Below are 72,089 nucleotides of genomic sequence, written 5' to 3'. Positions count from 1 at the left end.
AACGTGGAACCAGACCTCAGCGACATAGAGGTTGGTGAAGAGGTACACAATCACCCAGCCATGCTCCTCGAACACTGTGATGTGGAACCGGACCTCGGCGGCCATGCTGTGAGCCCACTCCACATTACCGTTTGGCGGCAAGCGGTAGTCCCTATCACTGAAGGAGACCTTTATCGGCTGAGTAGGTTCCTGTGGCCAGCGGCCATAGTGTGGTGACTCGAGCTGGAGTTTGGAGGTGGTCCTGACAAAGAACCATAACAGGGATGAGCTGAGAAATGCTTAATTGGAGTCTCATGACCATAGACGAGGATGCGGACGAGGAGCGGTCAAGTGGACCTGGCATGAATGGTGAGTCTGAGGTGGTGGACTCGGAGCCAGATGTCTCAGATGACAGGAGGTATGCCATTTGTCCTACCTACTATGTTTATAGGTATCACTATTATTAGTATAACATATTTTATTAATATGCTAAATATGTTTTTCAATGAGCTATGCTAGTGCCGGGACATTCTGGATGAACGCACGTGTCCGGACACCCGTGCACCACGTGCTGCTTCTGCTACGCCCCATGCATGCTGTTACTGCTGGGTCCACACGTGCTGTTATACTACGCCTACCCGCACCTGCATGAGAGAGCATGTGCGTGCATGAGATGGAGAGAGGGAGCACAAAGTGTGACCTTGTGCCAACATGTGGAACACACACTTGCAATATATATAATCACTACACCATATGCAACATCTAGATGAAACACACACGCATAATTCAGCAGAAACATTTAGAATATACAAATTGTGAAGTATTGGTAGAGCCTGTCGGAGGACAGCACCAGGAACTTGTTGTGTGAGCCGATGCGGTGGTGGCATAGCGATGACGTGCAGCTAACATATGGCCCCATGCCGACATAGTTGATGATCTTGAGCTTTCCGAAAGCCAGCTGTTCCACTTGGCCTATTATTAGAGAGGAAAAAATTAATGAACATCGATAAAATCATCAAGTTTGCAGATTAAAATTTGAGCAAATTTTGACGCTCTTTTAATCAGATATAATTTAGACATACACAACCCACACTCTATACTCATACAACACGCACACACACATGCGTGCACATCTGTGTACACACGTAAAGAATAATTTGGAGGCTCTTTAGCAATAAACGTGTATAGCCATTATATTGCAGCATATGGGGCCGACCGGTAGCAAGTCAGCATGGGGCCTGCGTGACTTGGGTGCACATGCATACGTGTGGTTCCTGTGCTGGCCGTCGGGGAGGCACGCGCGTGTACAGAAGACGTAGTAAGCTAGGGCACTTATAATGCAAAAAATCATTGTAGTTTTCATAGTCTAAGATATTGTACCAAGAAACCATCATTCTCAATGCAGCCTTTTCATCTAGAGTCTAAGCAAAAAAATCTATCCAATCATTCTCGCCTCTAGTACAGTAGTACTGGATCCTCTGTGCCTCCAGAGGGGGCCGAGTGCCTCTGCATCTCGTGAGCTGGTTGGGGAGAGATAGTAGAGAGAGGAAGAGGAGGCTGGTGCATCTCATGAGCTAGCTGAGGAGAGACAATAGAGAGAGGAGGCTGGGTGCCTCTGCATCCCGTGAGCTAGGGAGGGGGACAGAGACTCTATGTAGAGGAGATGAAGACGAGATGTGCGATCTTTCCTAGATGCAATGCAAGGGAAGAAGGGAGCCGGAGACCATGCCCAAAGGGGAGGCAGAAACGAGATCACTACGTGAAAAACTTACTAAGAGAGCGCCCCTCCCCACACTGTAGGGGCGGTTAACATTTGAACCGCCCTTACAGTGGGTGGACAGCCAACCAAATAGCCAGCCGCCCTTGTAGTGTTCTCTGTAGGGGCGGTTGGTGTTACCAGCCGCCCTTACAGTGGGGGAGGCACTGTAGGGGCGGCTGGTAACACCAACCGCCCCTACAGAGGTCTGTACCATAACTAGCCAGCCCACTCTTCTTCCTCCTCGAGCCACTCACTTCCACTCGCAAAAAAAGGTTTGGGAGGCCTTGAGCACCTCCCTAAAATCACTCTAGGAAGGGGGGGAGGTTTTGAACTTAAATCCTTTGGTGGGGAGCTTGTTTAAGGTAAGAAAATGCTATTGCCACCCTCTAATCCATGTTTTATTGGTTGGTTAGTGAGCAATTTACATTTTGGTTTTCTCTCTCTTCCATGGAGCTTGAGCTTTGTGTTGACCAAATTAGAGCTTATCTATGATGCTATTAGTATAGAATAGGTAGAGACACCACCTTGCACCATCAATTAGGTGATATAGCTTGATTTTATTGAAGATTAATTGTAGTTTCATGTATGGAGAGAAAAGGCATTCTAGATCTAGGGTTTCCTTTTTTTGTTTTTGTTTCATGAATTTGTAATGTGGTTGGCATGAATAGTTATTGGTAAACTAATAGTTGTTGTTAATATTAATTGTTTCTAATAATGGTAGATCATAATTGGTAAAATTAATTATGTCTAATAATCGTTTCTAACACAATTATTACTAATAATGATAGATAATAATTGTTGCTAATAATGGTAGATAATAATTGTTACTTATTAATTGTTGCTAATAATGGTAGATAATATTTGGTAATATTAATTATGTCTAATAATCGTTTCTAACACAATTATTACTAATAATGATAGCTAATAATGGTAGATAATAATTGTTACTTATTAATTGTTGCTAATAATGGTAGATAATAATTGGTAATATTAATTATGTCTAATAATCGTTTCTAACACAATTATTACTAATAATGATAGCTAATAATTGTTGCTAATAATGGTAGATAATAATTGGTACTTATTAATTGTTGCTAATAATGGTAGATAATAATTGGTACTTATTAATTGTTGCTAATAATGGTAGATAATAATTGTTACTTATTAATTGTTGCTAATAATGGTAGATAATAATTGTTACTTATTAATTGTTGCTAATAATGGTAGATAATAATTGGTACTATTAATTATGTCTAATAATCATTTCTAACACAATTATTGCTAATAATGATAGCTACTAATTGTTGCTAATAATTGTAGATAATAATTGTTACTTATTAATTGTTGCTAATAATTATTCTCAACTAATTAATTTTTTTATTTATGTAAAGATGGAGAATAGGGCTACTTGGATGTATGGTTTGCCAAGGTACTCACAAGCCTATGCTGATGAGGTGGACAAATTTATTACAATCGCAGTGAATCATGCAAAGACGTTGTCAACAGGAAATAATTGTTCAGTTATTTGTCCCTATAAAGATTGCAAGAACCACTTAGCAACTTATGATGTGGAAATCATCAGATCACATCTGATTAGGCGAGGATTTGTCCCGAACTACACAGTATGGCTTCATTATGGTGAAGTAATGTTTCTTGATGGCAACGATGATGACCAAGAAGACGATGTCGAAGAAGGCCAATTGTTGTCCCAATACGCAGACATGTTTGAAGCACAAATGCAACATGATTCAGCAAATGAACAAGCACGTGGTGATGATGCCGGTGGTGTCGACAATAATGATGGGGATGTTGGCGGTGTTGACAATAATGATGTTGGAGCATGTGAGGGGGATGCAGAAAACTTTGACAACTTAGAGGAAATGCTTTGGGCCATTGGACCAGAAATACTACAACAGAAGAAGGGTCTAGAAAATCTAGAGCGGGTGAAAACAGCGTCAAAGGAGACTGTGTATGGTGTTGAGAAGGGCTGTCCAACACATTGGACACTGCTCCGTTTTGTGCTTGAGCTACTCATCCTGAAGGCTAAGTACGGCTGGTCAGACTGCAGTTTTGACGATCTGTTGCATCTTTTGTCATCTGTGCTGCCACTGCCGAACTTAGTTCCCTCCAACACATACCATGCTAAGAAGGTCATAAGTCCATTGACAATGGGTGTTGAAAAGATCCATGCATGCCCCAACCATTGTATCCTTTTTCGTGGTGAAACGTTCGAAGGTCTGGATAAATGTCCTCGTTGTGGTGCAAGTCGGTACAAGGACAATGACCTTTACAGTGGCGGAGAAGCCTCCACCGGGAACAAGAGGAGTAAGAAGGGTTCCAAAAAGGTGGTACAAGAATCTCGACCTCCAGAGGACACCCCATTAGGCAACGACGCAAAGAAGAGAAAAATTCCTGCCTTGGTAATGTGGTATCTGCCAGTGACCGACCGCTTGAGGCGTATTTTCCTGAACCCTAAGGAAGCCGCGCTCATGACATGGTGGGACGATGAGCGCAAGGTCGATGACGATGTGATTGCACACCCGGCCGATGGCAGTCAGTGGCAGGACTTCGATAATAACAACCCACTGTTCAGTTCGGACCCAAGGAATGTACGGTTTGCCTTGAGCACCGATGGAATGAATCCCTTCAACGAGAGGATGAGCAACCATAGCACTTGGCCAGTGATCTTGACCATGTACAACATCCCAACGTGGTTGTGTCAGAAGAGAAAGTATCTTTTCCTCACTGTTCTTGTTTCTGGCCCTCAGCAACCAGGCTTTGATATGGACGTGTTCCTCGAGCCTGTGATGGAAGAATTCGAGAAACTATGGAGGACAGGGGAGCTGATGTATGATGCTTTCCAAAAGGAGACCTTCACATTAAGAGCAATAATATTTGTGACTATCAACGACCACCCTGCATTGTTTGCCTTGTCTGGACAAATCAAAGGCAAGACAGGATGCTTAGTCTGTCTGGATGATACTAAATGGGTGTACCTAGATGGATCTAAGAAGACTGTTTACATCAGGAATCGTCGCTTTTTAAAGCAAGGTCACAAGTACCGCAGCAAAGTGTACTTAAAGTATTTTGGCAATATCCCAGAGGATGAAGATCGACCTCTGGAGAGACGTCATGATGGACAATATGTGTTCCAAATGGTGAAAAATATAAGCGTCATCTATGGAAAGAAGAAAATGGATGGAACACCTAGAGATAGAAGCACACCTCCTATTGAAGGCGTGCCTTTTAAGAAAAAGTCAATCTTCTTTCAGTATCTTGAATATTGGCCACAATTGGAGGTCCCCCATGCCATTGATGCTATGCATGTGCAGAAGAATGTCTTTGAGAGTCTCATCGCTACCTTGATGGACACACCAAAGTCAAAGGATAGTCTCAAAGCAAGGAGAGACATGGAGCAGCTACATGTGATGCCAGAGCTTCACCCGGTACTTGAGACAAAAACTGGAAAATACACCCTACCCGCGGCTAGCTACAACCTGGACCTAGAAGAGAGGAGAGGTTTATGCACTTCTGTGAAGGGTATCAAAGTCCCGACTGGGTTTTCGGCAAACCCGAAGAAGCTAGTGTCGATGAAGGACCTATCATTTCCACACTGCAAGGCTCACGATTGTCATATGATGCTGACGGTGTTCCTACCAATCGCAATAAGGGCTATCAAGCCAGAGTTTTTGAAGATGGCTATCACCCGCATGTGCTACTTCTGGTCGAAGATCTCATAGAAGAAGATTAGCAAGACAGAGCTGAGTGACCTACATGATTTTGTCGTAGAGACCCAAAACCAACTAGAGATGTGTTTACCTCCCGCTTTCTTTGACCCTATGGTACATCTCATGATTCACATGGTTCATCAGATACAGGCGTTGGGCCCTTGCTACTTGCATGAAATGTGGTCGTATGAGCGGTTCATGTCGGTTCTAAGTCGATATGTGCATAATCGTGCATACCCAGAGGGCTCTATGATAGAGGGCTACAGTAGTGAAGAAGTCATCGAGTGCTGTCAAGAGTACCTAAAAGTACAGAGAGGGATTGGTATTCCCGATTCTCACTACAAGGGTAGGCTGGCCGGGAAGGGCACAAATGGTAGAAAAATCTTCATCGACAATGAATACGCTGAAGTGAGTCGGGCGCACTACGCTGTCTTGGTGAGCACAAAACTGATGGAACCATATATTGATGAACACATGGAGATCATCCAATCAGAGAGAAATGGTCGTACAGGTGATTGGGTCATGAAACAACACAAGCAACGCCTAACTTCATGGTTGAAGGACCAAAACATACAGCCTGGAGAAACCATAGATTCTATTACCATCAGTAAGTTGGCAGCGGGGCCATCAAGACAGGTGACATCTTGGAGTTCTTATGAGATCAATGGGTACACATACTATACCCACGCAAAGGATAGTAAATGTGTGAACCAAAACAGTGGTGTTCGAGCAGTGGCTATCGGCGCAGGGGGACAAAAGATCGACTACTTTGGCATAATTGAAGATATATGGGAACTTGACTATGGAACTGAGGCACTAAATGAGGCCCTATTTTGATGTCGCTGGATCAAGCAACATGAATTCAATGAAATCGGATTGAGGGTCGTGGACCTTCACAACATAGGCTACCAGGATGATCCATGGGTCCTTGCTTCACATGTTACACAGGTTTTCTATATGACCGACCCGCTCAGCATTGTCCCCCCAAAGAAGAAACCTAAGCATGTGGTTATCCCTGGAAAACAACACATTATTGGAGTTGATGGCGTTGATGATGTTGAAGCCTACAATAAGTGCGATCAGATGCCGCTATTCACAGACTTTATTAACAAGATCGGTGTTGTGGAAAAAAACCTACCCAAAGATGTATTGCCATGGGAACGAAAAGGTGTGAAGTGGAAAACTGTTACGGCGGCGGATACTAATAAATAGTCATTTGTATGTGTGTGAGACTTTATTTATGTATCCATGTGAGACTACATTTATGTATGTGTGTGAGACTACATTTACGTATGTGTGTGAGACTACATTTAAGTATGTGTGTGAGACTACATTTCTTAACGCTATTAGTGTCATATCAAATGTAGATCTTGATGAGTGGAACAAAATTGGTATTCATAACTTTCAGAGTTAGGGCCGTCTAGGGTCTCGAAAACGTGCGTGTAGCAGTGAAAAATTGAAATTTCAAAATTTGAGTGGTCCAAACCATCTCATATGGAAAGTTGACCATTACCCCAAATGTGTATCTTGATAAGGGGAACAAACTTTGTATTCATGACTTTTGCATATGAGACCATCTCGGGTCCGGTCAAAGTGTATTTTGTTAAAAATCCAATGTTTGACTTGGTCAAACTAGGTCAAACTAGGCAATAAAATAACTCAAATGAAAAAAAATTGAATACAACATAGTTAGATCTCATCAAGGTCTACCTTTGATACACAATACATTGTTGCATTTGGAAAAGTTACAGAAAACTCAGTTCACATGTTTTGAAACCCAAGGCGTGGCTTGGTCAAACCTGGTCAAACGAGTGAGTAAATGACCTCAAATGAAAAACTTTTGAATACAAGGTAGTTAGAGCTCATCAAGATACACATTTCATACATAGGACATTTTTGCATTTGAGAAAGTGTTTGTAAACTCTAGTCACAAAGTCTTGAATCACACATAGACTTTATGAAACTACATGGGGGACTTGTGGATTTAGAACTGCACTTTCTTAACGCTTTGTCAAATGCAAAAATGTCCTATATATCAAATGTAGATCTTGATGAGTGGAACAAAGTTGCTATTCATGACTTTCGGAGTTGGGGCCATTTAGCGTCCCGAAAACGTGCGTGTAGCAATAAAAAATTGAAATTTCAAAATTTGAGTGGTCCAAACCATCTCATATGGAAAGTTGACCATTACACCAAATGTGTATCTTGATAAGGGGAACAAACTTTGTATTCATGACTTTTGCATCTGAGACCATCTCGGGTCCGGTCAAAGTGTATTTTGTTAAAAATCCAATGTTTGACTTGGTCAAACTAGGTCAAACTAGGCAATAAAATAACTCAAATGAAAAAAAATTGAATACAACATAGTTAGATCTCATCAAGGTCTACCTTTGATACACAATACATTTTTGCATTTGGAAAAGTTACAGAAAACTCAGTTCACATGTTTTGAAAACCCAAGGCGTGGCTTGGTCAAACCTGGTCAAACGAGTGAGTAAATGACCTCAAATGAAAAACTTTTGAATACAAGGTAGTTAGAGCTCATCAAGATACACATTTCATATATAGGATATTTTTGCATTTGAGAAAGTGTTTGTAAACTCTAGTCACAAAGTCTTGAATCACACATAGACTTTATGAAATTACATGGGGGACTTGTGGATTTAGAACTGCACTTTCTTAACGCTTTGTCAAATGCAAAAATGTCCTATATATCAAATGTAGATCTTGATGAGTGGAACAAAGTTGCTATTCATGACTTTCGGAGTTGGGGCCATTTAGGGTCCCGAAAACGTGCGTGTAGCAATAAAAATTTGAAATTTCAAAATTTGAGTGGTCCAAACCATCTCATATGGAAAGTTGACCATTACACCAAATGTGTATCTTGATAAGGGGAACAAACTTTGTGTTCATGACTTTTGCATCTGAGACCATATCGGGTCCGGTCAAAGTGTATTTTGTTAAAAATCCAATGTTTGACTTGGTCAAACTAGGTCAAACTAGGCAACAAAGTATAAACTTTGCATATTAGGTAATAAAGAATAAACTTTGCATATATAAATTAATCATAAAAATATTTGAAATAATTCAAATATATTACATAAAAAATTGGTAATATTGAGGCACTAAAGAATTTTTAAATTTACACAAATATATTTTGTAATTCCAAAAAAATTTAGTTTAGAATATAATATATATAATTAATCATAAAAACTTGGAATACTTTAAAATTATATAATATATATAATTAAATATAAAAATACATGGAATATTCTAAAATTATTATTTAAATACATTTTGAACTTTAAGTATATTAAAAAAATTATTTAACTTTAGAAAAAAACCACTGTAAGGGCGGTTCACATCTCAACCGCCCTTACAGTGGGGCTGCCCGATATAAAAGGTCAGGCCCGTTCCCAGTTAGGTCAGGGCGTTTCACTTTCATACTTGAGCGCCGTCAGGCTGGCCGAATCTCCCCCCCCCCCATCCGATCCGCCGCCACCCCGATCCGATCGCTCACCGGAGTTGGTGCCTGTGCGCTGCTCCTCCCGCCGGCACCCTTCCTCTAGCCGGTGCTCTCCTTCCTCCAGCAGCTTCCCTCCGGCGGTCTCCACCCTAATCCCGCCGCCGCCACGCCGCCACCGGGCTCGCATCCTTCATCCGCGCGTGCTCCCTCCTCCGGCGACCGAGCCCGGTGCTTGAGCTCCTTCGACGAGCGAGCGAGCGCCTGACCGGTTCACATCTCCAACCGCGAGCACGGCGAGCCCGGTCGTAACCCTAGCGAGCACGGTGAGCACGGCGACCTCTCCAACCGTGAGCACGGCAACCTCCTTCCGCGAGCCCGGCGACCTCCCTTCTTCGCCGCCGCCAGAGGTATGTGCTCTGATCTGCTCTCGGTGTGGCTTTTGTTTTGCTTATGTGCTCTTTCGTGTTGGATCCACGCTATCTTGATGCTGTCTCTGCTCTCTAGTTAGTCCTAACTCTAGTGACCATCAGTTATTTTCTCACGGTAACTTTGGTTGACTTGGTGATTAGTCCAACCTTAATTTGGCTTTATAAGATAATCTCAAATGCAACTGTTTTGCGCTGATTATGTCTATCTTGCAAACTGAGGCTGTCAGTTCCTGTAAATTAACTGTTTTTTCATATATCTTGTAGTACTATCTGTCCATTGCACACAAATTTGAATACACTGAATGTTTGTGCTTTAACAGTAGGATTTGTGATATTTGAGACATGCAAAATTGTATTCCATCAGTTCCTAGCTACACTGTGTTTTATATTTTTCCAATACTTTACCTAAGAATTTGATATCTGCTAATATCATTTCTGTGTCATACCACACCAGTTTTGTATATCATAGATTCAGAGTTTAGTGTGTAAAGCATTCATAAATTACATATGTTTGAGAATGGTGTATAATCTGTGATTTCGTTGAAAGCATCTGCGGTTAATTTTAATTGCTAATAGCTATCTATTCGTTCTGTCTAATTTCTATCTTAGAGATTTGATGATCTGGATAGTGTTAGGGTTTTTATTAGTGTGTATGTGTATTGTTGATAGACTGTGATTTGATGATCTGGATAGTAGTAGAGATTTCATGCATCATTAACACTGAATTTTTTTAGCTACTTAATGCAATGCTTTTAGTTTAGAATTAGTAGTGTTTGTGTTTGCTCGAGTTTAGAACCGTGAATGCAGCATGCATCATTACTGTCCAATTGTGTTGATTTGTGGTGGCTTACTGTCCAATCCTACTACTACTGCTTTTCTACTCCAACTGTACTACTACTCTCTACTAATCATACATCATGACAGTTTTATATACTGAGGCATAATTACTGTTGTTTATATAGCAGGCTGCTTATATGCCACTGCTCTCTACTACTATTTGTGGTGGCTTACTGGCATAATTTTGAATTGATGACATTTTTTGAACTGTGCTCCTCTATACTACAACTATACTCTCTCTCCTCTACTATTGTTTTGCCGATGATGAAATTGTCTAATTCAATACATTATCTTAGAATATGAGCTGATGATCCAAAACTTATGAGTAACTTGGCATCATTACTAGCCGCCTCTATAGTGCCTTCTTATCTGTTTTTGATGCCTTGATGCTCCAAGTTCTTGATCAAATGATGCTAGACATGTTTCTGAGGCCTTTTAAAACCTTTCCCTCTCCTCACCTCTCCTTCCTCTCTGCTCCTTCTATCTCTCTTCTATTTTCTACTCTCATCCTCTCTCCAACACTACTACACTAGTCTACTACTAGTGCTAGCTGCTGCTCTACTCTAGTACTCTAGTACTACACTACTGTTGGGGCTTACTGTAATCCTACTACTACTGCTATTGTGCCCAACTCTACTACTACCCTCTCTATGACAGTTTTATAAACTGTGCTCCTCTATACTACTACTACTCTCCTCTTCTATTTTTCTTCTCTCCTTTGTTTTGCCGATGATGAGATTGTCTAAGTCCATTCATTATATGGAATATGAGCTGATGATCAAGAACTTGTGAGGAACTTGGCATCGTTACCAGCGGCCCCTATATGACCTCATCTTCTCTATTAAGATGCCTTTATGCTCCAAGTTCATGATCAAATGATGATTGGCATGGTACTGAGGCCTTTACTACTTGTACTACTTTTTTTTCAAAATTTCTTGCTCGATGATACAAAAGGTGTAGTGAGACAGCATGACAGTCAAATACCCATAGCTTCTCCTAGACCGAAAGCTTCGGGGGGAAACTAGTCTCGAATGGAGTGCCATTGGATACTAGCCTCCCCCCGAGGTTTTCGGTCTTGTAGTGCAAATGGGTTTTCTCTTAACCTATTACTGACTGTCATATAAGTCTATGATCTATGATCACCATAGAGCAGCAGATGGCTCTATAAAGCAGCAACCCGCTAATTTGAGAGCACATGAGTTTCTTCTTCTTTTACTACTACTACCGATTACTAATTTGTCTCCTTTGTCTGTTCTCTCTCCTATCTTCTCCTCTCATCTACTGCTGCTACTACTAAAGCACTGTTGCTCTCTCTTCTCCTCTCTTCAACCTACTTCTCTGTTTTGATGCCTTGATGCTCCAAGTTCTTGATCAAATGATGGTAGACATGTTTGTAAGGCCTTTTTTAAACCTTTCCCTCTCCTCACCTCTACTTCCTCTCTGCTCTTTCTATCTCTCTTCTATTTTCTACTCTCATCCTCTCTCCAACACTACTGCACTCGTCTACTACTAGTCCTAGCTGCTGCTCTACTCTAGTACTCTACAAGTACTACACTACTGTTGGGGCTTACTGTCATTTTAATTTGTGGCTTACTGTAATCCTACTACTACTGCTGTTGTGCTCCAACTCTACTACTATTGCACTAGTATACTACTAGTGCTAGCTGCTGCTCTACTCTAGTCCTAATTCTACTACTCTTCTCTCCTACTTCTATGATTTTTCTTCTCTCCTTTGTTTTGCCGATGATGAGGTTGTCTAAGTCCATTCATTATATGGAATATGAGCTGATGATCAAGAACTTGTGAGGAACTTGGCATCGTTACCAAATGATGATTGACATGGTACTGAGGCCTTCTCTGTTTTGATGCCTTCTTCTTTATTTTGATGCCTTGATGCTCCAAGTTTTTGATCAAATGATGGTAGACATGTTTCTGAGGCCTTTTTTAAACACTACTACTGCTACTGCTACTACTGCTACTGCTACTGTTACTACTACTACTACTACTACTACTACTACTACTACTACTACTACTACTACTACTACTACTACTACTACTAGCACTGCTGCTGCTACTACTACTAAAGCACTGCTGCTACTACTAAAGCACTGCTGCTCTCTCTTCTCCTCTCTTCAACCTACTACTACTACTACTAAAGCACTGCTGCTCTCTCTTCTCCTCTCTTCAACCTACTACTACTACTACTACTAAAGCACTGCTGCTCTCTCTTCTCCTCTCTTCAACCTACTACTACTACTACTACTAAAGCACTGCTGCTACTACTACTACTAAAGCACTGCTGCTGCTACTACTACTACTAGTGCTGCTGCTGCTGCTACTACTACTAAAGCACTGCTGCTCTCTCTTCTCCTCTCTTCAACCTACTACTACTACTACTACTAAAGCACTGCTGCTACTACTACTACTAAAGCACTGCTGCTGCTGCTGCTACTACTACTACTACTAATGCTGCTGCTGCTGCTACTACTACTACTAAAGCACACTTTATTCCTTTCATCTGTTAGAACAAATCACGAAATGACACGGACAACAAGCAATGCAGCCCGATCCAACGAACATGAAGAGCACCCTAGCCCTAGAGAGCAAGAAATACATGATCAGTTTTCTAAGGAACAGTTTGATGAAGAAGTGGGCAATGGTGTAGCATTTATGCTTACTCAGGAGGAGTCTGGCGAGGAGCAAGGTGGAGAAGCGGGAAGAGAAGAGACTGATGAAGGATCTAGCAAGGACGATGACTCAACCTCGGGATATGAAAGTCCTGAGGATCCACACCCATGTGAACCTAGACGGAAGCCAACGACGGATGAGTTGGACAAGGACTTTGACCCAAACGAGGAGGTAGGGATATGAAGGTCACTTAAAAAATCATAAATTTTGGTAACGATATGGCTGTGTTACCTCTACTAACACTTTGACCTGTTGTTTATACAGGTCCCTCCTAAACCTCCAAAAAGACCACGTCGGCGTCCGGCACGTTTCGCCGGACACGACGGGGCAAGGGAAAGGAGGGCAGAGGCAACAGGCACAGAGACTACGATTGTGGCCTCTGCTCCGCAACCTGAAGGCACAACCTCGGCCTCAACTACGAAAGTGAAAAGGAAAGGAGGGGTCAGAAAGCCAAACCACTATCCAAATGCAAAAATGGTTTATGTGATTGATGAGGTTGGGGAAGAAGGGCAGATCCTTAAGCCAAAGGAGTTCCAATCAAAATTCCGCAATGCAATTGGGGCCCTAGTCAGAGACAAGTTGAACCCATCAATCCGTAATTGGCACGACTATCCAGAGGACATAAAGGATGACCTATGGAAAAACCGTCTCTTGGTCAATTTTAATTTTAGGATTCCGGCAGAGAAGATACCCCTAGTAAGACGACGTGCTATGAAGATGATGGGAGAATCCTTCCAACGTTGGAGGAATGAGCTGAACACCGAGTACATCAAAAAGGGGTTAACTCCGTACCATAAGTATGGACACATCACTCCTGCTATCTGGGCGTTGCTCGTGGCTGAGAAGACTGTACCAGAATCTTTGGCCTTAAGTGAAAAGAACAGCTTGCAGGCGAAGAAGAACATCCACCACCCTCGTCTAGGCCCCGGTGGCTACAAGGGAAAGGAAGAGATGTTTAGAAAGATGGAAGAGGAGGCCGTAGCTGCTGGGAATACAAAAGTAATGAAATTTAAGCCATGCACCAAGCGTTGGCTCTTTGCAAGGAATCTTGAAGAATCAGGCAGCAGTCTGAAATTTGCCAAGCCAGAGACCGAGGAGGCAGTGTCAAGGATAATGAAATATTCTGAAGACATCGAGAAGGGCTCATTCACTCCTTCTAGAGAGAAGGACGAGCTTAGCCTTGGCTTGGGAAACCCCGAGCACCCAGGCCGTGTCAGGGGTTTAGGGAAACATAAGACCTGGAAGGAAGGATTTCGAGAGGATGTGGAGATGTACAAGAAACATGGTAGAAATCGGGAGGTGAGTCTTGCCACCCTAGTGAAGACCCTAGTTGCCAAGGAACTACAGGAGCAAGGACTGTCTACTGAGCGACGGTCACAAATGGAGCCGCCTAGGGATTTGGTTCTAGTTGGTAGCCCTCCAAATGTTCAAAGCAGCCAAGGTTCCAATGCAGCCTCCGCCTCAGTCGATCACATACGGGTGCCAACTCGTTGCATCCTGTTGATTCCCATCGGTAGGGGACAGGAGATGGCTGAGGTGGCAACGGGTCTGGCACATCCTCCAATTCCAGGCGACATCTGGCACCATAAACCGGTCCCGGCCGACTATAGTAAGGTTGAGGTGCATACCGTGAATCCCGAGTATGCGAAGCATAAGATTGAACACCCAACTAGCATGGGGATTCATGAGCTTGGACTACTCATGAAACAGTTCATCCTCTGGTACAAAAAGGATATTGTGTTGAATGTTTCCTCGCCAACTCCAAGTGATGTACACCTGGAGAGAGTCCACCTTGAGGATGGAGCGGTGTATTCACCGTCTCATGAGGACCACTTGATGCATGAGAGGGTACCGGCTTCTCCAACCGCTGGTGAGCAAGGGGTCGAGCCAGGGCATGATGAGACGCCACATGAGCCTCAAATAGGTGAACCTTCTGTAGCTCGTGCGGAGCCAGAGCATGAGATGCCACATGTGCCTCAGAGTCCGCAACCTTCTACAGCTCGTGCCGAGCCAAAGCGTGACGAGACACCACATGTGCCTCATAGCCCAAAACCTTCTACAGCTCGTGCCGAGTCAGAGCATGACGAGACACCACATGTGCCTCCTAAGCCACAACATTCTCCAGCTCGCCCCGAGCAAGGCCATGATGAGATGGCACAGACTTTTCAACAAGCACCGCCGACACATGAAGAACTACTCCCTCTAGTATGTGAAGCTCGTGAAAAGATCCCCATCATGATAAGGTCGACAGGGTCAAAATCTTTTGTGGATATGAATGTCTCGGGTATGTACAAGTGGTATGCTCATGACCAGTTCAAGCCTGAGAACCAAGGCCCGAACAAATTTGCCTACAGGATGCCCACTGACACCTCAGACTACACAACGATAACAAAGTATCCAGATGTTGAAACCATCAAGTGGTCAAAGGATTGCCCGAAAGAATATGTAAAAGGCAAACGTTTCCTACCAAACCGGGTCTTGTGTAAGATGCCATATGGAATGAGAAGGTTCCATGATTGGTACTACTTGCATGTTTCACGTACAGAACTGAATGTGTTGGAAGCAGTAATACCTGCTCGCACATTTGGAGGCCCTGCTTCGGGTATTGCCTTTGACTTCAGCGACATCCAATCATGCTTTCACCTTAGTTCAATGTCGATGAATCTGATTCGCACTTGGTGCCTGTAAGTCCTCTTCCTCTTGATATGATTTGAAAGTAACCTAGTTGGATTTTGCTAAAACTAACTTACGTCATGATTTTTAGAATGCAAGCAAACTTTATGAAATCTACACGCTCAACGAAAGCCGGGTATGTAGACCCTATGCCTATAGCACAAATAAATTTTAATTACCCATCGAGATGGGAATTGGATGCGCCACAGCTAGCTGCTGGAGGGACGTTGGCGGAGAAAGAAAAGATCCGTGCAGCCAAAATAAGAGAAGAGTCTCTTAAGGTTGCGGCGTGGATTGCCGTATGTTTAAAGAATCTCCAACACTTCGAAACAATATGGATTCCATACCACTTCAAGTAAGTTCGATTAATTGTATACTTAACGATTGTTCGGTTTATCTTATTTTGATGCAAAGGTACTTATGTGTTTATTTAAAATTGTTGTAGCAATCACTGGATAGTCATAGGTCTCGATGTCGGGATGAACATGGCATGGATTTGTGATTCTGCAGATTTTGACCCTCACACATATAAAGACTTCATGTCAATTCTCATTACGTAAGCAAATTTGTAATCCTAGTAACCTTATATGATTCACTTTAATATCGACTTCTGCATACTACAAGTCACATCGATTTTTATTCAAACAGGGCATTCAGGGCCTATGTCAAGAATCACAAAGGAAGGCATGATCCAGGTCTGGGGAGCCACTTGCGTTTTAAATCTCTATGTTCGGTAAGTGCGACTTAGTTTGGCATAAAATTACTAATTTTTTCAGTACTTATACTTGACACATCTCCATTTGCAAATTGAAACAAAGTTTCCCAAGCAAAGGCCAGAGAGTCTGCATTCCACTGTAAGAGCGTTTGCATAAGGGAGCTTATTTAGCCGCTCCTGCAGCACCTATAGCAGTGGATGGAGGAGGAGCTGCCTGCCAGCAGCCATGCGATCGAGCAAGGCAGTCCTCTCCGTGGCAGTGCGCGAAGTGCGAACTCCACCTGACATCTGTGCCAGTCCGTGGTGGCCGCGCGAACTCCCCCACATGAGTTCCGGCCGGCATTTGGAGGCGGGCGTCGAGGGGCCACGACTGGACCTCCACAGCGTCGAGCGCCCGCGCAGGGGAAGACGTACAGGCATCCAGCACCCACAGCAGGAGTTCCATGGCGTCGAGGCCGCGATCGATCGGACCTCCATGGCTTTGAGCGGCCGCGCATGGTAGCAATGGGAGATGGCGCACAGGAGATCTGGGATGCTCGATGGAAACTATATATCGCCGTCTAACCCCAACGCAGACGGGCGTGGTTTCTTTCCGCACGTCAATAATCTGGTTGGCTGTGCTTCTGGACTTCAGGTTGGCACTTGGCAGTAGCAGTGCTCCCCTGCTTCAGCGCGATTAATTAGAAAATCAGTCAAAACTAGCTCAAATAATCGGTCAAATAATATTAATAGTACAGAATCTAGCTAGCCTGATTAATCAAACTAGTGTTTTCATAACCAAATGCCCGTCAGAATCGCAGATGGTGCAGACCGGAGTATATGGCATTCTCAAGGCCAATACAGATTGGCCCGTTTGATTGCAGGACCAGTGCGTGCGGATGGGTGATTTTTTTTTTGAACAAAGATGGGGGATTCATAATACGAGACGGCCAAACCCAAGCCAGAGCAGGCAGATATCGTTTCTGCAGAGCGTGATTCATGCAGAGTTGCTCGGATGTGTTGCAGGGGTGAGAGCAATGGCCAGAACTTGGGCATATCGTCATCCCGAGTCGTTCTGGAGAAGGATGCGGCACTAGTGAAAGCTACGGTAGAAGGAGAGGAGTATCGCCTATCTGCTCTAGGAGGTCTCATTTCCGAGCTTCATATCCTTTTATTTGCTTTCAGAGTTTACAATTTGTCAAAGTATCTGTATGCCCTCGATCTTCTTGTAATAAGGCCTTGTTTAGTTCGCGGAAATTTTTTTACTTTGGATGTTGTAGTACTTTCGTTTATATTTGATAATTGTTGTTTAACTATAGAATAACTAGACTCAAAAGATTCGTCTTTTAAATTATAGACAAAGTATGCAGTTAGTTATTTTTTAATCTATATTTAATGTTTCATATATGTACCGCCTCAATGTGATCTAGAAACTAAACAGGCCCATCACACCAACGTTGGATCCACTTGCCCCGCCAATTAATCGATCTTGTCCAACACAAAACTAGACTTGCCCTGCAGGGTTAGCCGCCAGCGCCAATCCAAAAACATGACCAAGCCAGATACGTCCTTCTAGACCAGGCATTTTGATGACTTTTTAAAGGCATTTTTTAATGCCTCCTACGAACAGCCATGCTGTAGTGGCAGCTCTCAATAGCCTTTTCGCTTCGTCAAAGATGGCAACAATTCAAGTGAGGCTTCCTACGGTCAATGACCAGTTGCTCTGCAGGACCGCATATGTGCCTTGCCGTGCATGTCACCTTAGCAAAGCCTTCTACTGCCTACCTCCTTCTGTGCCGTATTATTTAGCGGAAATTAGCTTTATTAGAGTAATATAGGTATGGATATAGAAATATGGAATGTAGGTGTGTAGCTACACCCGGTACCATACCAATATTCCTGATATGTAGAATATATATACGACTTATTATGCGTATATGCACCGTGAAGTATATACACATCACAAACTGAAAAGGGTTAATGTTACGTTGGGACATTGCCTCCTCGCATGGAGGAGGACGCGGCTCGAGGGCTAGAGGTATCGAGGCTTGGGTTTGGCTGGAGGCTACTGAAGGGGGATGGCCCGAAGGCTTCGCACCGCGTTCTTGCTGGTTCGGTGGCCCAAGGGGAGCTCGCGCCTGTGGCAAGGGCGACCTTCGGAGGTATATCGGTGAAGGTCCTAAACATAGTAGAAAAGCTAACGCACTTAGGTTTTGCGGTTTTATTGTAGCAGGAAGCCACTATGGCGGGATCACAGTCCTGGAACCTTCAGACGGCCGGAGGCCAGATGTTCCATGGAGCCTGGCGACTGCCAAGAGGCAGGCATAGGACCTCATGGGCCGGCAGATGCTAAGAAGCTCCGGCTTGGGTGTTGGGGAGTCAACCACGCCTTCCCCTCCTAGCTGTGTCGAAAGTAAGAGAACGCAACGCATCCGCGATAATAGAACCTTCGTACCTTCAACCTTCGGTTAGTGAGGAGCGAATGTTCGGAAAAATGTAACACTGATGCAGATTGGCTCTATGAGACATGTGTGCAGGAACCAACCTAGAGCGGAGGATCACAAGGCGTAGGGACCCATCCTTTAGCCCTTGCATGGCGAAGGATGTGACGCCCCTGACCAAGGACGAGGCAAAGGTAGAGCGGCGGCCGCATGTCCCTCGGTGGCACCCGACGGAGGATCCGTGGGCCCCAGCGGAGGATAGGCGAAGGATCGAACCGCGACGGAACCAAGTCTCCAACGCGACAGCCTGTAAAGAGCTAAGCAGTTCTAAATTACTTAAGTAGCCCTGTGAGTTGTAGACAGCGGTGGCGGAATATGCTAGAATATCCCGCCACCGTCACAGGGCTTTTCTGTAATTGGTTCTGGTCGGAATCCGCGCACTATATAAAAGGGTTGTAAATGCGCTTTCGAGAGTTAGTTGGAACCAATTTACTGAAGCATTGTCTGTTTTAGGGTTATGAGCTCTCTCTCCCTTGATTATTATCGCGCTCAGGCCTCCCGCCGCAACGAGCGAGCGGGCTCAACCAACCCCCATTAACGGAGGTACACTAACCGCTTCCAACATTGGGCCGTGCGTGGGCCTGCATTCCAGCCCACTAAGTTGAAGGCGTATGGAAGGGAGAGTTACATGAGTGCACTTGGCTAGAAGGGTTTGAGAAGAGAATATGCGGGAATATCCTGCCACTGTCACGAGACATTTGTGTAAAAATCTATTAGTGGGATGTGTGCCCTATAAAAAGGGGCTACAAATGTTTGACGGTTGGTTGGTGAATGATGAATTTATAACACTAGAGTTTGTTTGTGTCCTTTCGTGTTAGAATGCCTAAAGATCTCTGCCGTAGCGAGCGGAGGCCCTTCTCCACTAAACCCTAGGACTCTCCGCCGCCCTCAGCGGAGGCCCACATTCCCATCATCGACAACCTCATCACCAACCATTAATATATATACTTTTCATGCAGAAGTCGAACTGGAAGCTATGAGCACAAACTCATAAATAACCAAATGAAATAGGAGCAGAAGTGAAGCTATCGTGGCCCATTCTCGGGCTTTGCCTAGAAGTAGTATAATGGAGATTTTTTACTTTCTTTGATTAAACTGGTAGTTTCTAGACCTTGAGATTTAATATGGAATCTTATTTTGTTGGCCCAATACTAATATGGCAGTTTTCTAAAATTTATTTTTTGTTTGATTTATATTGTGAGATTTAGCATGGAGCCTTCAAAACATTCTTTAATTAATAATAGACCAGTGTTAAAGGAAACACTTGTGGACAGCAGCAGCTCGGATTCTACATCTACAAACTAGTAGTACTCCCTTCCTCCAAAAATGTTAATATTTTAGAATTGGATTAATACTAACCAGAAATTACCCAAATATCGCTATTTATTGAAAGTGAACCACGCTAATTAAGAAAAAACATTCATTAAAAAAATATATGGAAACATGCAGAACACGATCTCAAGTTGATATATGAACCTAATCTATTATCCAAAAACTAAAACATGAAGTTTTCTGAGACATTTTCTGTATTCTAGAATTTCCAGGTTTTTTGGATGGCGGCAGTACATTGGATTTCCTAACTTTGCACACTCTGAGCCCCTCACAAGGCAGCAAAAAAAAAGGATAGTACCGTGTACTCAATTGCCGTCTACTCTACAGTAGGACCAGATCAGGCAGGTAACGAGGAACAGAGAAGCCTTTGCTACTTATTACTAGCATGCCTTTATTAATCTTTTGAAAAATCTGCAGCGGCCGGTTAGCTGGTTCCAAGCAAAGAATCGTCTTTTGTTTTCTTTTGCTCTCACCAATAAGCAAAGAATCATCCCTGGTGAGCATATAGACACACAAAAGAAAAGTTTCTGTGGACTACCACCAGCAGCTACTTTGCTTCTCTGTAGACTCTCCCTATCACACACGCACACAAGCATACTCCTCAATCGTCGGTTCCATCTGTTTGCCTTCTGTCTCCTGCTACTGCATGCCAATTCAAGTTAACCGAGGTATGTAATTTAATTATTCAATCTCTTCCATTGCAAATTCATGTCCATCGGCAATGTATGTAACATGATTATAATCATGGAAAAATCAACAAATTTGAAAACACAGGCAAATACTAGATGCAATTGTTTGTTTGATCCGTTTGGCTTTCTACATATCTCCAGCTACGGATTCGACAAAATAATTATTTGTATATGTCCTACTGCTGCATGCCAATTCAACATAACCGAGGTATGCAATTTACTAGCTACTAGTAGACCCCTTCTATCACAAGTTCAAGTGCATCCTCATCGTCTGTGCTGCTGTGCTGCATGTGTAGCAGTGCTGCCCATCAAGGAAACCGCCTAATTCGGCATCGGTGTGCATGGACCATTCCCTTCCAAAATGAAGTGGAGGTTGCAGCATTATTATTAATTCAACTGCTGAAGATATATATAGTTCTGTTCTGGTACACCGTACAAACAATCCACCAAGCTTAGCCAAACGGAGTGGCGCGTCCGGTTACTTCAATCCAATCCACCATGCGTACTGAGGTAAACCGGCCCAGTTAACAAGCAAGATCTCCCTTTTTTTGTTGTTGTTGTTGTTTCTGTTCCATCTTAATTTCAAGTGATGAGCACCTTGTAACCCGATGGCCTGACGCACATGTGCATATGTATGCAGGAATTTCATGCCGACACGATAGACGACGCTGCTGAATATATTCTGCTAGAACTGCTGAAGGAAAAGACTAATACTACCAGAACCATCGGTAGCAGAGACAATGTCTTCTACTTCGATGGCTGGGACGGACTGGGGGCGTCCGCCGTCCTCCGAGCCGTCGCCCAATGCCCCCTGGCCGGGCAGGAGTTTGATCAGGTCATCCACATCGACTGCTCGATGTGGGAGAGCAGGAGGGCGCTTCAGAAGGCGGTCGCAGAGCAGCTGGGGCTCCCCAGCCAAGTGATGGAGTTGTTCGACAGGCAAGACGAGGAGGATGATTTTCGCGGGGTGGCCAAGGGCTCCCGCGCTGAGCTACAACAAGTCCTCATGGTGATGCAACAACACATACAGAAGCTGAACCGCAGATTCTTGGTGATTTTCCACAATGGGAGCGATGAGGAGATCGATCTAGCAAGTTTGTGTGGATTCCCTCTGTCCGGGTTTTCAACCAACAAGGTGCTGTGGACATTCCAAGGGAGACTCCGGCTCATGCCCCGGTGGGGAGTCGAGAAGACCATGAAGAGTGAAAGAACGACGACTCATGCTTTTATCAACACGGTCTCTGATGATGAGGAGAAACTTCCACCAGAGCTCTGGAACCACCTTGTACAGAAAGAGGCTTCAGAAGTAGCTGAAGTGTGCAAGATTAACACTGGCCTTGACAGCACCATTATCGGTCGGCCCACACAAGTGGCAGAGTGCTTCATGTACATGCTGGGGCTATGTTGTAGAGGCCGCCATTCAGTTGACTACGACTGGGCCACCCATGGCGCCAACTACTGGATATGTGATGGCATCATAAAACAGCAAGGACAGGGAGACAGAGAAGCTGGTGCCACTGATGGTGACGATGATCGATCGTGGAGAGCGGCTGATGCCCTGCAGTCTGAGATGACATTGGATGTGGACTACCATCAATACTTACCCTCCTCTCACTTGGCAAGGTTCGTCGAGAGCAAGCCAAGTTGGATTTCACCAAATTATGGGTTCAATCAGCTCCCAGACAGAACTATTCCCAAGGCAGATATTTTCCAACACTATGCCGAAAAGCTTAGTGTTCTCAAGCTCTCACGCTGCACCTTCGACTTCCAATCACCTCCATTCCTCTGCTGCTACGGCCTCAGGTTTCTATGGCTTGACCATTGTGAAGGCACCAACAACACCAGCCCAGATGGAACAGGGAAGGAGGAGGACATCCGCCGGTGCTTTCAGAGGCTGTGGGTGCTCGACCTGCGCTACACAAACTGTGATCAGATCTTGTCTGCGCACATGCTGGATCTCATGACCCAGCTTAGGGAGCTAAATGTGATCGGAGCCGACGGATGGGACATGGGCCAGCTACATGGACGATTGCCTAACATCCACAAGCTCCGAGTGAAAACCTCTCGTGTCAGCTGCAGCTGCCCAGAAAATGATCTGTTCTCGGAGATGAAAAGGATGGAGCATCTTGACTTTTCAGGAAACTATCCAAGTGATTTCAGTTCCAAGACGAGCTTATTTGGGCCAGGGGTAAGCAGCAATGTTAGCTGCCTTGAGACTGTCGTCATTGTTGATGGATGTTTCGGGGTTGAACAAATCTCCTTCCGCGGATGTACTGAGCTAAAGAATCTACTCCTGGGTGGACGGATGACTGCTGTCCGCACAATAGACATCTCAGGCACGGCAGTGAAAACACTAGATCTCGGTAAAACAACAATTTATAACCTTGATGAGCTCTATCTACTTGACTGCCAGAAGCTTTGTGCAATCCTGTGGCCACCATATGACGAAATGAAACAAGAAGGCTTGGGTAAGCTGTGGATTGACACCACGCAGTCAGCACCCATCGCCCAATCTAGAGAAGACAAGGCCAAGCGGGGTACTACAGAAACATCAGTAGCACCTGCAGCCACACCACATGGCAGTCAACCGAGCAGTGAATTTGATTGGTACATTTCTGTACAGGATGCAAGGCTCCTTGGGTCCCTGATGCCTGTCTATTCTCATTCCCGCAAGACATATGTTGAGATCTCCTCTCCTCCTCATCCTGCCATTGCTGTTGGTGGTAGCAAAGATAAAGGAATATTCAGGAGGGCAAGCCGTGGTGAGCAGCAATTGCTGGTAAACATGGAGCAGCAGCCTGCACGTGCAGTATACAGAGATATCTCCATGGACCGCCTACAACAAGCTAGTGAAGGTGGTGCTGAAGCTCTAGGAATCATGTGGATGTGGCCTTGCCCGGATGTTCCTGATCTTCCAGAAAGCAGGTGCTACATGCACATACAAGACCAGATAAAGACAAAATTACCTCGAGGTGATGAACAGACTAGTACTACTATTACTGTCCCATGGTTTGTAATTCACAGTGTAAAGATCCTGCATGTGCACGATAGCATGTTCATCACTAGTATCACTTCAGATATTTGTGGTTCAGAATGGCCTTACCTAGAGTGGTGCAGAATCGAGAGGTGCCCCAAATTGGATTCTGTCTTCAATAATGATATTGAAGGCCCTATCTTTATTTATCAGCTGAGATTATTCTGGGCATCCCAACTCCTACAGTCAAGATATATCTCCATAACAAATGGACGGCGTGCATTCACCCACCTGACGTTGCTGCACCTGGACTTCTGCCCCAGGCTTATACACGTACTCCCTTTCTCCGTGGGGTGGTTTGCCGGTGAAGAGGACAGCTTGCGCCTCCTGGAGACCCTTGAGATTGCATGGTGCGGTAATCTCAGGAAGATATTTCCTTTCCAAATGGGTCCTCACCACATAGGCCATGTCCCAGATTACAAAGACTTCCCCAGGCTAAAGCGTATCCACCTGCATGAGCTCCCTTCACTACAGAACATATGTGGGATTAAAATGTCTGCACCTAACCTTGAGACCATCAAGATCAGGGGCTGTTGGAGCCTCACGCGCCTTCCTGACATTGGCCGCAGCAACAAGGTAGTGGAGTGCGACTGCGAGAAGGAATGGTGGGACAGGCTGGAGTGGGATGACCGTTCGCAAGCGGACAGCTACAGACCCATCCACCCACGGTATTACAAGAAGACCATGCTCAGGGGCAGTGTGCTCAGGTAGTCCCTCCCTCTTTCCCATCATGCTGCTAGAGAACTTATATATTAGAATTCTACCTTGCAGGTCTATTTAGCAACCAACTGAACTCCATTCCCTCCATCTCTGCCATCTAGTTCCAAAATTTATACATATGCTTATCAAGACAACTGCAGTAGTATTTATAATCGTGACCAATGGCTTAGCCGTTAATGATGAATTATACATTCCTTTTATATGTGTGCACCGAGGGCGACTGCCATGCATGCCGCACTTCATGTTGCTGATTTGCTCACCTGAATTGAAATTGATAGACGATATTATTGTTTCTCTCTGATGCTCTCCTCTCCAACTCCTGCAGGTGAGGTAACCTGGCCGTCCCTTCGTTGGATTACAGTCGCTGTGCCTGGCCTGCTAGCTGGTGTCTCGCCTTTGATCTCCTGCTCACAATTCTGCTTCTGCTTCTGCTTCTGCTTCAGCATCCGCTTGATTGGTTCGTGTGTGTGTGTGCGCGCGCGCAAATGACAACATGGATGCATATGCTTTTGCTTGCGTCCTTGTGGTTGTGGTTTGTCTCATTTGCATCAGTTTGCTTTGGTTTGGTTTGCTTGGTCAGCCTTCTCGATGGATCCAGACATCCATCCTTCACTTCTGCCTATGTGCTCCTGTTCGGAAGATGGTGTGATACAGACGGACAGGCCTGTGTGCTGTCTGGAGCAGTAGTGAAATAAAACAAGAGCCAGTGAGCATTGGATCCGACAGCTGAATTCCCTTCAGCTTGTGCAACAGCAGCATGAGACATGCTCCCATACGTGCTACTGCCAATTGCTGTGCTCTTGTATGGTGTGTTTGTGGACTTTGGTTTTGTATGGTGTGTTTGTGGACTTTGGTTTGGTATACACTGCTGTGTGGCGCTGCCGTGTTTGAGCTGTCGGTTGTGTGTGGAGTAGAGTGTTCAATGTTATTGTTGCTCTACTTATGTTCGTGAACAAATAAATAAATGCCGATGGCTGTATGTGTGTGATTTCAACATCCAGTCCTTACCTGGGAGACATGTGATGCCTCTTGCATGTAGTCCAATACTACCGTCACATATGCTCTTTGTGTTCTACGGTGACACAGATTTTATGCTCGTAATTCGTAAAATATGTGTGGCCATGTGTAGATTGATACCTCAGCTAGCCATAAGCCAATCTTCCTCTGATGTCTATTTGTTCCTTCTCATATGTGAATGTCAATTAGTCAAGGAATTTCTAGACCACCGAAGGAAAAGTGGCAATTAGCTGTTAGGAAGTGCCGCTGTCTCGCTAAATAAATTGGGACAAAAATAACCACAGCTTCTACTGTTTTCCACCCATCTCAACCAATGAATCAGCAACCAACATTGCATACGTGGTTTCGCCTGCACTGCTTGACATTGAGGAATGAGAGACAAATGCAATAGCTTGCCCTTGAAAGTCTACACCATTATAGCACAGCTATGAAAACCATGGTGATTGTATATAGTTGTACGAGTGCAAGGCAACCACAATACACTAGATTTTCTCAAAAAGTTTTTAGTATAACCACTACCCTGAATCAGGGTACCAATCAGCAATCAACACTTCGCTAGCATATACACTCAGGGGGTCCATAAGACTGAAACCATGATTAACTAAGTTACTGCAGTTTAGACATGACATCACAGGCTACTCTGCCCTTCGCTGTTTCTAAAGACGACCTCAGCGTTTGGCTTCATGAGCCATGGAAGGGAAGCTTCTCATGGTGCAGGGACGCCCACGCCAGCTTCCTGACGCTTGTTGTCAACAGCTTCCTTCAGCTTCCTCCCGAGCGCATAGGCAAGAGGCGGGGGCACAGCATTGCCAATCTGCCGGTGCTTGTTCTGGATGTTGCCCGCAAACTCATAGCTGTCAGGAAAGCCCTGCACGGCAAAGATTGGATCATATTTGACAGGTAATCCCGAGGGTCATTATCATTTCTTTGAAGATGGAAATGAATGTAGAGCAGCTTACCTGAGACCGAGCGCATTCTCGGACCGTAATGATCCTGTCCTGGTCAGGATGGAAGCACATGCCAACCTTGCCCATTGGCTGGGGGTCTGTGACAGATGTGGGGAAGTTGCCTTCCCAGTCCAGCCTCCCGTACAGCCCTTTCCACTGATTATGTCTCTTGGCTGTGTTGGGCAGGCACCAAGGTATCAGGTCAGCCATCTGCCCATTAGACAGCTTCACCTGTAAAGCATAGCATGGGTCAGTGCTCCATGGACAGAATGAAGATGACAACAGATTTTAGAACATTACCTTCTCGTCTGGTAGGTCATGCCAGTCACAACCTGGTCGTTTCGGAATGTGTTGGCACCTTATGAGGTTCAGCTCATTCATCTCCTTGGATATGTGATCATTCAGTACCATCATATTCCCTCTTATCTTCTTCTGGAACCAGGACACGGGCTCACCTCCGTACTGCACAAGACAACCAGTAGCTCATTTAGCATGCTAATAGAGAAAAATGAAAATAGATGGTTCAGAGCAGCAGTTACCTCAAGTGTGAGTTTGCTGGCACCATTTTCCACTTTAGGCAGATCCCCAATTGTATCTCTAACAGTAATCGCCCGGAAAGGCGCTCCACCAGCAGTGCTTCTGGCAGCTGCATAGTATTGGCCATCAGGCAGTGTTATCTTCAGCTCAGGGCTAGCAAACACATGCATCGGCTCTGGCCAATCAGGAAGCATCTCTCCAGGTGCAGCAGCCCAAATGAATGCCCTTTTCCTGGACTGAGCAACACCAAAAGCCCCTGCTTCTAGAATTCCAAACCGGACCTAACCAAATGGCAAACAATTTCTGAGTATACAGATTTAAACCACTACAAAACAAAAGGTGTAAGCTATAGGTCTTAGCAGATAATGAATGAACAGAAGAAATACCTGGTATCCCATCTCCAGAAGAGATGCAACTGCTAATCGGAAGGTCTGCCCTTTGTTGAATGAAACAAAGTTCCGAACATTTTCTAAAAGAAAGAATCTGGGACGGAAATACTCTGCGAATGAGAGGAATGCTAGAATCATCTCACACTGAACTTTACTCCAAGGGCTTTGGTTGAATCTATTCATCCCAGAGAATCCCTGATAAGAAAACAATGAATGAACAATTCAAGCATTTGATTTACGAAACTGAACAGGTGACTGATGATTTTCTGGCCTACTGTAGATAATAACAAACCTGACACGGAGGACCACCATTTATGAATTCTACTTCACCAGGGACTGGAAGGTTATTAATGTTCAGTTCAGGAAGTTTTGCTGCTTGTTCAGCAGCTTCAGAAGTTGAAATGCAGTCATCAGTATCCCCACATTTATCCATAATTGCCCTGCATTATCAAAAATATTGGTTCTGTTCTGCAACAAAAGCATAATAATGGCATCAAACAATTTGCACTTACTTTAGAATAACATTGCAGTTATCTACAAAGACCACAGCCTCTGGATGATTTTTGCTAAATGCTTCACCAGCAGGCTCTTCATATTCAATTGCCCATTTTGTAAAAGATACACCTGCAGCATTGGACAATGAGGAAAATATTTTCTGATGGTCATCATGTTCATGGTAAACAGCATTAGTGTTAACAGTACATACCAGCTTGCTGCAGACCTTCTGATAAACCTCCACAGCCAGCAAAAATGTCAAGCGTAGCTAGACGGTTCTCTTTTGGCACATCCAACCATTTACCTGAATCTATTTGATCAGTCTCACAGATCTGCTTTCCTTTGTTCTTTTTCGAAGCAATTGTTGCCTTTTGCACCATGGACATAAACCTAACATTTGGAGGCAACTGCTCCAGACACAGAACACACATTCAGGGAACTATCAAAAGTATCAGTCAATGAATCAGAACAGCAACTTCAGTACAGCTAACCTGCTTGAGAGCTCCACTGGCACGGTCATATATAAGTTCACAGAAAAATACATGTTCAAACATCACTGGAAGGTCTGAACTTGCAAGATCATTCTTCTTTCTAACCTCACATTTTCCCTCTATCATATCCACAGGCACATCAATTACATCTTCACTATAGTAGACCTGAATGAAACAAACAAAGTTAACAAGAATACAAGAATGACCATTCTCAGGACTCCAGGATTTGCTCACACATGTTTGAGAAAATAAAGTAACAATGACATTTTGGATAAGATAAATCAAACATATAAGATAGAAAAAAGAAGACCTCTCTGATATCAGATGCATAGGCTTTGGCTGTCGAAATGTCATCTGGTCTATAAAATCTTCTAGCACTTATATTTGCTGATGCTGGATTGAGTTTTTTAGATCCAGCTCCTTCAGGGATGGCCAGTATTTGACAAACTGCATAGGGCTTTAGACCCACATTTCGGCCAGCCTTGAAGGTTGCACGATCCTCATCTTCAGAGAAAAAATCAGGCCTTATGTATAAAAAGTCATTGACATTATATGTAACCTTTCTGTAGACAAAGCTGGTCTTCGAAAGTACTTTCAATTCATCAGAATCTGGCTCTATATGTTCACAAGAACTACATACACCACTACCAAGACCCATTTTATCACGGGGGAGGGCAAAGAAGGCACCCTTCTCAGGCCAGTATAAGCTTTTGCAGAAATATACCATGGGCAGGCCCTTTTTCTTTCTCTCTTCTGCTTTCGCCTGCTCAACTTTATCAGTTTCAGAATTCTCTTTTCTATACTTGTGACCCCAAGGTCTCGATTGGATATCAACACTTACCAATTCCTTGATGTCATCTAATTTGAATTCTAAACAATCATTAGTTAAGAAAACCTCCCTCTCATTTGCAGCATTGTCAAGAATGGTATGTGAACCTTTTTGCAGAATCCTCCCGTGAACCATTTTTGCACCACCACTTTTCTGAAACATGTACTCAACAAAACACATGACTGTGTCTCCTGAATCATCTTCTAGCACCACTGTTCCACCAACAGGTATTCTGAGTTCTCTAACATAAGCACATTTGTAAAGAGTTTCTCCAGACGATGTTTTCCCAGATGTTTCACCTTCCCATCTTATTTCCTTACAAGTTTGTGATAGCAACTTTCGGGACCGTGTTGATGGTGGAGTCTTTGAGATCTTATCCTCTTCAATCTGCCCTTCATCTTCAGCATCCTCATCTTCATTTTCTTCTTGTTCATCATCAACTTCTTTTGCTTCATTTCCATCTCCCTCCTTGGAATCTTCAGGGAAATGATGTGCATAGTAATCACTCCAGATTCTGTTGATCAACCTGGTTGTTGTTGCACGCATCGCTTTTCTCCTCGATGCCGGACCCATTGCTGCACTTGGATTCAGATTCTCTCCCCTCATTACTTGAGTTTTCTTCTTCATAACTAGCTTTGTATGCCTCCTCTGTTCCATCTTCAATAAAAGACCACTAACAAATGCACTCCGGCGGATAGTCTCATCTGGAAAATCTGCAAACTGCTGCAATATTATCTGTCCATGCACCACAATATACCTCTCAACAAGTGCGATGTTAGAAGATATAAATGCAGGATTCCCTTTGTCAAATTCAGCTACTTTTTTGATGACATCAGCAAAAGAAAGTTTTGAGGCACGACTCTGCTCTTTTAACAGGGTGATGATGCTAACAGCAAGCCTTGCTGTTTTCAGTACAGGCTCACACCATGGAGCATATTGTTTTGTTGGTTGGCGTAGCTTGTACCTGAAATCACACTCTAAACGTAAGGTGTAATGGAGTAAAGATGAAAAAAAAACTTAAAGTTATGTTCAAACGGTATAAAGGATTCAGTGCTACAACTGCTAAGAACACAGTTAATGACTGCATAATGAAGCAGTGTGCTGAAAGAAAGTAGATGAGGGTACTTACCAGGCCACATCAGTCCGAATGGTTATACAAATCATTGATCCACCAAACTCTATAAGCCATTCTTTGATTGGGCTCAAATAAATAGGGACTCCAGCATCCTGTTGGTCAGCTTTGCTGGAGGAAGACGACGATTTCACAGACTCAGCTGTAGAACAGCAACTGCCATCATCATCTCTCATGAAACCAGATCCAAAGACAACCACATCATTTTCTGCTCCTGATTTCATAGGGATCAATTCCAAAGATATAAGCCTGGAATCTGCATTGTACAGAGTCCAGTTATTGAGTATCCTCACTGGCACATCATCAGAAAATATACTGTCATCGCTATCAAATATGTATTCATCCATTTCTTGGCTAAATGGCTTATAGTATGCAGGAAGGGGATAGTCATTGGCAATCTCAGCTTCACTTATTTTTATATAGACATTTTTCTGGGATGGTGTTCCACGCCTACCCCTCTGTTTCTTCATCATTTTCCATTCTTCTTCTTGTTGAAGTAATCTAGCTAATTTTGCATCATCATCTTCTTCTTCCGCTGTCCCTTCACACACTGTGTCCTTAATTTTCAGACTCGTGTTCGAGATGTTAGAGGGCAGCTTGGTCAGTTCCACCCTAGATCTGCACTGGTCTCTTAGAGAAAGAAGAACTGGCAGGGTAGCAAACTTTTCATCATCATTGCTTGATGTCTCATCCAAACCAACAAGTTGATTGTATACAAATTCTCCAATGGAGATCACCAAATCTTTGCTCATGTTTCCACTATATCCTTTCATGGCATTAATTGACCGAACAACACTAGCAAGCAATTCATCCAGACCCTGGTTAGGATTCCCACCAACTGATTTTGCAAGCTTTTTGAAAACTTCAACACAGACCTGAGCCTTCTCATAGAAGTGGTCAAAATAAGATTTGTAATTGGTTGCTGGTTTCACACATTCATAGTCAGCAACATCAGTTGACACCCAGACTACAGGAGTACCTTCATCATAACCAGAAATATTCCAGTCCTCAATTCGCCCAAATCCTTCACATCGTACTCCTCTTTCACGCTCTTTTTCAAGATCATCATCCATGGGCATGATAAGAGCTGTTATGAAGAAGTCATCAATTTCTGACATTTCAAAGGGCTGTGGGTTCCCTTCTGCATCATGCAAGATGAAATCAATCAACTTCCGGCAAGGTGGTGGATCTTCTGGTCCAAGTTTTGTCAGACTCACAGCATCTATTTCTTCTTCCTCCATCCGATTCTTCTTGACCATGACAACAGATTTTTTTTCGGATAAGCGTATGGATTTCTCTTTGAAATCAGAACACGCTGCTGCTCTCCTTGGTCTCTTGCGGGTAACATGTCCATCACCTTTTTCGACTCCATGATGCACCTCTTCTGTTGCATCCTGAGATCCATTCTCCAGTTTGCTGTTTTCTGTGGATTCCTTTTCCTTCTTTTGTGGCTTTGCTCTGCATCTTCTTGTTCCTGAAAATTCATTGGTCAGCATATCAATCAGCTATGGGGGAACAAAAGTTAAAATAACAGTACTGAACAGTGAACACGAAGAAAAGAAACACTCAGGCAGCCAAAACACAAATTCAACAAAAAAAGGGAAGGCTTGGATGAATGACTAGATTTAAGGAACAGAATAAATATTGACCAAACGTCAAACCGTTATTAATGCTTGCTATCAGTAACTAGAAAAATATAGGCCTGTGAAGTGCAGCAACAAAGACAATATTTTAAGACAAAAGATCATTTAGAAACGCCTTTATTTCTTCCAAAATATAATCCGTGGTAAAAAATGGAGCTGTAGCCTGTAAATAGTGCTCCTTTAGTAACTCTAAAACTACATGAGCCACAACATTACATCAGGAGACCATGTCCTAAAAGGTAGACAATTAATATTCAGCCCAATCCAAGAATAGAAAGAAAAGGTAATATTAGCCACTGGAATGCCATAGAGCCTATGTAATTAATCTACCCATCTACCCTTAGAGAAAAGAAATAGGTTCCGAACCATGCTTGAATCTTACTGAACGCTCGACATACCTCTGTTATCATAGTTGCAATATCAACCCCAATAGTTCATGTGAAATTTGTAAAGGAAAATATGGTATTATCGATTCATATGCTTTGCCTATAAAGGAAGATTCTGCCTCAACTGACACTACCGTTACATGTGGATAAACAAGCACACAAATGCCAAGTACTTTAGCAGCAAGTTGTCACCAGTGTCACATGGGACACAAATGCTAGTGCGGGTATTGGCATCCAACGGCATCCGACACGGGTGTGGGCGTCTAATTTGACATTTTTAAAAAAGAAAAGGTACACAGATGTCTTGGCAACACTGGTTGTCACAACTCAGGAAAAATATTTGGGTCAGACTGTAGGAGACTGGGATGACTCCATTTCCATCTAACTTGATCAAGGAGAGAGACGTCCCATTGACTTAGTCTTAAGGTAGGGACCAACCGAACCTTAGAAAGCCAGCAAGAACCTCATGTAAACTTGCTTCATTGGTGGCCACAGAACCATCTACACCGTTGCTCGAACCCGGGAGGGGAACGCCACACCTAGGTGCTCTAACATGAAGACTACATTGTGGGAAGAAGCATCAACTCCATGCAGTTATCTTTTAACTAGCATGGAATTGGCATTGATACAATGGGGGTTTATACGAATTTTGATGAACATATACAAATGACAGGTGTGCAGCAAGGTTGGAGAACAGGACAGTGGAGGCATGGTTCAATAAGGTTGTGCCATGCATCACCCAGTCTGATAGGGAAGAAGATGCTCATAGAGCTTGTTTTCAAGTGTCCGTGTGTGGAGCTCAAAAATGCACAGGTACGCTTTTGTTTTAAGAAATTTGGTTGGATTCAGGGAAGATTTGAGAAAGCAATGATGAACGGAGAGGAAGGAAAATGGGATGAAGAATATAGAAACCATTGGGAAGAAGAAATGCCATGGTTCCAGGTGGAGATCAGTGAGTGCCTGACTCAAAGTTTAATGCTATCAATGATGCCAAAGATCCATAAACACAGCAGGGGATTGAACTCAAGTGCAAAAAGAAAGTGTATGTGCTGCTAGGCTGCATGGTTAAAGACAGGAGCAATCAAGGGAGCTTATAATTCTATTGGCATAAAAGAATAAAAACAGTTCTAACAGACAGACATCGCAAACTAGATAAAAGACAACTTTGATGGTATTAAAAAGTAATGTATTGTTCTACTGGTATATAACTTAATTATTTTTCATAACACAAAACCAAATTTTCCATGCTAAAAATATACTATATCATATAAATAGGAAGCATTTTGACCCAAAAAAAAGTGAGTGGTGCTCAGAGTAAATGACAAACATTTATATTGCCATCATACCACATTCAGTTTATAAACATTAGATAGACCTATCATACTAGAATCTAAATAGAACATAATAATCCAACTAATTTTGGAACCAAATAAAAAATGAATGCTTCGTAATATCAAAGCTTGATTCTAGTGAGAAGAATTTGTTAAACTGGAGCTAAATTCTCTTTTAAGAGTTAAATTACTCAGCAATTAAACTTGAATAGTCTAATTTCCACCAATGTATAAAATTCCAGTAAAAATAAAAATTGTATTTGATTAATCCAAATGATTTTTATAGGTGAGTAGTATGATACTTGAATATGGTTGGACACATATTGAGTATTTTATTAATAAGTAAAATAAAACACTATGTATGGTGTAGCGACTGTCATTTCCTCTATTCACTTGGTGTTTTGAATTACGACTATTTCCATATTAGAGTTTGTAGGTGCAGTGGCAGGATTTGGCACAAAAGCTAACGCTCGGATCTCAAAAATCTATGTGACCCATAATTTATACCATTGCAACAGTTTTTCCCCTTCCATAATAGACACCACCCCACAGTATATGTTGTACATTGTTGTCAATTCTTTCTTGCGATATAAGACATCACATAAAAGATGGGTTTTGAGAAAGATTTCTTAGAGAAGCTCATTACGCCTAAAAATGGTGGTTTTACCTTGTGGTTGTTGCAAGAAGAATACATGTATTTGCATCACAATACTCTGCAGATGCAATAATAGACTTCCACTTAAGTGTTACATTGGTTCATTCATCAGTGTATTATCTGGTTAATGATTAAGTCAAATGATCATGCTAGTGACCACATGAGTTTTCTACAAAGTGGCTAGTACTTGTTGCTCCATCACCACCAATGATGGTCAACCTCGCCATTGCCACCATCACAATCACAGTATCACACTTTGAAGCTTGGCATTGCCTCCTGCTGCACCTAGAATGGCCATAACTGCTAGATCTAATCGAGTAAGATAAGGCAAGCAGCATAGGGAAATTCATGTGAGACGACCACATCACCAACCTGTGCCATTTCCACTGCCACAACTATGCACAAGCAAAAGATAAAGAAAGTCAACAAAGCACTTAACACAACATGTGCAAACCCAATAGCACCTCCAACAAGGATGAAGATTGTGATAATTTACAAACTTTGGCACAAAAGGTATAGCATATACTTGCTTTTGCAATGAAGGGAAGATTTTGAACTTTTATGGAAGTAGAGGTGAAATCAACTGGGAATAAAATAGTACAGATTACACTGTATTCCTCAAAATATTAAGAGAACTAAAGCTACCAAAACTTGAGGTAATCCAAGAACAAATAAACTAGGTAATTAAGAACAAGACCTGTGGTAACAGGAGATCTCGGAGTTTTCACCATGTCCCCCTGTAAAATTAATGTTAGTCAGCCATGTCAAGAACTATCAAATAAATGCAGGAAATCCACCTGCAGCTCAGATAATAAGAAATATGTAAAATGACGAAATAAGCAATACAAAATTATGAAAAGCAAAAAGATAAGGGGGGCATACTTCTATGCTACTCACTCAAAAATAAAGTATAGTCAAATGGTTCAGCCAGGCATAGTCTAAGTTAAAGTTCTATTTTCAGCATATCATCAAAAAAGTGTCCATTTGTGTTGGCATGCAACAGATATCTGATGCAATGCAAGCAGCATATTGTACGAATAAAGTCCATAAAAAGTTTAAGCTACAAGGTCACAGCAATAAATAACAGAATATTTCCTTGTATGAAAGAACACACAGAAATCAAGCACAGAAGGTTGCTATAACATATGTTCTGAATAGAACTAAGTACACCTACTGCTTCAGGTGGAATTATAACAGGCCATAGAACAGATTGAGTCATTATCAAGACAAACCAGAGGTTTTTTTTTTTGTGAAATAAGACAAACCAGAGGTATGCACTCAATATTAACAGAAAAACTTGCTCAAGAAACAGATAAAGGGTCATCCTCAACTGTTCTGCACTCTAAATTGTGTAGAAGCACAAGAATAATTACTTACTAACAGTCATTATCTACAAAAACAGAAGAATAGAGAGCAACATTATAGCATTAACAACATAAATGATAGGTTTAGGTCAAAGATAGAAATAACACAATCATGAAAGGAGCATATAACTAATGTGGCCTCATTTGGTATATTTCACTCCCAAGGCAAATGATTTAGAGAAAGCAGAATAAAAATGAATCTAATGACAAGAACTGGGAAATCACAACAAAACGTGATACAATGGTACTACATTATCTGTCTTAAATAGTAATACTGGCCCTGCTACAGTGCTCTGGTTACCTACTACTCCCTCTTCCAAATTATAAGTTGTTTTGGCTTTTCTAGATGCATAGCTTTTATTATGTATCTAGACATAGCTTATATATAGGTACATAGCAAACACAATGTATCTAGAAAAGCCAGAACTGACATAATTTGGAACAGGGAGAGTAGGAGATAAGAGCACAAATAAATCACTGCGCTTCAGCTTTAGAAAAGATGAAACCATTTAAATTAGATAAATAATTTGGGGAAAAAACAACACCCAGCTAGCCCAGCTTGGACTAGAATACATTCATTTTATTTTAATTTTTCAAGTATCAAACGCCCCACACCACGAACCCAATACTCAGTGTGTACCCAGTATAGAGCAGCGCTCATGTCATGTTACAACCTCTAAAGTGAAATGTAAAAAAACAGAGCATTCCATTGTAAACATTGGTACAATAAAAGCACTCACAGACAGTTCATGAGTCATTGGTGGCAAACCCACATTCACCACATCTAAACAGCACAACAAAAATCACTGAAACAGCTCAGAAGCTTGAGAAGACAGAGTACAACGTGCAAAACTAAATATAATGAACAAGAAAATCACCAGCTGAAGGCAATCAGTGCTGGGATACTGGTGTGGCAAGCGATTGATGGGGAAGAACACAAATCCGACGCAAAGATCTGCTGCTCCTGCATTGCAGTAACATTACAATATCAAAAGCAGTACAGTAGGGGTAAATATCTACTAAGCTGGACACTAGGCGACGACAAATAAGGCAAAAGCAGCCTGCACTATTACTGAGGAAGACATGATGGGCAAAAGGTTAACCAATGCAGCACAAACCTCCACTCAGTCACTCCAAAATATCTCTCCCTAAACCTCTACGAGGAATCTACCACATACAAAGTGAAAAGGACTTTTAAGTATAAAGAATTACAGATAGCAGCCACTGCAGCCCAGGACTCCACAGATTTAAGACTTACGAACATGAGGGTACCCCCAAATCTGCATAGCTACAGGCACAGTAAAGCAAGCATTCACTGACCCTGAACTTCCACCCAACCACCCCAAAAGATCTCTCCAAACAATCTCCTAAACCCCTACATACTACCAGGAATACTTGGAGCTGTGAACTTCACAAACTTACTCTCCCTCAAATCCGCGCTGAAATCGACACATGACTCGAGCGCGAGCAGCAGCACCACGAGAGATGAAATCGGAAGCCAACCCTCCACAGCGAGCAACAATCCGACCGAACTCTCCAAGGTGATTCTCCATCGAATCCGCGCCGAAATCGCCACATGACTCGAGCGCGAGCATATCCAGAAGCTAATCCTCCGGAATGGCTAAACCCCCACTCGACGGAGAACTCGAGCGACGGCTACGGCGGGCGGGGCAGCTCGCCCTCGGGACCACGCGGATCGAACACCCCCAAAACTCCGCCGACAGCCCCCGACCAACAACGCAGGAAACTAACAGAGGAAACGAGCGGAGACGGACTTACCGACGCGCGGCGACGTCGCCCTCCGCCGGCGGCGGCGCCGAGGGCTGGCGGCACGGGAGGCGCGTGCGCGGGGGCCGGGGGCGGAGCAAGGCGACAAGCGGGCGGGCGGAAAGGGGGAGTCGAAGCGGGGGAGCGCTGGGGACGAGGCGTGTTTTATAGGGCCGCGCCGTTCAGGCCGTCGCGCCCCCGGTTCGGGGGTTTCGGTCTCGGCTCGGCTGTGGAGTGCGGCGCGCGGCGGCGAGGCGGGGGAGCACGTGGATGGAGAGGCGGAGGCTTTTGGCGGGAGACGAGCGCGGCGGCCCCCGAAAACCCAAAAATTTCCCCCCCGTTCCCACGGGCGCGCAGGCGCAGGCGCAGCGCGCTGGCCGCCACCCACCACCACCAGGCCACCACGCCAGCAAGCAGGCCGCGCCCCTTGCGGCTCTTGCTTGCCAAAACTGACGAGGCGATGGGTGGTTTTTTTTGTGGAAATGGAATGACACTAGATCCGCGGCTTTGTTTCGGTTCTCCACGGACCACTTCTCCTTCTGCTGTGCTGTGCAGACTGCAGACGGTCCATTTGGATTTGGAGGGTAGGATTTGATTCCTTATTAATTGCTCCAGATTTTATATAAGCTAGGATTTGGATTTGGAGGGTACGATTTGATCCATTAATTGTTTCGAAATCCAAATCTACGAGCTAGATTTCTTTTTTTTCCTCGTCCCTTAGACCAGTCTTCTTGCATATTTTCGTTACTTTTTTTCCTATGGAATTATAGCCATGTGTTTGTGGATAAAAATCAACTAGATCATCCATCAAAATGAGTGACTACCTCTACTCCCTTCATCATCCATAAAAGAATGAGATTATAAGACTTATGCCAGTCAAACTAGCTTAATTTTAACTAAATTTATAGTAAATGATATTAAAATTTATATCACCGCCTAGATTTACTATGGAAATATATTTAATAATAAATGTAATGATACTTACTTTATATCATAAATGTTACCTTTTTATATGATTTTGATCAAATCAAACATTAAGTTGTTTGGCTCCTCTAGAAATGAAAATTGCATCATTTTGTTGACGGAGGAAGTATAATTATATATTTTGTCTAAGTCAAACTATCTATTTGAATAAGTATATAAGAGATATATAATATTCACATTATGGATGTAGTATAAATATATTTTATGTTGAATATAATGACCTAAGTGCTCCTTTGCACACACGTGTGTGAAAAACACTTCCGCATGCACGTGTGAGAAGACAAAATTGCAAGCCAGCTTACTTGTCGCCAGCGTTGGAGATGAAGTCGGTCGCGGTGTTATGGTTTAGGGGTTTCCTTGCTCTCGAGGCTTCGAAGGGAGCTTTTGGGGACGATACCAGACCGGCAACGGTGGTGGTCAAGACGATGGGTGGGTCGTTGCCCGCTGGGCGGTGGGAGAAGTCAGTCGGGTGGTTGTCGGCGGTGAGGGGCAACTACTGGAAGAAATACATTGAGATTAGCGTGGCAATGGTGGAAGGTGTTGGCGGAGGTGACAATTCACCGACGGAGTAAGGGAGGGGTCGATCGAGGTGGGAGCGCTCATGCTAGATCTGAAGCACTGGGTTGAGGTTAGAGTTGGTCGTGGTCAAGGACGGCGATAGAGGTGACGTGGATCGTCGAAGCCATGAAGGGTAAGGAGGTGTCGGGAGTGCGAGAGGAATAAGAGGACACATGCGGGAGGAAAGAGAAGGTGTGTAGGCAGAGTTTTCCACACTTGCAGGCCGTAGTAAAGTTCATCTAATAATGTTTATCCAGTGTAGAAAGTGTTAATATCCCTTATATCATATTATCAACTTTAAATTGTTTTAATTATATTAGAGTGCATCATTTATATTGCGGAACGAGTACACGTCATTTCATAGAGTAGATTTATATGTCCAAGAGATAAGGCCGTGATTTTTATCTGTCTATCAGAGAACCAGTGATGTGCGAATAAGAGCACGACGGTGGCACTGAGAGGACGTTTGGTTGTCATCAACCACTATGGGTTACACCTCATGTTCAGCGATTTGTGGCAACGCCACATGTGGCGTTCAAAAATACCCCACAATTTGTGGTGAGATCTTTCTTAGCTATATTTATAGATTTCTGTAGCAGCCCGAGTTAAAAGTATGAATCAAACAACTATGACTTTTTCAGTGGCGCAACATAGCTGTGCCTTTTGGTGGCACGATCCTTACCGTTTTCTAGGTGTAGTATATAAATCAATATAAACTACAGTGTACAAGCATCACTTTCCTCCTTTCAGTGGGTCCCACCAGATATTGTAACTTTGAATAAAAACAATCAACATTTGTCAAAAGTGGCTTTTTTAGAGCATGTACAGCAATGAGGTTATAACCAAGCTAATGCTGATGTGAAGGACAGAAAAGATGAGAGAGATGATAGCTTGACTCTTATGCAAGCACCAAGTTGAGCACGGATACATAGATAGTGGTGGGTCCAAATAGCAAGTGTTGTGAGAAGAAATAAGAAAAAGAATATGTTTTAGAGACAAGTATGAGACAACTTATTATATAACATGACTCTAATCACTTGTCTTTGCAATAGCAAAACCTGACGCCTAGAAGAGAATATTTTGTGAAAATTCGTTCAAGCACTGATGAGAAGCCAGCAGCCCAACACCGTGGCTCTCTAATTGTCAAAACACAACCATGTAGGAATTGGTGGAATAAGTAACAAATTAATTGGTGTATTCTTTTATTTCTGCCAACTCACTGATAGAGTGAATTGTTTTGTTCTAATTTTTTCGGTTTCAAAATTCAAATGTTAATAGTTAAGTTCCTTTTATACTTCTCCCTTTTGTTGCCGGATCGATTTGGTGCATTGAGATAGAAATAATACTAGATTTGTTTCTATGTATTGTTTTGACACAATATCTCATATTTAGTGAAATATAGAAACATCATGGTTCAGTAACGAGTTCACATTTTTTTTACCTTTTTTTTTTCTCTCAGCTCAATATGTGGTCCCTAGAGTTATTTGTGTCATTTGTCTAGTATCCAACCTGAAACATGGCCACGTAGAGAAATGGATGGATTTATCTTTTGACTCTGTCCCCAATATAACATCCGCATCAGGTCTAGTATTTTAGTGTTTTCGTGTCTAGGCTTTGTTTACTTCCATCCAAAAACTAAAATTTTTCAAGATTTTTCATCATGTCGAATCTTTAGACACATGCATAGAGTATTAAATATAGACAAAAATAAAAACTAACTACACAGTTTGGTCGAAATTTATGAGACGAATCTTTTGAATCTAGTTAGTCCAAAGTTGGACAATAATTATCACAAATAAACGAAAGTGCTACAGTGTCGCGAAATATTTTTCTTCGCCAACTAAACACGGCCCTACGATGACACTTACGCATATAACGGCACATGGATATGGTTTTTTTATTGAGGCCTTGTTTAGTTCACCTGGAAACCAAAAAGTTTTTAAGATTCTCCGTCACATCGAATCTTTCGACACATGTATGAAGCATTAAATATAGACGAAAATAAAAAAAAATTACACAGTTTACCTGTAAATCGCGAGATGAATCTTTTGATCCTAGTTAGTCCATAATTGGACAATATTTGCCACAAACAAACGAAAGTGCTACAGTAGCAAAAACTAAAATATTTTCGCATCTAAACAAGGCCTGAGTACAACGATGTTTTAGGTACATGATTAAATGTTCCATCACCATAAAACAAATGTTCTAAGTTAAGGAGAATAATATTTTAGCTTAGGATAAAAACAATATATGTTCGTGTGAATAGTATTATAATATTTTTGAAAATAAAGGAAAAATAATGAGAAAATCTATGAAATATATAGAGATAATAAACAATATAACATATCAAAAATAGAAGAAAAAATAAAGATAGAACAAGGTATAAGGGGAAACAAAAATAATAGAAAGAAACAGTCCACGTAAAAGAGAAAAAAAAACAAAGAGAACACCATGCCAATTTACTTGAATGAACAACCTAAAATACACCACAAAGCATATCACGGGTGCTATGTGAATATTTTCTCACCACTGCATCATAATGTATATGATCTGTCTTGATTAGAAAAGATATTTATACTATTGTAAACTATATCAAACCATCCAACCTCCCTGAGCCCCTTTTGTATGCTGCAGGCTACAACCAACTAAAACACTGAAACAGCGTCATTAATCTCAATTTCAGGCACATGTTTCGTCGACATGAGAAGAGCAGCACCGTTGATCTCAATTTCCAAACGCTTGTAGTATAGAAGATGTGTAGTACTAATGAATACAAGAGCATTGTAAGATGCTAGCTTGACAAAAGTCTTTCACTGATACTATAAAAATAAGATTTTTTTTTTGCTAAAGAAAGATACGTAAATAATGTTTGTATCTAATACTACATCAATCACAACGATTAGTATAATAATAAGTTGCGTGGCGCGAAACAAAAAAAATATTTTCGCACCACGCAGCAAGGGCAGGAGGCGGGTTTGGCGCCGGAAGGCTGTCATCTCCCGCTCTTTTTTTCTCGGGTTCCAATGGCTAGAAGGAGAACTGCTTGAGCAGGACTCGAGGAGAGGGACCCCAGCAGCTGCAGGTTGATTGTAGGCCCACTGTGGTGGCAAGAATCAGGCAAGTATTAGGAACACATCATCGTGCTCTACACAACACACCACCTCTTGTTCGTTTGTTCGTTTGGGCTAATCAGTCGAATTTACTAGCTATTTAGCAGTTTTTTTCTCTCACAATAAATACTTTCTGCCCTCAGATAAATATATTTACGTTGCAACTTTGGCAAAGCACTAGCAAGTTGAGGACATGACGAGATGGTACTAATTACCAGCAGTCCAGCTGATTCTCTGCTGGCCGGCAGAGCGGCGAAGCCAGCAGCCCGCCCAGTGCCGGCTCCGGCTCCGCAGCAGGGGATATATAACTTTTTACCATTATTAAGTTTGACACCTCTTCAAATACCAACTTTAGAATGGTAAATACATTTTTACCACCAGAACTACGAATTCGATACAAATATACCATATTTGTCTTAGTGGCAGTCCACATCAGCTGGCCAACATGGAGAGTGAAGGGGAAAAGACATCTCTGCTCCTGGCGTTTTGCTCTCCATTTCTCTGAGCTTAGGACGTAGCACTGCAGTGTGTTTTTTCATATTTTCAGCAAACACAAGATCAGATAAATGATCGCACATATATTGGACTTGTGTTTGCTTAATATTATATGTGAATATTATAGAGTTAAATGATTGCACAATTAGCACTGTAGTGGTGAATATTATATGTGATTATTTATATGTGTTAATTTATTCATTATGTGTGATCATTTACCTGATCTTGTGTTTGCTGAAAAATATAAAAAAACATACTGCAATGCTGATTGTGTGCGTCCTGAGCTGAGAGAAAGGGAGAGCAAGGCGCCAGGCCAGGGAGGTCTTTTTCCCTTCACCCTCCATGCTGGCCAGCTGATGTGGACTGCCACCAAAGCAAATATGGTATATTTGTATCGAATTCGTGATTTTGGTGGTAAAAATATATTTACCATTCTAAAGTTGGTATTTGAAGAGGTGCTAAACTTAATAATGGTAAAAAGTTATTCTAGTTAGTAATTGTTAATGTGTCAGTCGTCTATCGTTTGTCTCAATCGATATTTTTGCCTAATATAAAGAAAACGAAATTTAAAATTGTCGATAAATTAAGTTTTTATAATTTTATCAATTACTAAGTAGAAAAACTAAAATAGGCTTTTATCAAGGTGATCTCACCTTGAAAGTTATTCTAGCAGCAGCGCCTGATGAAAGGGGAAGTGGACATGGGCCCCCAAACAATGATCTGGGTAAACGGGCCACGAAGACTGGCCCATCCATATGTGATGGAGTACCAAGCGCCATAATAAACGGACGAACAAGGTGAAACGAGAAAACAAAAAAGGATTAATTTTACTCTTGGTGCATAGCACAACTTAAATAAATAAAAAAAATCCCAGATTGGTAATAAGATACCGATCAAACAAGACTGAAAAAGATACCTGAGCCCGTAACATCCGCCGGGCTTGGTTGCATGAGCCTGTAACTGATAGTTGAGAGAGGCGAGAATGACCTCTTCATCAGCGCACAGAAAGGGAAGGGATGCTGCTTGGGCACCGCCCCCTGTGTTGGGTTGACGTTTCAAGGTGAGATCACCTTGATAAAAGCCTATTTTAGTTTTTCTAGTTAGTAATTGTTAATGTGTCAGTCGTCTATCGTTTGTCTCAATCGATATTTTTGCCTAATATAAAGAAAACTAAATTTAAAATTGTCGATAAATTAAGTTTTTATAATTTTAAATCTTGAACCTAGATCAATTTTCTTGTAAAGCCAAAACAAATTTCTCATGAAGTTAGAGCATTTTTTGGATCAAGCCGGAATGGTTCTCATCTAACTGAACAATTTTCACATGAGCACGGAACATTAGTTCGTATTCCCTGTTCATTTTTTCTCTTTATAGTAATTGACAATTAAATATTGCATGTATCCATGGTCTATCTTTTCCTTAATCTTTTTTTTGTTCAGAATCAAAGTCCAAAATTAAAATTTGCATGTACATTCTTTATTATTTCTAAATCACAAGTCTACAACAATTTTTCCCATGAAGTCTGAATAATTTTTCCATGAAGTTAGAGCATCTTATTTTATCTTTAGAACGTTTTTGAATGATGCTATAACATTTGAAACATTTATTGAGGACACAACTTTCTCAAAAAAAAAAAAAAAGAGGAGCATTTCATATGGTGAACCGTTCCACATGGGCTGCATGGCGCCAGGGTTACCACATATCCAAGCTGAGGCGGTAAGTGTACATGGGCCCCTAACAATGATCTGAATAAACGGGCCGCGAAAGGTGGCCCATATGAGATGGAGTTCCAGAGCCATAAACGGACGAGCAAGGAAACGAAAAGGATTTTACTCATGGTACATAATGCAATTCGCATAAATATAATAATCCCAAACTTTTTTTAAACTATAATAATCCCAAACTGGTAATATGATATCCATCAACCAAGACTAAAAAAGATACTTGAGCCTGTAACATCCGCTGAGCTTGGTTGCGCAGGCCTATAATAACTCTATTTTCAGAGGGCGAAAGAGTTGTTGGTTTAGGGTGGATGAGGCGGGGCTAAGCGCACACGACTGGCTTCTTTTTGTGTATTAGAGCCAAGTTATATGCAATGAGCTATTTCATACTTGTCTGTATCTGTAAGACACCTTCTATTTTCTATTATTTCTCACAACACTTGCTATTTGGGTCTAGCATTACCTTAGCTATAAGACTATTATTGTACCTGCTCTTCCAGGGGCTCCAATCGTGCTGGGTTCATTCTTTGGGGGTACATCCCATCTCAACGATGCCCATTAAGTTAGGTAGCCTTTTTTTACCGACTCCTATGCGAAAGTGAAGATAGCCTACAACTACAAGCATAACTCACCGACCATTCAAATTTTTCTAGTACTCCCTCTATTGCAAATTATAAAATATTATAGCATTTTAAGATAGATATCTTTTGCTATACATTTAAATCCATACTATGTCTAGATACATAGCAAAAGGAAATATATCCAAATTTGGAATGGAGGAAGTAGTTGTTAATTAAATGTTTCACGTGCCGACCGTTTATCCTTTTTCTCAATCTATATTAGTGTCCAAAGTCGAAACTAAATTTTGAAATAGTCGGTACATAATCTTTTTATGATTAAAAATCATGAATCTAGAACAATTTTCCCGTAAAAATCAGAATTAGTTTTCTCATTGAGTTAGAATATTTTTAATTGAACCAGAAAATAGTTCTATCATTTTATGAGAACAATTCATTGCTTTTGTCTTTATGTTATTTGTTCTATTTATAATAGCTGTCAACTAAATATTGCGCGTGTCCATGCTTATTCTTATTCTAAACCTATTTTTTTTCATAATCAAAATCTAAATTATAAATTGTCGCTGAGTTTTAATTATAAGTCTATAACATTTTTCTCGTAAAGTTAGAATAAATTTCTTATGAAATTAGAACATTTTCTCTCTTGTTTAAACTACGACATTTTTGAATGAATCTATGAATCAATTTGGGCCTTGTTTCGCTGGAATCCTTGTTTCGCTGGAAAGAGGCATGCATGCTGCTACGGCACAACAAGGGCAAACAGATTCTATTCTTCAAAGGTGGCGGACTTTTCCAGTTTTTCCATAGGCATAGGGCTTGTCGGCGTCCGCGGTCGTTGCCGAAATGGGGTGGTCTGGTTCGCATCAAATCGAACCGCTAGCCTAGGGCGTGTCGGCGGCGGCGACACACGAAGGGAGAGACAGATGGCGCTAGCTTCCTGCCTCGGTCGAAACAGTTTGGGATGCCGCGGACAGCAGATGGCGCGTGTGCCAAAAAGCGGAAAGCCTACGAGTCTACTAGTACGAACGAGTGCCCGGTGCCGCTCCAAACCAAAAAGTTTTCAAGATTTTCCGTCACATCGAATCTTGTGGCACATGCATGAAACATTAAATATAGACAAAAATAAAAACTAATTACACAGTTTAGCTGTAAATCACGAGACGAATCTTTTGATCTTAGTTAGTCCATAATTGAATAATATTTGTCACAAACAAACAAAAATACTACGGTATCGAAAACTTTTCGCTTTTCGGAACTAAACAAGGCAAAAAAAAAACTGGCAACGCACACGCAGTCGCACACGCGTGCGCCGACACGGGACTGTTACGAGTAGAATGCGAGAGTACGAGAACAGAGAGGAATAGAATGAACTCGGGGTGTTTGTTTATTCATTGATCACGGGTATTTATACAGTCGGGGGGGGGGAGAGGAAACTCTCGCCCCAAGTAAACTCGTGCCCACGATGAGTCTTGGGTGATATCCCGTGGGCCGTCGTGGGGGAAGTCGTAGTTAGGATAGATTCCCGTAAAGGGAATCCGAGGAGATGAGATCACCCCGGAAAATATCCGTAACACTCCCCCTTGATCGAATCACTTGTTGAGATCAATGAATCGTATTGCTCCTCCAAAAATTCCTGTAGGATAAAAACGAGGAAAAATACGTGTGTATATGTGCTATAGTAAAACTCCTTAAAACCGCTTGGGAAAAGAAGGAGAAAATTATAGCACTTAATGATTGCCTCATTGTAAACTAATATGAGAAAACCTTTGCAGGAGAAAAACTCATGTTGTAGTTTAGAGGACAATATGTGTCTTTGATACTCCTTTAAAAACCCCTGTGGGGAAAACAAGGAATATGACACTCTTGTGTTAATATTATCTCATTAAAAACTCCTTATGAGAAACCTTGTGAGGAAAGACTCATAGAGAGAAAAGAGTATAATATGATGGTGTAGACAGGCCAATGTCTAGGAGATTTCTCCCCCTGAACTTTGCAAATCCCTAAGTCGTCGCATACCAATTCCTTTGACACATTTTTCAAATGAGGAAGCTGGTAGGGACTTAGTGAATAGATCAGCAAGATTGTCGCATGATTTGGTTTTCAAGATATCAATCTCTCCCTTTTGTTGTAATTCATGAGGATAGAACAACTTTGGAGAGATGTGTTTGTTGATATTGCTCTTGATGTAGCCTGTCTCCATCTGTGTAACACAAGCCGCATTATCTTCATAGATAATGGTTGGAGCTGTGATAGCTTTAAGACCACACGACTGCTGTATGTGGTTGATCATTCTGCGAAGCCAAACGCATTCACGTGAGGCCTCATATAATGCGACTATTTCAGAATGATTCGTGGACGTTGTTGCCAAGGTTTGCTTGGATGATGTCCATGATATGGCGGTTCCGTTTTGTAAAAATACGAAACCGGTTTGTGATCTGCCATTATGGGGGTCTGATTGATATCCAGCATCGGTGTATCCTATCATCTCGGAATTTGTTCCTCTTTGGAAGAATAATCCGAGATCCCTTGTGCCATTAACATATCTGAGGATCTGTTTTACTCCTGTCCAATGTCTCTTGGTAGGAGCGGCACTGTGCCTTGCTAGCAAATTCACTGCGAAAGCGATGTCAGGCCTGGTGCTATTGGCAAGGTACATCAGTGCTCCGACGGCACTAAGGTATGGGACATGAGGTCCTAGGATTTCCTCCCCCTCATCTTGTGGTCTGAATGGATCAGTGTTTAGTCCCAAAGACCGAACAACCATAGGGGTTTTGGAAGGATATGCTTTGTCCATATTGAATCTCTCCAATACTTTCTGGACATATGCAGATTGATGCACAAAGATTCCAGTTGAAAGATGCTCAAGCTGTAGGCCTAAGCAGAATTTGGTTTTACCCAAATCCTTCAACTCGAACTCCGTCTTAAGATGTTTGCATGCCTCATCAATATCTTGTTTGTGGCCGATGATATTTAAATCATCAACATACACCGATATGATGCAGAATCCCGTTTGGGATTTCTTGATGAAGACACATGGGCAATCATCACTGTTGGAGTAGCCCTTCTGCAGAAGGTACTCGCTGAGTCGGTTATACCACATTCTTCCCGACTGCTTTAAGCCATAGAGTGATTTCTGTAGCTTTACACAATACATGTTGCGATTTGCGTTTTGATTCGGTATTGGGATTCCGTCAGGAACCTTCATGTATATGTCCGAATCGAGTGACCCATAGAGATATGCAGTCACTACGTCCATCAACTGCATAGATAGACGATTTTGTACAGCCAGAGAGATTAAGTATCGGAATGTTATTCCACCCATGACTGGAGAGTATGTTTCATTGAAGTCAATGCCGGGTCTCTGCGTGAACCCTTGTGCTACAAGCCTCGCTTTGTGTCTCACCACCTCATTGTTCTCGTTCCGCTTTCGGACGAAAACCCACTTGAATCCCACAGGGAATACTTGTGGAGGTGTAGGTATTACTTGTGAGAATACCTGTCTTTTTGTGAGCGAGGATATTTCTGCTTGGATTGCATCCTTCCATTGGTTCCAGTCCGAGCGCGTTTTGCACTCTGCCATGGTCTTAGGATCTGGATCATTTTCAAGGATTTCGGCAATCATTGCGGAGAAATATGAGTCGACAATTGTAGTCTTTCTATCAAATGACTCTCCAGTTTCTGCATAGTTGATGGAAATTTCATGGACCCTTTCCGATGCATCATCATTTCCCAAGATGGTCGCATCAGGGTATTCCGATGTCCCAGCATCAGTAATTGAGTGCACTGTTGATGTGGGATGTGAAGGTTGAACCTCCACTGGGTGTTTCTCAACATGAGGTTGAGCTACATTTACTGGATCAGAAGATTTTGTCTTCCGTTTCCTTTGCTTGCTAGAAGCTGTATCCGTGGAGATAGCCGTACTTCTCCCCCTCTTACTAGGGAGTTGAGTAGTTTTGTTTGGTACCTCTACTCTTTCCGGTACATTTCTCGCTGGATTATAGGATTTTGTAACACCCTTATAATCAGTAAATGCGTCTGGCACGTTGTTTGCAATGTGTTGCAAATTTATGATTTTCTGAACTTGGAGTTCAGATTCTGAAGTACGTGGATCTGAGTTGGGTATGCATGGGGCATCCCAATTGATTTCCTGGCATTGTTTGTGATGTGGTAAGTCTCCCCCTAATGCCGGAAAATGATCTTCATTGAAGATACAATCAGCGTACCGGGCCGTAAAGAGGTCCCCTGTGGTGGGCTCCAGATACTTTATAATCGACGGAGATTTGTATCCCACATAGATCCCCAATTTTCTATGGGGGCCCATTGTTGTACGCTTCGGTGGTGAGATCGGTACGTATGTAGCGCAACCGAACTTTCGCAGATGGGAAATGCTTGGGGGATTTCCATGTACTAGTTGCAACGGGGACGTTGCATGGTATGCAGTTGGTCGCAATTGAATCAGTTCAGCAGCGTGTAAGACTGCATGACCCCAACATGAGGTTGGTAGATTGCAATTCTGCAATAGCGGTCTAGCAATGAGCTTGATTCTCTTGATGAGAGACTCGGCTAACCCATTTTGTGTGTGGACATATGGGACAGAATGCTGTACTTGTATTCCTAAGGCCATGCAATAGTCATTGAAGGCTCGAGAGGAAAATTCAGCAGCGTTATCCATCCTAATGGATTTTATTTGATGTTCAGGATGTTGCGCTTTGAGTTTGATAACTTGCGCAATTATTTTGGCAAAAGCATGGTTTCGTGTCGATAGAAGAGACACATGAGACCATCGTGTGGATGCGTCTATTAGAACCATGAAGTACCTGAACGGTCCCGATAAAGGATTTATCGGGCCACATATGTCCCCTTGAATGCGTTCAAGGAAGTTGAGTGGTTCAACTTTGATTTTGAGGGAAGAGGGCCTCAAAATTAATTTCCCTGTTGCACATGCGGTGCAAGTATAATCTGAGGATTGGGGAAATTTTGTATTGGTTAGCGAGTGACCAACAGAATTGCTAGTAATTTTTCTCATCATCCCTATGCCAGGGTGACCAAGGCGATCATGCCAAGTTTGGAATGCATTGACATTCTGAAAAATTACTTTCTACGCAACATGTTGTACGGGTTTTATGTATGAATAGTACAATCCAGACGAAGTTGAGGGAATTCTTTCGAGAGTATCTCTGCCATATCCGTTATCCTTTGTAATGAGGAGGAACTCCTCATTATTTTGGTGATGGGTTTCGATATGATACCCATTTTTGCGGATATCTCTATAACTCAATAAGGTACGAGTTGAATCAGGATACAGAAGTGCATCCTCGATTGTAATCGTTGTACCCATAGGGAGCGTAATAATGGCTCTTCCAGAGCCTGCTATTACAGCATCGCGTCCAGCGATTGTTAAAACATTTCCTTTGCTCTTTGTGAGAGTTTGGAAATATTTTATTTCCCTAAGTATAGAGTTAGTGGTGCCACTGTCCACTAGGCACATTTCCTCATCCATCGGATTGACTCCCGTACAATCTATGAAAATAGAGAATATAAAGGAGAATGAAATTCTCAACATGAATATATATATGAAATATAAACATTTATTGATGTTGAATTGTGCATAAGTCAATGAACATCAAACAGAGTGTAGCAAAAACAAATTGTCAATTATTACAATCCCGAAGGCGAATGATGAAACTAAAATCTCAAATGACTATCAATCTAGTTGTAGTCGCCGAACAGATCATCAGAATTGTATTCAATGATCATGTTGTTGGTGGAGTCATTTGCCATGCCATCAGGTGGAAGAGGCGCCATTGTGTTGCTCGGTCCCGCTGGGGCGGGGTTGGAACATCCTGGGGCTGCCAGATCGTTGAAGTGTGCTTCAGACGGTTGTCCACCTTTGTTGGAGCGTCCTTGGTTGGAGCGTCCTCGTCCCACGGAATGCAAGTACAGTTCCACAAGGTGCTTAGGGGTGCGGCATTTCTTAGTCGGGTGGTTGTAGCAACCACACTTTGTACAAGTTGAGGACTTGTCTTTTGACTTAGAGTTGTTGCCTTTGCCCTTAGTACCTCGAGGCTTACGGGGTCCCTTGCGCTTGTTTTTGCCTTTGGAGGATCTAGGATTGCCATTCTTGTTGGCATCCTTTGGTGTCTGTTTCTGAGCATTTGCATGTACTTCGGGCAAGGGCTTGGCACCGACAGGGCCTTGATTGGAGTTCCATATGAGGAGCTCATTGTGCCTCTCAGCCTGAAGTAATGTTTTAATGAGATCAGAATAGACTGTGAATCCCCTCTCACGGTATTGCTGTTGGAGGATCATTTGAGCGGGAAGCATGGTAGACAAAGTCTTTTCAATTTTCTCCGCATCAGATGGCTCCTTTTCACAAAACCTCAGTTTGGAACTGAGTTTGTGCATGGCATGGTTATATTCATTCACAGATTTGAAATCTTGAATGCGGAGGTGGTTCCACTCATGAGTGGCCTCCGGGAGAATAACTGCCTTTTGTTGCTCATACCGCTGTTGCAAAGCAAGCCAGAGAGCCCGTGGGTCCTCTTCCATCAGATATTCAGCTTTGAGATCTGAATGGATGTGGTTCCTTATTATGTATAAGGCATGGTACTTGGATGGTTCAGACAATGGAGCATCTCCCTGTTTGGGAGTGTCAATTGCCCTATACATTCCGCGTAACGATAGACTCACTTTGAGATCCATCGCCCATGTAGGGAAGTTGTGTCCATCAAGAGCTAGCTCGGCAAATTCCTTCTTAGAAGAAACTTGGGCATCGGACTCTTTGGTGGCCATTGCCTACATGTTTATTTGCATAATCTTAATTAATTGCGGGGTTGTAAAATTAACAAGAATGTAATTGCATATTTATATAACAATGTAAATTGCGTATATAAAAACAATGTAAAATTGTATATGTAAAGCAATGTAAAATTGCGTATGTAAGACAATATAAAATTGCGTATGTAAAGCAATGTAAAATTGCGTATGTAAATAACAAGGTAAACTTGTTTATGTGTAGCAAGGTAAACTTGCATATGTTTTATGGTATTTTGATTTCTCATTTTGTGGAACATAGGTAGTCACCATGGAGGTGTAGACCATTTTATATTTTCACTTTGGGATGTAGTCCTTGTATGTTTATTATTAAATTTGGGAGAGCACTTTGAGGAATAAATCCCGCAGTAGTATGAGTACTACCTTGTGGTCGCCAAAATAATAATAAAGTAAGGTGACATCTAGTGAAAAATAATATTCCAAATAGGGAGAAAAATTGACCATAAAAATATTTACATATATACATGTGATAGGGAATTGTAAAGACAAAACGCGTTCGACATGTAAATTTTCCATTCATAATATGATTGCGGAATGTAAAAATATTTACAATGCAATATATACATCAGTGTCTAAATTTACAAGAAAATTAGACTAAGAAACTGATGTAATTTAGGGAATGAAAAATTGCTATGTAAATAAATAAATAAAATTAGCTAATGCATAAAAATAAAAAGCCAATGATAACTGGCCCAGGCTGAAAGCTCGCAGGCCCCAACCTGGGCCTGGGCCACCAATTTGGCCCAATTGGAGGGGGGGGGATTTGGGCCATATATAAGGCCAGGGGCTAGGGTTTCCAAACCCTAACCCCCAGCCTCCCAGTCGCCGCCGCCAGCGCCCTGGCCAGGAGGGCCTCCAAGCCGCCGCCGCCAGGGGGCGCGCCCCTGCTCCGCGCGCGTGGGGTGGCCGCGTGGGCCCGCCTTGGCCTGCGTGCGCCCTGTGGGGCCACGTCGGGCTGAGCAGGTGAGGCCGCGGTCGGGGCGCCTCGCAGCCAAGCGTGGCCGCGCCGTTGTCGGAGCGCGTGGAGGAGCCGTGGAAGCCGCGCAGCGCCGCGGGCGAGCGCGGGCTGCGCCGCCGGGTCGCCGAAGTACGGCGGCAGACGAGTCGGCGCCGACATCCGCGCCGCGATTGTTGGTGGAGACGGACGGCGCGGAGGCGGGCTGTGCGCAGCCCGCTCAGAAGACGGCGTCGGCGTCGGGTACCGAATCGGCGACTGCGGCTCTATGCCCAGTGACAGCCATTGGCTGGCCACCATGGATGGTGGCGGTGGTGGGCACGGGCCGTCGCCGTGGAGCGGGCACCGAGGCCGGGGTGGAGCCGGCAAGGCAAGGACCGGCGCTGGAGGCGCCGGTGGAGTCGGTGCCCTCGACGGTGGCGCCGCGGGCGGAGCCGCGGATGGCGCCACGGGCGAAGCCGTGGATGACACCACCGAACGCCGTGACGGAGGGCCGACGTTTGCATGTCGGTTTCCCCCGAAGCGACGTCGTACAGGAAAACGCCCGGGGTTCCTGTTGAGATCACGGCGTTCGCCACGAAGGCGATAGCCGCGAGCCTCGCCAAGGAGTTCCCGGATGTCCTCCAGTAGTTCCGCCTGAAGGCGGTTGTTGCCGAAGTGTGTGCCCAGTGTCCGGGCACGGTTCATCGCCATCCAGACGATTTGGAGGATGAGAGAAGCCATTGAGGCAGGATTACGGCGAGGGAAAGGCATGATTCTACCTTGGGGTGATGCCCTAGGCGAAGGTCGATCCCTCGACGATGTTCTATCCAACCGAGCTATTCCCCTCTGGGGCAGGGGAGAGCGATGTGCTGATAACGTGTTACGAGTAGAATGCGAGAGTACGAGAACAGAGAGGAATAGAATGAACTCGGGGTGTTTGTTTATTCATTGATCACGGGTATTTATACAGTCGGGGGGGAGAGGAAACTCTCGCCCCAAGTAAACTCGTGCCCACGATGAGTCTTGGGTGATATCCCGTGGGCCGTCGTGGGGGAAGTCGTAGTTAGAATAGATTTCCGTAAAGGGAATCCGAGGAGATGAGATCACCCCGGAAAATATCCGTAACAGGGACAAAGGCTAGCCTAGCCTAGCTACGGGTTCGGGGTTCCTGGGGTTGCACTGCACTGCACTGCACTGCATGATGGACGCCGCTAGCCTACCTGCCCCTCCGTTGCGTTTGGGCGGGTTACAGATTGGGAACCGCGATCGCTGTAGCTCGCGTGCTTCGCCCGTACCCTACGTGCCTTGCCGGCCACATTCCTATCCTTTATCCTTCCTTCCTTCTTTCTCAAACCAGCGTGGACGCTGACGCAGTCGCAGACACACAAGGCGACCGCGATCGATCCAGATTCCCATGCGCGGCAACACACGGAACGCTTTCCACTCGCCGGACACAGTCGTGCCGTACGTGCGTGTGCACTGTGCACGCACGCCGTGACATCACCCCCACCGATGGTGAACAAAAAAAAAAAAAGGGTTCCACTCACAGTCCACACTTTTATATGCACGCGTGGATTCATGCACCGCCGATCGTTTCTGCGGCTGGCTAGCCTAGCGTAGGCTAAGGCCTTGTTTAGTTTCCCACCCTAAAAAATTTTTATCCATCTCATCGAATCTTTAGACACATGCATGAAACATTAAATATAGATTAAAAAATAAACTAATTACACAGTTTGGTTGAAAATCGCGAGATGAATCTTTTAAGCCTAGTTAATCTATGATTAGCCTTAAATGCTACAGTAATCCACATGTACTAATGATAGATTAATTATGCTTAATAGATTTGTCTTGCAGTTTCCGAACGAGCTATGTAATTTGTTTTTTTATTAGTTTCTAAAAACCACTCTCGATATCCTTCTGACGTATTCGATGTGACACCCAAAAATTTTTCATCTCCAATCTAAACAGGGAGCAAAGCACTCTGTGGCTAAAATATATAGTGGCTGAGAAACATGCTTTACTTTTTTTTTTGGTTTGAATCACCGTAATAAACCTAACACGCTAACTTCGCTAGCTACAAGATGTGTTTTTTAGCTCCCCTTTAATTTGTCTCCATACTCCATGACATGTGAGTTAACAGAGTTATTTGGATGAAACTTAGACGAATCATATTCAATTATTTTTTTCCGAAAGGGGAATCATATATATACTCAATTACAAAGTGCTTGGTTCGGATTGGCAAAAGCAGAGCACAAAAATGCTTTACGTGGAAATTAACCCAATATAATAAGATTTTAAAGGCAAACAGCCAAACGCAATGCCCAATGCGACTGCACACATCGAACCTTGCAGCAATCAAGGCCGGGAGCACAGGAACATAACTCCACTTGTGTATTCACCCCGTTGTAACAGTCGTTACCGAATTTGCCAATCATTTAATGACAATCATTCAACATTCAACAATATTTTTCTCTCATAAGGACACTCCCAATGCAATACTCTATCACAGAGTCCAAGACAATTAATTACATATTATTTATGGTATTTTGCTGATGTGGCACTATATTTATTGAAGAAAGAGGTAGAAAAACTAAGACTCAAAGTCTTATTTAGACTCCAAATCCACATTATTCGACGTAATAAATAACTTTAGACTCCACGATAGAGTCTGCATTATGAGTGCCCTAAGAAATCAACAAACAGAGCCACGATTTATCAGCCAAGCGAATAGATCGATACATTTTACAATCCTATTTGCGGATTGGAGGGATGTTATATGAAAGCAAGAACCCAAAGGACAATAAAGTGATTTCTAATTTTTAACAGGCGTGCATCGGACCATTCTTGTTTGTTTGGGTTTATTCGAATCTGCCAACCATTCAGCAGTATTTTTTTCTCACAATAAATCAGCTAACAGTACTTTCTGCTATGACTAATCAGCCAAACGAACAAGGCAGCGCACAAGGGTTGCCTTATGTGCAAAGGAGGATTCTAATCACTGAGCAGCGAACGAGAGTTTTTAGATTGGTGCATTTAACGAGAGTTTCTAAATTAATTTCAGTGCAGTATTTCTTTTTGGGTCCTTAGGGCACTCACAATGCAGACTCTATCATAGAGTCTAAAGTTATTTATTACCTCGAACAATGTGGACTTGGAGTCTTATTTTTTCTACCTCTTTCTTCAATAAATATGCTGCCACATCAGCAAAATACCATAAATAATATGTAATTAAGTGTCTTAGACTCTGTGATAGAGTCTTGCATTGTGAGTGCCCTTAACAGTTTGAGGCTGTCTTGAGGCGCGAGGGCGTTTTTTTTGTAAGGCCTTGTTTAAAATACAGGCCCCTGTTTTGTCATTTTTTTTTAGAAATTACTACTACGTATAATTTTTATGAAAACCCTTAAATTCGAAACGAACCCTGTTCTCAAGTTCAGAGCTCCTGCCAAAGTTCATCATCATTTTAAAAAAGGTCTGGTATTGAGGCCTTGATTAGTTCAGCCTAAATCCAAAAATATTTCAAGATTTTTCATCACATCAAATTTTGCGACACATACATAGATCATTAAATATATAAAAAATAACTAATTATGAAGTTTGTCTATAATTTGCAAGACAAATTTTTTTGAACGTAAGTGTTGTTTGGCATAGCTCAACTTCACTAATAAAGCTGTTTTTTTAGAAAATAACTTCATGACCAACTTTTTAGATGAAGCTAAGCTGTTTTGGTAAAATAGCTTCACTAACTACTTCATACATAATTGAGAGAGAGAAATAAGGAGCTACTTTTTTCAGCTTCATCCTAACTCATGTCTTTGTGAGAGGAGAGAAAAAATAGCTTTACCCATGAAGCTGTTTTGGAAATAAGTGTTTGACAAAAAAAAACAGCTCACAACAGCTCATGAAGCTGTTGTGAGTTATATCAAACAGGCCTTTAATTAGTCTATGGTTAGACAATAATTATCAATATAAATAGAAATGGTATAATATCAAAATTCAAAAACTTTTTAGAACTAAACAAGCGATAAGATGGAAAATTTTTTTAGAACTAAGGCCTTGTTTAGTTCACCCCAGAAACCAAAAACTTTTCAAGATTCTCTGTCACATTAAATCTTGCAGCATATGCATGAAGTATTAAATATAAACAAAAACTAAAACTAATTGCACAGTTTGCCTGTAAATCACGAGATGAATCTTTTGAGCCTAGTTAGTCCATGATTAAACAATATTTGCTAAATAAAAACGAAAGTACTATAGTACCAAAATCAAAGGGCGTGTTTGGATGCCCGCAGTACCTAGCCTGGCTCGTCCAGCCAGCCAGGCTCAGCATGGCCAGGCCGGCAGCATGCAAATGTTGCTTGTTTGGTTACCTGCATACACCCAGCCAGGCTAGTAGAAGATATTGTTTGGTCGGTTGCATATGCATTAGGATTCAAAAAAAGAGATGCATGGAGAGTGTTTGGTTGGCTGCATAGAATAAGTTTCACTTACCTCTTGCAAGAAGTGGTAACATTACCACCAACAAGTTCAGTTCAAGGGTTTTACATTACAAGCAATGCTAACTCTAACTGGACATCAATTTCCAACTTAGAAAAACGATTACCACAGACTGAACTAAAATAATTACATGAGTGATTTTGAATGAGATTTGTCTAATAGCAGGCTTGTCATGCATGTCAGTCTTAGCTTGTGGCTCTTTCTCTGCCTGGCCATAGAATGCTTGATCAACTTCCTCTTTACTCTTGAATTTTTTGTAGCAAGCTCCATTGAAACCATTGACTTGAACATGTGCAATGTCCCAGCTCGCGTACACACCAGGTTTGCGCCCACGGTGCACAACATACCATGCCATAACTTGATATTAAATGATAAATGAAACAACAAATAAGTTCATCATAGTAATTTTAAATTTATGAGGAACAGATTGAAAACATTGCAAAAAAATCATCATTGGCTAGGAGGCATGTGCTCAGTTTTATGAAATCAAAATCATCACAGACAATTAACATCATATAAATTGTAATAGGAGCCTCAGATCTTAATGTTTTGCATAAATTTTACTTAAGACAATCATGGCATCCATGGCATCTGGAGGACCATAAACTTCTTGTGTAATATCCTAAAAATTCACATTCAAAAATCACTCGCATTAAAAATTATTTTCAAAATATATTTCAAAAACTATAAAATAATTTGATCTCTATAGTATCTCCATCTAATCCATCCATATTTTTTTTCGCGCACAAATAACAATGAGTACCTGCAAGCTTACATGCAAGAAAATATAGCAGTGCACCTACACGAATATATATCTCATGCATGCATGCAGGACATGCCACCGTCCATTTGCATGCACCTGCATGCAAGGACACGGTGATTAGGCACCGTCCATTTGCATGCATCGTGCATGCAAATTAGGCACCGACCATGCGCTACAGTAGCATTTTTAATGGCAACGAGCTGAGCACTCTGGCCTATAAAAAGGCACTCTCAGGTGCTCACTCTCACCACCCGGAGAAACACTCACTCGCTCACTCGCTCTCACTTCGCGTATACCGTATACGGCCATACGCACAAGCCGAGCTCGACTGTCGTCGCAAGACGAGGTGAACAGCTCATGAGCATCTCCTTGCTCTTCTCTGTCTTTCTGTAGTATTTTTCTGTATTTTTTCTTGTATTTGTCTGTACCGGTTCGCTGCCAAGAACTCCACGAATAGAACCATGACATACAGAAGAGCTCTAATGACTCCTGCTAATTTCTCTCTAACCATGCATGCGTGGGCCATAAGCATTAACTCCAAATAGTATATGCATGCACCATGCACTACCAGCCAAAATTCATCTCGTGAAGCATGTATTTCTTAATCATCGTTAGCCTTTTTCGCATGATTAAAGTCCGGCCATTTCACAAATGCCACATGCTAACTCTGATTTCAATAATTCTTTTTTCTAAATTCATCTAAAATCATGATCTACCTCTCATATTAATTTTATGATTTTTGGAGCTCATTTGAATTTATATGATTATTTATCTGTGCCTATTGTCTGTGTCGTTCGTCGCGTATTTTAGTTGACGGAGTGAACGAGCCGGAAAACGAGAACGTTGGAGACGAGTACCGCGAGTTTGACGCCGAGGACCCGGACTGTCAGCAGGAGTTTGCCGAGGACGCCGACGGAGGCAAGTCCAACCGATCCCCTTTGATGCATATTGATCCTATTTTTAAACACAATCCGTAGAAGCCGTTTTAAATATTGCATGTACGATATATGTACGAAGTATTTTCGCTGCTTAGTTAAAACCTGTTGAATAGCCATCCTTGAATTGATATTTCTCGGTAATTGTCTTGTTCGAACCTAGGAACAAATAATATGTTACGACAGAAATATCATTATTTAGTATGCTTAGGACTTGTTACTCATCCTGAATACTCATCGCTATATTTTTTTCAAATATAATGATTTTAAAGTAAAAGGTGTGAGTGGTGAAAATAAATTGTGGGTATTATGAAAGGTTAATGAACAAGTTATAGATATGATTACTATGGAGATGGGGCGGATGGGATCTCTTTTGGGGATGCCCTGGTGTTGTGGCTTATACCTTGCGGGGTTAAGCGAAAAGATATTCGCCTTGTCTCGATTAAGGACTGAGTTGATGATTCATCTTGCCTAACTCATTTATCGTACAACCACTCGCCTTGCATGGGAAAGGCTTAGTCTAAATCCCTCTAGTTAGTATGGCAATCACCTGGAGGCAGGTGTGCAACGGGACACTAAGTGATGTATGTGAAATTGTGGAAATGTTTGAAAAGAGCTTTGTGAATTATTGTGGTATCATGAGATGTGGCCTTAGTGTTCCCGTGGTGAGCGCCATTACTTAGCTATGGAGGGTAATGACTTTGATGGATCTGTGATTGCACGACGGTGTAAGTTATGGTATCCTACTTGTGGGAAAAGTGTACAACCTCTGCAGAGTGTAAATCTATCTGGATAGCCGTGTCCGCGGTCTCGGACGGGTTATGGTTTGGTTTCAACAACTAGATGGGTTGGGATGAGTGAAAACATGAGAGTGAGTGTGATTTTAAAAATAAATGGTTGACTGTCATTGTGTTGTGGGAACAAGGGTTCAACAACACTTAAAATTGTGATCAAACCCCCATTTTTAGAAATACTATCATATATGGAAAAAGAGGTCTTTTACAACAGTATTTATGAAATGAAACCTTGCATGTGTAAAAAGATAGCTTTATGCAAATAAAACTAAACCTCATCCTTGATTTATCCATATGCATATATACTGTATCCCCTCCCGTAGAGTAAGGTTGGATTTGCTGAGTACTTTGTACTCACCCTTGCTTTATTAAACAAAGGAAGATCCGGACTTCGATCCCGAAGTGGCGTTCGAGTAAGGTCGTGTCTGCACCCAACTAAGCTTGTGGCATTGGGACTCGTCAGATGTTCGATTGTGATATCGTTTGTTTCTAGGTCCTTTGGACCTATGTTGTATTTTGGTGTCTTATTATTATAGTGTGCCTTCCTTGTCCCCGCTTACCGAGACTACTGCGCTGAAACTTATCTGATGTAATAAATGTGTTACTAGCCTCCTGGGACTAGTATTGTATCACATTTGAGTTCCTGGTTTACCAGGGGCGCTTCAGGTGGTATCAGAGCCGTAGTTGGCTGTAGGACGCGACCTTAGGCTTTTCTGGACCAGTATTTTACTAAATAAACGTATTTTACAAAAGTTCTTACCCTCTTCCCTCTATTTGAAAAAAATATTTACTCTCATCTATGTCTCTCAGATGGCAGAAGGAGTTTGGACCAGCAGTTACTGTCTAAGTGTAGAAGGCTTTCCCAAACTCTTGTGTGCTACCATGCAGAAATTTGGAATCAAGGATCGCCCAGAATATGAAGAGCATGAGACTGAGCGGTGTGAAGTTACCGTCTATATTGGAAAAAGTGAGGACTTCCCTAATATAGCTGAAGCTTGGAGCATAACTGCGACCGGATTTCGGTTTGCAGATACATATCAAGCCGTCGTCCGCAAAGCCTTGAGGTACCTATGCCAGATCTACGAGAAGCCCATCACACGTACACCCATGAGGTTCTTTCCACCCGACGAAAAAGACCGACCAGTTTGGAGGACCCGCATAGAGCTCTTGCAAGGACGTTACTCACTTGAAGATGACCCAACTGTGGTATTCATGACCACATACCTACTTGCTCTAGATAAGCAATACGATGAGCAGGCCTCAGAGTTAAGGAAGTGCATCCATCGTGCGGAGGAAGCCGAGATCATAGTTAGAAAGCTCCATGTGCAGCTTGCGGAAGCTCAGGCCCAAGCAGCTGCAGCCGAGAGTCGTGAAACTGCCATCGCTGAAGTCTTGAAGGCAGCTGAAGTCCGCCATGCTCAGGAGTTGAAGGATGCCTACCTTATCACCAGGATCAAAAGAAGGATGTTAGCAGAGGAAGACCAAGAGCCCATAGTACTAAAAGGAATCCCAATCATGTCCCTAAAAACCAAAAGAAAGATGGACATAGAAGGGCCATCAGCTCCCCCACCCACAGAAGCCTCTCATGAAGCTTTAGAGTTGGAGCCCAGTAAGGAAGAAGGATTTCCCCTCCTCACCCAGCCAGCACCAAAAGAAGACAGTGACCCACCTCTTAGTCCAAAAAAAGAACCACAAATGCCGGAAGCATGATCCTCCTCAACACCAAGGGAATGAAGTTGTTCTGTCCGAAGAAGTTGAAGAATAGTAGCACCTAGTTCCTCCTTATGTCTTGGGGAAGTGAAGTTTACTTCACTTTTGTTCAACCCCCAAAGTAGATGAACCGTATTGTAGTACGCTTATTTCCTCCATTACTATGTTGTAAACCGTCCTCTTGTTCAAAATATATATTTGTGCTTGTTGGTTGTGCTAAATAATTGAGTGCTCTATGTTGTTCCCTTACGGGATAGCAAGTCTTTAAACTTGCACCTTTTTAAAATATAACGCCTTAACAAAAAAACAACATCACTCAATAGATCTAACCCTTATCTAATGCTTTCTCGTCTTAACCAACAGATGCCTCCCAAACCAGCTACCCGCTCTCAACCAAGTGGTCGTGCAGCTAGTAGACAAAGCCAAAATCCAAATGGAAGTCAAGCCAATGCAAATGTGGATGGAATTCATGAAGATGAAGTGAGTCAGACTAGGAACCATAATGAAGGAGATGACTTGCCCCCTCCTCCAGTAATTGACTTAGCACAAGTCATGGCAACTCAGACTCGCCTTCTGGAGACCTTGGCTCAAGGCATGAACCGCCCTAGGAACAACCGTGGAGCCGGAGTCCAAGACAAGATGACTGAGTTCATGAGGCTTAAGCCACCCACCTTTACTGGATCTGACAACCCCATGGAAGCAGATGATTGGCTTAAGGTGATTGAAAGGAAGTTGGACACAATCCACTGTGATGGAAAGGATAGAGTTCTGCTAGCATCTCATCAGCTGACAGGAATTGCCCTTTCTTGGTGGGAAGCCTATAGTGGAGCTATGGACAATGCCAACACGATCACATGGGAAGAATTTGTGGATGAATTTCGCCGGTACCACATTCCAGATGGGATCATGAAGCTGAAAGCTGATGAATTTCGCAACTTGAAGCAAGGAAATAAAACCCTGAGTGAATACATCTTCCAATTCACTGAGTTGTCTCGCTATGCCCCAGAATTGGTCAACACTGATGCCAAGAAGCAGACAAAGTTCATAGAAGGATTGACCTGTGAGCTTAGAACCCTCATGACCCCACAGATCTATCCAGACTTCAACACCTTGATGAACAGGACCATTCTGACTGATGTGGCCAAGACCGAAGAAAGGAAAGAAAACAAGCGCAAGTTTCTAGAGCGTAAGGTTCAAGATGGTGCTAGATCCCAGAGGCTGAAAACCTTTAGCCAACCAAGCCAGCGGACTCAAGCCCCAATGCAGTTTCGCTCTCCTGCTAGTGTCTCCAATAACCAAATGCAGTCATCATATCAGCCCAAGACAACCTATCAGAATCAAACTTATGGCAAGGCTCAACAGAACAGCACTGGTCAAGCCACAAACAATGTCAGAACTTGCTTTAATTGCCATGAGACTGGACACTACATCGCCAACTGTCCCTACAAGAACAACCCACCAGCAGTATCCACTCAGTCCCACACCGTTAATGGACCAAGACCTGCAGTGTCTGGAGTCAACCGTGGTTTCCCTCGCAACAATAGCAACACCAACAATAATAGCCAGATGATGAAGCAACCTCAACAATCCTATGGTAGAGCCCGTGTCAACCATATTCATGCTCAGGATGCTCAGACTGCTTCAGGAGTGGTACTTGGTGAGTTCTTAGTCGATTCAGTACTTGCAACAGTATTATTTGATTCTGGAGCATCACATTCATTCATATCATCAAGTTTTGTTGAGAAGCATCAAATACCCACAGTACTACTAAAGTTACCCCTAATAACCCAAACACCTGGGTCTGACATCAAATGTCATCTAGGTTGTTCGAATGTAAGGATCATTCTAAGTGGGGTAGTTTTCTTAGCAGACTTAGTAGTGCTCAAGTCCAAAGGAATAGATGTTATCCTTGGAATGGATTGGTTAACCAGACACAATGGAATTATTAGTTGTGCAACCAAAGAAGTATCATTAGTTAACCATGAAGGGATTAAAGTGAAATGCCAAACCCGAGGGTCTAAAGTTAATCCAATGGTCTTCAATTTGGATGCAAGGACCATAGAGGAAGTACCAATAGTGCAAGAATACCCTGATGTATTCCCTGAGGAACTACCTGGAATGCCACCAGACAGGGATATAGAGTTCATCATTGATCTTATCCCCGGGACTGCCCCCATAGCCAAGAGACCTTACAGAATGGCTCCGGCAGAGTTAGCTGAACTAAAAGAGCAACTAAGAGAATTGCAGCAGAAAGGTTATATCAGACCTAGTTCTTCACCATGGGGAGCCCCAGTCTTGTTTGTGAAGAAGAAAGATGGAAGTATGAGGATGTGTGTGGATTATAGGTCCCTAAATGAAGTCACCATCAAGAATAAGTATCCCCTGCCAAGGATAGACGACCTTTTTGATCAGCTTAAAGGAGCCAAGTATTTCTCTAAGATTGATTTGAGATCAGGTTATCACCAACTCAAGATCAAGAATAGTGATGTCCCCAAGACAGCCTTTGTAACCAGATATGGACAATACGAGTTTACAGTGATGTCTTTTGGATTAACCAATGCCCCTGCCTATTTCATGAACCTCATGAATAAGGTATTCATGGAAGAGTTAGATAAGTTTATTGTAGTCTTCATTGATGACATACTTATCTACTCTAAGTGTGCGGAGGAACATGGGCAACACTTGAGAGTAGTGTTGGAAAAGCTAAGAAGACACAAGTTGTATGCTAAATTCAGCAAATGTGAATTTTGGCTTGAGAAGGTTGCATTTCTAGGCCACATCTTGACAGCTGAAGGAGTTGCAGTTGACCCTGAGAAAGTAGAAGCTGTCTCCCATTGGCAGCAACCCACCAATGTGAGTGAGGTTAGAAGTTTTCTTGGATTAGCTGGATATTATCGAAGGTTTATAGAAGGATTTTCCAAGATAGCTAGACCCAAGACAGAGCTTCTTAGGAAGGATAAGAAATTCACTTGGACAGAATCATATGAGAAGAGTTTCCAAGAGTTGAAGAAGAGACTGACAACAGCACCAGTGTTAACATTGCCAAACATTCACCAAGATTTCATCATATACGGTGATGCCTCAAGACAAGGTTTAGGATGTTGTCGAGGGTATCAGTAAGGGGTACCCTCAGCGATGCGCATTACGAGATTGCCCGTACGCAGGTCGAGACCCTCAATTCGACGCTCTAATCTCACGTATCCGCCGCCATCGACGGCCGCAACCTCGAAGACGGAAATAGCGTCGAGCGAATCGATCAGGCGTCGAGAGCTGGTTACCGTCGAATACGGAACATGCTCATGCGAACCGGGGGGCGTCGAGCGCGAGGACGCCATCCGCCGCCTGACGCGCGCACGCGGGCCGGAGCATTAAATGCGCCCGATGCTTCCCCACCTAACGCACAGGTCACGGGAGGCGTGATAGGGAACAGGCTTCCGTCCCATCAATCTTTTTGCAGCCTTCCTACCGAACGACCCGGGGCGTGTCGGGACACAGGAAACAAGGATGGAACGTCTAATCGGGACACCCTCGAGACACCCAAGGTCAGCGCTCCAGATATCAGCATTTTACGCGGCGTCCGACCCTCGACCGAACAGGGTCCCTTCCCAGGGTCCCTTCCCAGGGACAAGTTGGGCGTCGACTGACAACACCACAGCTACCCCGCCGAATCCGCCGCCATACCGTACAAGCATGCGACCTCAGAACCAGCGCAAGGCGGCGCGCAGGGCAGAACGCAGGAGCACGCGTAATCATCACCGGGCTATCAAGATGGGACGGCTCGAGGCCATGCCGTACGGAAGCCTCGAGTAGGTCGGCGCTCCATGCGGCTATCGACCCCTACTCTAACATCTACGCATGTACCCTGTGTCTCTCCTTGGAGCTATAAAAGGAGAGACTCAAGAATAGAAGAGGACAACACACTACGACACAAGGCCACACTCATACGTAGTAGAGCTTCACACTTCATACCACGCTTGTATTCGCCCCTGTACAAGCACTTAGGTGCAAGATAATACAAACTCTCTCCCCCCGCTGGACGTAGGGCCTTCTCTTGCCCGAACCAGGATAAATCTCTGTGTCTTCTTGCATCACCATCCGGGAAAGGGAGCACGCATACAAATTTACTCGTTGGTGTGACCCCCCGGGGGGAAAACACCGACAGTTGGCACGCCAGGTAGGGGTCCTGCGTGTTTTTCATCGATTTCCCACTACTTTCCGGATGGCTACTCTTGCCTCGCCGTTTCCGCGCTCCACGGTGATTTGGTTTGGGAGTCTCGAGTTCATGTCTACAGGCTCCGGCTACGACATGATCTTGCTCTCAGTCAAAGGACCAGGAGGAGTCCGCGTTACGCCAGCACGGTTGAAGGCCCCGAGACGCCCTCACCACCACGCCTCCCCGCCTAAGAAGAGGCACGGACAGCACCACCGCGGCCCCTCTGCTTCAGCACGACCAACAACTCGTGCGAGAGAGGACGTGGGCCACAAGTCGGCAGCACCGTGTGACGGAGCAACAAGCACGACGACTCAGCACCGCGCGACGACGGGAGGGGACGCGTCTCGCGCGCTCTCCCCCACCGCAGCTAGGCTACTTCCACACGGGTTGTTCTCTCCAAGGGCGGCACTGCCGTTCGGGTTGGACAACGCCGCGGCGTCGCTCGCCAGGGCGATATGCCCAAACGCCCAGACGTACGTAGAAAGACCGATGGTCCTCCCACGTAGCTCTGAAGCGCGGCGGCCGGCGTCCGAGCTGCCGGACCTTTTCCGAGTACGAGGCCTCCGTCGTCTAGGCCCCGGACGATACTCGATCATCTCCCTCAGGCAACGATTGCTAGAGGAAGGACGTGGGTGTTTCTACGCCGCCGAACCGGACTCCGACTCCGAGACAGACAGCTATGACCCTACGAGGGAATGCTATCACATCGACGGGGCGGTAGAAACTACTGACGAGACACGGGATGCTGCTGCGGGTGGTCGAGCCCCCGCGGCGCGAGAAGACCCCAGGACGCCTGGGAACGACGGACAGCTCGACCCCCCTCCTCAGGAAGACAGGACCGCGCAGCTCGCGCAGCTGCGGGAGCTCAAGATGAAACTCGACGAAGACCGCGAGCGCCTCGTCCTGCTCGAGCAAATCCTCGAGCAAGACCTGCCCTACCCGCCGGGCAGAAGTGTCCGCAGGCGCGCTCGAGAGGTACATCGACAGATCGTCGGCGACGCAGAGCCAGAGCAACCTGTCAGCCGTTTCCCTCGAGCAGGCCAGAATGTAGTGGCAGCGACGATGCTGCTACGTAACATGCCAGAGCCGTCGAATTCCCAGGCCCGACACATTCGAGATGAAGTACAGACATTGCTCCAGGTGGCAGCGGTTCAACAAGCCGAAAGTTCGGCGTCTCGACGACGAGGAGCTGCCACAGAGAAGCACGACGAACAGCCTCTAATCGAAGAGGAGGTGTCAGTCCATCAACAACCTCCCCCTCGAGGTAGAAAGACCGCTCTCATCCTCCCTGCCGACAATCAACGTCGACACGACGCGCGGCACGACATCAAAGAAAATAAACGCCGCCGGCACGGAGACGCGGAAGAGCGTGGTTATAGCGCGCATCGCGGTGGGAGATACGACAGCGACGAGGACCGGGTGGCCCCCGAGCCACCGGGCCCACGGGTGTTCAGCAGGGCGATTCGCAGCACGCCCCTGCCCAATCCATTTCGACCCCCAACCAGCATCGCGAAGTACAATGGAGAGACCAAGCCAGAGCTATGGCTGGCCGATTTCAGGCTGGCCTGTCAGCTAGGTGGCGCTCGAGGTGATGATCGAGCCATCATCAGACAGCTACCCCTTTTCCTCTCTGACACCGCCCGTCGATGGCTCGAGGAACTCCCTGCCAATCAGATCCACAACTGGGTTGATCTGGTCAGAGTCTTCGAGGGTAACTTCAAAGGGACCTACATACGGCCAGGGAACTCGTGGGACCTCAGCAAATGCAAGCAGAAGTCAGGAGAAACTCTTCGGGAGTATGCTCGACGCTTCTCGAGGCAGCGCACTGAGCTGCCGCACATCCCTGACCACGACGTCATCTTGGCGTTTGTCTCGGGCACCACCAGTCGAGACTTGGTGCGGGAATTAGGTCACAATCGACCTCAGACCGTCGACGAGCTGATGGACGTAGTAGCTAACTACGCGGCAGGGGAAGAGGCAGTCGGCGCCTTCTTCAGCTCAGAAGGAAGAAAAGGCAAGCAGCCCGTCGATGAAGATGGGACCTCCAGTCGAGGCCTCAAGAAAAATAAAAAGAAGCAGAAAGTGCGGCAGTTCCACCGGGAAGATTCCGATGACAACCTTGTCGCCGCCATGGATCGAAAGAAGCCTCGAGGCCCTCCGGATGGAGGCATCTTCGACAAGATGTTGGAGGAGCCGTGCCCTTACCATAAGGGAGGCGCCAACCACAAGCTCAAGGACTGTCGTATGCTGAAGAGGCATTTCGACGGTCCAGGGTTCAAAAAAGATATGCGTGATGACTCCAAGAAAGAGAAGGCTGGCAGCAAGGAGGACAACAAAGATGACGACGGCTTCCCCGCCGTCCACGACTGCTACATGATCTATGGCGGGCCCTCCACTCAATTAACCATGAGGCAGCGCAAAAGGGAGCGTCGCGAAGTCTTTGCAGCAAGAATGGCGGTGCCCCAGTACCTTAGCTGGTCAAGCACTCCTATCACTTTCGACCGAGAGGACCACCCCGACAAGGTAGTCGCCCCAGGCGTCTACCCGCTTGTCGTCGACCCCATCATCGTCAACACCCGACTCTCGAAAGTGCTGATGGATGGTGGCAGCAGCCTCAACATCATCTACCTCGAGACCCTCGACCTCCTCGGCATCGATAGAGGACGCCTCCAGCCGAGCGCCGGCGGTTTCCATGGCGTCGTGCCAGGGAAAAAGGCACTGCTAGTAGGTCGAATTGACCTACCGGTCTGCTTCGGCACGGCGGCAAACTTCAGGAAGGAGACCCTCACCTTTGAGGTGGTTGGGTTCCGAGGCACGTACCACGCCATCATCGGGCGCCCGGGCTACGCCAAGTTCATGGCTATACCCAACTACACCTACTTGAAGCTGAAGATGCCCGGTCCCAAAGGCGTCATCACTGTCAGTTCCTCCTTCGAGCATGCGTACGAGTGCGACGTCGAGTGCGTCGAGTACGGGGAGGCGGTCGAGAACTCCACCGAGCTCGTCGCGAAGCTCGAGGCCCTGGCCGCTGAGGCTCCAGAGCCTAAGCGCCACGCGGGCAGTTTCGAGGCGGCGGAAGGAACCAAGAAGATCCCGCTCGACCCCAACAACTCCGACGGCAAAATGCTGACGATCAGCACCGACCTCGACCCCAAATAGGAAGCCGTGCTCGTCGACTTTCTCCGTGCAAATGCTGATATGTTTGCATGGAGTCCCTCGGACATGCCAGGCATACCGAGGGAAGTCGCCGAGCACTCCTTGGAGATTCGAGCCGGCTCCAAGCCAGTGAAGCAGCGGTTGCGCCGATTCGACGAAGAGAAGCGCAAGATCATTGGCGAGGAAGTCCACAAGCTTTTGACGGCCGGATTCATCAAGGAGGTTCATCATCCTGACTGGTTAGCTAACCCTGTATTAGTTAAGAAAAAGAATGGGAAAATGAGGATGTGTGTCGATTATACTAGTCTGAATAAAGCATGTCCAAAAGTTCCCTTTCCATTGCCACGCATTGACCAGATTGTCGATTCTACCGCGGGATGTGAAACCCTTTCTTTCCTTGATGCATATTCTGGTTACCACCAAATAAAAATGAAGGAGTCCGACCAGCTCGCGACCTCTTTCATCACGCCTTTTGGGATGTATTGCTACGTGACCATGCCATTTGGGCTTCGAAACGCGGGAGCCACGTATCAACGTTGCATGCTCGACGTATTTGGCGAACATATTGGGTCAACGGTCGAAGCCCACGTTGACGACATTGTCGTCAAGTCAAAGCGACGAGGAGACCTGATCCAGGACCTCGAGATTGCCTTTAGCTGCCTACGCACCAGCCGGATCAAGCTCAATCCCGAGAAGTGCGCTTTCGGTGTGCCTCGAGGCATGCTCCTAGGATACATCGTTTCACAGCGCGGCATCGAAGCCAACCCCGAAAAAGTCTCGGCCATCACGAAAATGGGGCCGATCCGAGACATCAAGGGTGTACAGAGAGTCACGGGGTGCCTGGCGGCTCTGAGCCGTTTCATCTCGAGACTGGGAGAAAAAGCATTACCATTATATCGACTCCTAAAGAAGGTCGAGCGCTTTTCTTGGACCCCCGAGGCCGAGGAAGCACTCGAAAGGCTGAAAAAGACGCTGACCTCGGCACCAGTCCTGGTTCCACCTCAACCTGCAGAGCCGCTGCTCCTCTACGTCGCGTCGACGACCCAGGTCGTCAGCGCGGCGGCGGTGGTCGAGAGGCAGGAGGAGGGACATGCGTTACCGGTTCAGAGGCCAGTATATTTCGTCAGCGAGGTGCTTTCGGAGACCAAAGCACGTTATCCCCAAATCCAGAAGCTGATTTATGCCGTAATCCTTGCCCGTCGCAAGCTGCAGCATTACTACCTTGGCCACCCCATCACGGTGGTCTCGTCTTTTCCTTTAGGCGAAATAATCCAGAGCAAAGAAGCCACGGGAAGAATAGCAAAATGGTCGGTCGAGCTCATGAGTGAGACTCTCACTTATGCGCCTCGCAAGGCCATCAAATCGCAGGCCCTGGTAGACTTCATCGCAGAATGGACGGACACCCAGCTCCCCCCGACCCAGGTCCAGGCGGAACTATGGACGATGTATTTCGATGGGTCGCTCATGAAAACTGGAGCCGGAGCCGGCCTGCTGTTCATCTCACCCTTGGGCGTCCACATGAGGTATATAATCAAGATTCATTTTGCCGCATCTAACAATGTCGCGGAATATGAGGCCCTCGTCAACGGTCTCAAGATCGCTATCGAGTTAGGAGTCCGACGCCTCGACGTCCGAGGTGACTCCCAACTTATCATCGACCAAGTAATGAAAACCTCGAGCTGCCACGACCCAAAAATGGAAGCGTACTGCAAGGAGGTCTGTCGACTCGAGGGTAGGTTCCACGGTCTCGAGCTGGTCCATGTCGCTCGACGCTACAACGAGGCACCCGACGAACTCGCCAAGATCGCATCTACCAGAGGCACAGTGCCGCCTGATGCATTCTCAAAGGATCTTCACAAGCCATCCGTCGACCTAGGCACGGGGGCTGGCGTCGACGCCACCACCGCCCAACCAACCAATGCTGTCGATACGCTCTTGATGGTGGAAGAGATGATGGAGATAGAACGACGACCGGGTCGACCATTCGATTGGCGCACACCGTTCCTCGACTGCCTTATCCGCGGCGAGTTGCCAGAAGACAAGACAGAAGCTCGTCGTATCGCTCGACGGGCCAAATCATATGTGATCTATGGCGAAGACAACGAGCTATATCGACGAAGCCCAACGGGGGTCTTACAACGCTGCATCACCGTAGAAGAAGGCCGAAAACTCCTCGATGACCTGCACTCGGGGGCTTGTGGCCACCACGCCGCTCCACGGACCCTTGTAGGGAACGCTTTTCGGCAAGGCTTCTACTGGCCAACGGCCGTGGCGGATGCCATCGAGCTCGTACGCTCGTGTCATGGGTGCCAGTTCTACGCCAAGCAGACGCATCTGCCCGCCCACGCTCTCCAAATGATCCCCATCACCTGGCCGTTTGCGGTATGGGGGCTCGATTTAGTAGGACCTCTACAAAAGGCGAAAGGAGGGTACACCCATTTGCTGGTGGCCATCGACAAGTTCTCCAAATGGATCGAGGCTCGACCCATCACCAACATCCGCTCCGAGCAGGCCGTCCTCTTCTTCACCGACATCATCCATCGGTTTGGGATCCCCAATGTCATCATCACCGACAACGGCACCCAGTTCACCGGCAGAAAGTTCTTGGATTTCTGCGATCAGCATCATATCCGTGTGAACTGGTCTGCAGTAGCCCACCCTCGAACTAACGGCCAGGTCGAGCGTGCCAACGGCATGATTTTGCAAGGACTCAAGCCAAGGATCTACAATCGATTGAAGAAATTCGGCAAGAAATGGGTCGAGGAGCTTTCCTCAGTCCTATGGAGCCTTAGGACAACGCCAAGCAGGGCCACAAAATACACCCCGTTCTTCATGGTCTACGGCTCTGAGGCTATCCTCCCCACAGACCTCGAGTATGGGTCACCTCGACTCAAGGCTTACAACGAGCAATCGAACAAAGAAACTCAAGAAAACGCGGTCGACCAACTCGAGGAGGCTCGAGACATGGCCCTCCTCAACTCTGCCAGATATCAGCTGAGACTCCGACGCTACCACGACAAGCACGTGCGCAAGAGGGACCTCAACGTAGGCGACCTTGTCCTACGACGCCGGCAAAGCAACCAAGGACGCCACAAGCTGACTCCACCTTGGGAAGGCCCGTATGTGGTGGCCGAGGTCCTTAAGCCAGGAACGTACAAATTGGCGGACGAAAAGGGGGCAATCTTCACCAACGCATGGAACATCGAACAGCTACGTCGATTCTACCCCTAGAAGTCCTAAACCTACGTTCCTACATTATGTACGAAGACTTTGTAAACGAACGCGTGAATAAATAA

General features: G+C 44.2%; 4 protein-coding genes and 1 long non-coding RNA gene across 7 annotated transcripts; 2 read left to right on the top strand and 3 right to left on the bottom strand.

The window, feature by feature from the left end:
* On the top strand, positions 15,814–16,389 carry LOC8056627. The gene is made up of 3 exons (XR_002450405.1): positions 15,814–15,913; positions 16,004–16,114; positions 16,207–16,389. It is a non-coding gene; the product is annotated as an uncharacterized LOC8056627 (long non-coding RNA).
* Positions 20,610–25,583, top strand: LOC8060754. Of its 3 annotated transcripts, none has more exons than XM_002461511.2 (5): positions 20,610–20,753; positions 20,860–20,982; positions 21,074–21,284; positions 21,415–24,515; positions 24,854–25,583. In XM_002461511.2, the coding sequence occupies exons 3-5, from the start codon at positions 21,273–21,275 to the stop codon at positions 24,855–24,857; spliced, it is 3,117 nt and encodes a 1,038-aa protein (XP_002461556.1). In that variant the 5' UTR covers positions 20,610–20,753; positions 20,860–20,982; positions 21,074–21,272; the 3' UTR covers positions 24,858–25,583. The 3 variants fall into 3 exon arrangements, with proteins under 3 accessions (XP_002461556.1, XP_021308679.1, XP_021308680.1); XM_021453004.1 differs by having other exon boundaries at positions 21,071–21,284; XM_021453005.1 differs by having other exon boundaries at positions 20,617–20,753; positions 20,916–20,982.
* LOC8060753 (DNA (cytosine-5)-methyltransferase 1B) lies at positions 25,934–37,872 on the bottom strand. The gene is made up of 14 exons (XM_021453003.1): positions 37,524–37,872; positions 36,623–36,708; positions 35,078–35,117; positions 30,363–31,839; positions 28,715–30,197; positions 28,405–28,569; positions 28,125–28,320; positions 27,931–28,042; positions 27,711–27,858; positions 27,416–27,613; positions 27,032–27,310; positions 26,793–26,954; positions 26,505–26,723; positions 25,934–26,413 (listed from the first exon to the last, which is right to left on the bottom strand). Exons 3-14 carry the CDS (start codon positions 35,109–35,111, stop codon positions 26,252–26,254), a joined length of 4,635 nt encoding a protein of 1,544 aa, XP_021308678.1. The 5' UTR covers positions 35,112–35,117; positions 36,623–36,708; positions 37,524–37,872; the 3' UTR covers positions 25,934–26,251.
* On the bottom strand, positions 50,667–51,626 carry LOC8061521. Its single transcript, XM_021453329.1, has one exon. It carries the CDS (start codon positions 51,624–51,626, stop codon positions 50,667–50,669), a length of 960 nt encoding a protein of 319 aa, XP_021309004.1.
* On the bottom strand, positions 52,579–53,469 carry LOC110432582 (vegetative cell wall protein gp1-like). The gene has a single exon (XM_021453328.1). It carries the CDS (start codon positions 53,467–53,469, stop codon positions 52,579–52,581), a length of 891 nt encoding a protein of 296 aa, XP_021309003.1.

This window comes from Sorghum bicolor, chromosome 2 (assembly GCF_000003195.3).
Source record: "Sorghum bicolor cultivar BTx623 chromosome 2, Sorghum_bicolor_NCBIv3, whole genome shotgun sequence".
NCBI classification, from domain to species: Eukaryota; Viridiplantae; Streptophyta; class Magnoliopsida; order Poales; family Poaceae; genus Sorghum; species Sorghum bicolor.
This window is presented reverse-complemented; position numbering and strand designations above follow the sequence as displayed.

Coding starts and splice junctions, on each gene's coding strand:
- LOC8060753 (XM_021453003.1), bottom strand. CDS start 35,111: ATGGTGAAAACTCCGAGATCTCCTGTTACCACAG. Junction 28,043..28,124: donor AGAAGGTCTGCAGCAAGCTG/GTATGTACTGTT, acceptor CCAATGCTGCAG/GTGTATCTTTTACAAAATGG. Junction 27,614..27,710: donor ATGGTGGTCCTCCGTGTCAG/GTTTGTTATTAT, acceptor TTTTCTTATCAG/GGATTCTCTGGGATGAATAG.
- LOC8061521 (XM_021453329.1), bottom strand. CDS start 51,626: ATGTATAGGGCAATTGACACTCCCAAACAGGGAGATGCTCCATTGTCT.
- LOC110432582 (XM_021453328.1), bottom strand. CDS start 53,469: ATGGCTTCTCTCATCCTCCAAATCGTCTGGATGGCGATGAACCGTGCC.